Genomic DNA, 72,089 nt, shown 5'->3' on the forward strand with positions numbered 1-72,089 from the left:
TGTTGAGGTTAACGGTAATAGTTAGTGTAGGGAGCTGTTGGCTCGAACGCGTGGCATGCAGGGATTGCCACCACCCTCCTACGCATTTTAACCCGGCCACCTGAATTAAAGGCTTTAAAAGTCGCTCGATGACTTAGGCCTAAGGTGGTGCCTTGGGTATTAGCCTAGCTGATTATTATTATTATTATTATTAAAAGGAGTAAGGGTTAAAGTAGAAGAAGCAGTAGGTGGCCATTGTCCGTACGGTCATTGCTACGCCCACCGCTTAAATTTAGTTTCAGTTGACTGTTTCTCCAAAATATTGACAGTTAGGGAATTACTTGGTTTGGTTCAAGCCATTTACAACTTTCAAAGCAATTCGGTTATTAGAAGTGAATATTTTGAACTCTCAAAAAGATCTAGGGTACGACATACTGAAAATGCCACAAAGCTGCGACACTCGATGGTGGAGCAAAAAAAAAGGGATTCACTATTTTAGAAATAGACTCGATTCCGTAGTTTTAACTTTAGAGAATCTGATTGAAAACGGAAAACCCTACGAGGCTGCTGAGTGTCGTGGGTATATATCCCAATTACATAAGTTTAACAACTTAATATTAGTCGTTGCATTAGACGAAGTATTAGGCGTAACAAATTCCCTGTCGGAATATTTACAAAGTTCCAAAGTTATTTTTACGGAAGCCGTTGCCATTTGCCAAGCTACTGTCAAGACCTTAGAAGATTGTAGAAACTCTGAACGCTTTGATTCTATTTGGGAAGAAGCTACTAAAATCGCGGAATCAGCTTTTATTGCAGTACCTGACCGTAACAGCGAACCATTAGCTTTACGTAAACGTAAAATTATCCCTAACAGGAGATTAAAACATAGTGTGGTAACAATTACAACGGGGACCAGGGAAACTGAAGCAAAAACCCTAATAGACCAGATGAGGTCCACCTATTTCGAATTAATAGACAAATTTATTTCTGAAATGAAAATCCGGCAATTAGAAAACTCTGGTCTATATTATGGTATCATGGCGTCTGACCCTAACTCTGAGAACTTCCTAAACGAAATCGATATCCTAACACATTGTAACACATACGATAGGTTTCATTTCGACCTTGATTCCTTAAAAAGTCAAATTAAAATTGCGATAAATCTAATTATCCCCAAAAAATTTAACAGCGTAAGCGACTGCTTCCACTATTTAATGCCCATGGAAGATGGCTTCCCTGACCTTGTTAAGTACTACAAGGTTGTTCAATGCATTCCTGTCGCAAACACCATCTCAGAAAAAAGTTTCAGTTCCCTGAAAAGAATAGAAACACGTCTTCGAGGAGAGAATTTAGACTTTCAAATCTGGCTACGTTGTCCATTAATCGGGATTTGTCGAATTGTTTAAAAGAAAACCCTAATTTAGTGGTTGACGAATTTGGATAATAGCTAAAGGATACGAAATAACCCGCGATTTTCGCTCCCCTTCCGTAACAGTTTACTCCCACAAGTTAATTGGGAGAAAAGGGGGTACTAAAAAAGGGGGGAAATGTGTATGATCCTGGTAAGATCACTTAATAACTATTTAAATCAAAGCTTAAATCAAAAGTTAAAAGTTTTAAAGCTATCCCGCCACTTGACCTAAGCCTAAATCGAATCACCGTTTATTGTCGCCAGGAGTCGCTGATTTTTGCCTCTAGATGGCAACAGCAAGGACAGCTAGCGTTTTACCAGGATGCGAATCAGCGATTCCTACTTTTTCCACCCACCCCATCCACCGGTCGGGGGAGACTCCTTTCACGAGAGAGGTACGAGCTCGCTCAGGGCCGGCTCAAGAAATTTTATACACCCGGGCAAGGGGGATTTTTGGCGCCCCTTTTATTTTGAGACTAAATTAAACTACCCCCCCCCCCGGTAAAAAACATAACCATGTCCATGTTATAAATTTACCGTTTTCATAACAATAAATAATCCCTTTAATCACTTTCTCAATACTTTGTGTAAATAAGCAAAATACTAGTCTCAAATCCATGGGTTTAAAAAGAAACTTAGATCATGAAAATATTCTTAACCCCAAACGTACTTCAATACCTAGGGTACCTCCTACAGGCTACCACTCCTAAAAGCATATGTAACATAATTACTCATAAGTATGCCACTAGCATTATTTCTTCACTAACGGTTTGTTTCACAGATATTGCGTCATACATACCCTTCGTAATATTTGATATCATATTTTATGTCATATTTGACGTCATCGAATCTCAAATGCCGATAATACCGTCGCCATTATTTTAGTAAACAAACCGGTTTGAACAACCAAGGCTTGGGAGCTAAAATATAGTGTCAAGTTCTGCTAATGTAATTATTTTGCCAATTAATTAAGTTCTCGGAGACTCACGTTCTAAAATAAATTTGCATTGTCAAATAAAAGAAGCATGTTTATTGGAAAAAATAGTTGAAATTCAGGTTGATCTTTTCTGGCGCAACTATAAGGTTGGAGTCTTTGCAGATTCTTTTGAGCCTAGGCCTAACTCTTCTAGGCTTGGTATGGGATTTAATAACGCTGGTGGAATATCCCACTTCGACTACTTATTTCATTTTCGGAAAGTGATCTCTGAACCGAACCGTATGGGTCATTTTCCTTTTATTTTTCTAAACTACTCAGTATTTAACTTCATCCGCACAAACCGAGCGAGTTTATAAATTTCAATAAAGCTACATTGGGCTGACTAAAATTCCGACGCAAAAAATTCCTTCTCAATTTAGAGGTTTTCCATTGGCTTAAATAAATATGTTAGTAGCCAATAGTGTGATTCCCAAAATTACTAGGATGAATAAAAAGGTTAAAATCTAACGTAGTCCACCTTTTTACTGGTTCGTGGTGAAACAAACCATTAGTGAAGATTTTTGAATGGAATAAAGGTACAGTGGCATACTACTGAGCAATTATGTTACATATGCTTAAAGGTACGTCTCTAAAATATTCATATAAAGACAGGATATAAGCCAAATTATCTTAAACCAAAGAATAACAAACTTTGTTAGTCCTGATGAACTAGCTCTATAGTCTGTATGAAACGTTTGGCCGGTTTTGGGCCTATTTGATAGAACGCTTTATTGCTTTAACAACTTAATTAAAACAGTATTTGGCGGGATTTTTTAAGGCCTACACTTAAGAACTTTTTTTAAGCTGTCGCTTTCTTTTCTGCTTCAACGGCTTCTCTTAATTTCCTTTTTTTATAATCTTAATTCAATTCAACGTGTCTCTAATTAATATCTATCTAACTAAAACTATTTAACTGAAACTAATAAATCGCTTTCTGCGCGTGCGCTTAAAATAGAAGTGACTAACGCTAACCACGGACACACGACAGATTAAGGGGGAAGAATACAGTAAAACCCTCTTTTTCGTTCAACGTTTAACAATTACATAATTGAATTATATTTTTATTATTAGGCTGAACCTTCCTCTAGTGCTTAAAATAATTTTGATAATTCTGTTCCTGTTTCTCGGCCTTTTGGAGTCGCACCGGGATCTCCGGTGCCAGCTGTGCCCGTTTTATGTGGACCGCTGTGTTCCCGTCGTTCCCCTTTAGGAGCTCTCTCCAAAGGGTATGACTCTTTACCTACGTAGGTAGGGTGTCGGCTGGAGTTGCTATAGCATCCACTCTTAATCCCACGGCTGTGTGCGAAGTGAGGATTGGTCCACCCATTGCTGCACCTTCTGCTGGGTTGAGTTGTTTGCGTCAAAGGTGCAACCATCAGTAGTAGGGTACTACTACCCGAGGGGCTAACCACTTCCCGTAATCGGTGTTCACCCTAACTGTAATCTTCGGTAATCTTTTGAACTCATTTGTAATCCCGTAATCATTTGTAATTTTCGTACTCATCTGTAATCACGCGTATTCATTGGAATTACCCCGTACTTAATTACTCATCTGTAACAATTTTAAAGATTTGGGTTGCCTGTTTACTCATCGTAATCATTATGTTCTCATCCTAATCATTCTGTACTCATCGTAATCGGTCTGTACTCATCGTAATCATGTGTACTCATCTGTACTCATTATTGATTACGTAATTGGTGTACAGGCAAATTCTTACTGGCTAGCCCCTCGCTGGATTTGTCACCTGTCCGGGCTTGGGGACGCTGGCGTAGGGCACTATGATGATAGGCTTCCGGTGGTATGGCCCCTGTTGCTAGGTACACCGGGCTAAAAATTCTGACACCCTTCTATTCTTGTACTATCGCCCAACCACTTTTTCTTCTTCATATTATATACCCTGGTTTATAATGAAAATACCAGGAAAATGCTTTATCCGTCAGAACTATGGTTTATTTACTATTGTAAAAAAATAGTCGCAAAAAACGTTAATCGACGATGTTGGACATTTTGGTTGGTAAAACAGTTTGTATTTCCAATTAGCTAAAGATTTTTCAAATTATGTTATGCTTTCATTAAAATTTTTATAAACAAATCCGATTCTTGGTAAACCAAAAAGGCTCACAACTCAATTTCGGCGCCCCTCTCAAACCGGCGCCCCGGGCAGTTGCCCGGCCCTTGAGCCGCCCCTGGTTAGTAGCCAATAGTGTGATTCCCAAAATTACTAGGATGAATAAAAAGGTTAAAATCTAACGTAGTCCACCTTTTTACTGGTTCGTGGTGAAACAAACCGTTAGTGAAGATTTTTGAATGGAATAAAGGTACAGTGGCATACTACTGAGCAATTATGTTACATATGCTTAAAGGTACGTCTCTAAAATATTCATATAAAGACAGGATATAAGCCAAATTCTCTTAAACCAAAGAATAACAAACTTTGTTAGTCCTGATGAACTAGCTCTATAGTCTGTATGAAACGTTTGGCCGGTTTTGGGCCTATTTGATAGAACGCTTTATTGCTTTAACAACTTAATTAAAACAGTATTTGGCGGGATTTTTTAAGGCCTACACTTAAGAACTTTTTTTAAGCTGTCGCTTTCTTTTCTGCTTCAACGGCTTCTCTTAATTTCCTTTTTTTATAATCTTAATTCAATTCAACGTGTCTCTAATTAATATCTATCTAACTAAAACTATTTAACTGAAACTAATAAATGGCTTTCTGCGTGTGCGCTTAAAATAGAAGTGACTAACGCTAACCACGGACACACGACAGATTAAGGGGGAAGAATACAGTAAAAGCCTCTTTTTCGTTCAACGTTTAACAATTACATAATTGAATTATATTTTTATTATTAGGCTGAACCTTCCTCTAGTGCTTAAAATAATTTTGATAATTCTGTTCCTGTTTCTCGGCCTTTTGGAGTCGCACCGGGATCTCCGGTGCCAGCTGTGCCCGTTTTATGTGGACCGCTGTGTTCCCGTCGTTCCCCTTTAGGAGCTCTCTCCAAAGGGTATGACTCTTTACCTACGTAGGTAGGGTGTCGGCTGGAGTTGCTATAGCATCCACTCTTAATCCCACGGCTGTGTGCGAAGTGAGGATTGGTCCACCCATTGCTGCACCTTCTGCTGGGTTGAGTGGTTTGCGTCAAAGGTGCAACCATCAGTAGTAGGGTACTACTACCCGAGTGGCTAACCACTTCCCGTAATCGGTGTTCACCCTAACTGTAATCTTCGGTAATCTTTTGAACTCATTTGTAATCCCGTAATCATTTGTAATTTTCGTACTCATCTGTAATCACGCGTATTCATTGGAATTACCCCGTACTTAATTACTCATCTGTAACAATTTTAAAGATTTGGGTTGCCTGTTTACTCATCGTAATCATTATGTTCTCATCCTAATCATTCTGTACTCATCGTAATCGGTCTGTACTCATCGTAATCATGTGTACAGGCAAATTCTTACTGGCTAGCCCCTCGCTGGATTTGTCACCTGTCCGGGCTTGGGGACGCTGGCGTAGGGCACTATGATGATAGGCTTCCGGTGGTATGGCCCCTGTTGCTAGGTACACCGGGCTAAAAATTCTGACACCCTTCTATTCTTGTACTATCGCCCAACCACTTTTTCTTCTTCATATTATATACCCTGGTTTATAATGAAAATACCAGGAAAATGCTTTATCCGTCAAAACTAGGCACCGTAATTTTATGGTTTATTTACTATTGTAAAAAAATAGTCGCAAAAAACGTTCATCGACGATGTTGGACATTTTGGTTGGTAAAACAGTTTGTATTTCCAATTAGCTAAAGATTTTTCAAATTATGTTATGCTTTCATTAAAATTTTTATAAACAAATCCGATTCTTGGTAAACCAAAAAGGCTCACAACTCAATTTCGGCGCCCCTCTCAAACCGGCCCTTGAGCCGCCCCTGAGCTCGCTTCGCCATTTCGTATCCTTTCGCTATTATCCTTGATTGAAGCCCATATAAAAACCGAGCGTGGCGTTGAACTCCTACACGTTAGAGTACAGTTAGAGTCGCGGAATTTAGACGAATGTGTTGGCCGCTGTAGCGCGTGATCAAAGCTGGCCGTGTCTAGACCCAGTTTTCGACGGTGACAATGTTTGAATGTTTTTTTTATTCGTCTATTCCATGACTAGCCCGTTGCATACGTTATTTTATGGATGAAATTTAAAAACTTACAAATAGCTCGTACCGATAGGTCTTCGAGCAATCAAAAAAAAATTTCTTCATATTTGTTTAGGGTTTAGCTTTTTTAACCCTTTCATCCTTAAAGTTTGCATCGCAGTCCATAGGTGGTTCCTTTTAACGTTACATTACGTTATTTTATCATGAGCACGATAATGATAATAACGTAGGCTACGATTAGCCTAATATTGATCGCAAATTTAAATTTCGCATTTTCGCCTCATTTTTTCGAATCCAAAAGTAAAACCACCGGCTATTTTTAACAATAGGTACTTTTGTTTTTTTTGGGTTTTGTTTATTTTTTTAGTTGTATTATTTGTCAAGGATTACAATAATGCAAAAAGTTTTAACCGCAATTTATTATTTAGAAAGTTATGATAAATTTAAAATTGTGACTTGCCAGCAATTTTTACCTAGGAAAATACGACATATTTCGAGATTTTTGTACTTGCTGGATGAGGTAGGACCGATGACGAATTAGATTTAACGACAAGATATTACTAAATTTTTAAAACGTGTGCAAACCGAAAATGTGTTTACGGCTTTTTTGGTTTTGTTATTGTTTTTTTGTTTATTATTTGTCAAGGATTACAGTAATGCGAAAAGTTTTCACCGCAATTTATTATTTAGAAAGATATGATAAATATAAAATTGTTATTTGCCAGCAATTTTGGGTTAAGTGTAGAATAGCTGCCCCCCACCCGATTTTTTATATATTTTTTTTGGATAGAGGGCAAGATGGGGATTACTTTAATTTTCATTTTATTTTAGCGAAAATGAATATTAACAAAGATATGCATTTTTAAACATTGGCCTTTTGCAGTGAATTTTCCCTAGAACGATTCTTTAAATTCCTAGATTTTAGTGCGTTGTGGATAACGTGGCGCTGATGACGAAAAAGAAAATGTGGAAATGCAAAACATACTAACTTTCTTTTTTATTTCAGGTATTTTCGCCGTATTTCAATGCATTTTAGGGGTTTTGGCGGGGATAATGGGTTAGGTTATTTATATTATTAGGTTGGATTAATATCGGGTTGACGATACTTGATGCGTCAGGCTTGGTGCTGTCCTCTAGGTTGCGTTATAGCTGGCCCATAGCTTTTTTTAGTATGGGGTTGGGGAGGCGCCGCGCGCCCCCAGCGCTCGAGCGAAGCGAGTGCGCGGCGCCGTCAGGCGCCAATACTCAGAATACATTCGACATTGTATAAGTCAACATCATACACACGACATATAATATGACATAGTATGGTTAAAAAAAAGGTAAAATGCGTTGAAATACCGGAAAAATCCCCAACCCTTAAAAGTTAGTACTGTTTTGTATTTCAGCCTTTTTCTTTTTCGTCATCCGTCCTACTTTATCCAAAAAGTATTAAAATCTAGTAATTTAAAGAATCGTCCTCGTCAACAGTCCTACCTCATCCAACACATACAGAAATCTCGAAATATGTCGTATTTTCCGTTGTAAAAATTGCTAGCAAGTAGCAATTTTACATTGATCATATCTTTTTAAATAATAACTTGCGGTTAAAACTTTTTGCATTACTGTAATCCTTGACAAATAGCAAACCAAAAAAACACCAAAAAAACAAAAGTACCTATTGTTAAAAAATCCCATATCACCTCTAGACTAGTCTAGAATAAAAACTTTAAAAACGTAATATGTTTAATCAAGGATTCTAAGTAAATTGGAACAATAGCCCCGCCACTCCCTTTCCCGACCCCCCTTAAAGTACTTTTTAAGGAGATTCCAATCCTTGATTATGCCGGTTAATGTTTTGGCGTCTATATCTCGTTAAGTAATAATTCCCGAAAATTAATGTTTCGCATTAAAAAACAAAAAAAAAATAGCAAAATTTATAAAAATAAACGGAAGTTTGATTGAAGTTTACAAAAGAAAAAGAAAAGTGAAATTGTTGAAAACGGAATGTTGAGATTGGCGAGAATTCTACGCCCCGAACCGTTCGGTTCGTACATCTTTAAAATTAATTATTTGCGGCTAATAATTTTTGCACCAATAGGTTCCCCTTAATAAGTACGTTGGTAAGGTGTAACTAAAAAGTGGAAACTATGTGGCGGGGCTATTGTTCCAAATAGCCGGATTCGATAACATATAGAAACCTTTGTTTAATTTTTTCGATTTGCTGAAATTTTTTCTACATTTAAATTTTCTGGAAAATTAACAACTCTAGTTGAGTGAAATATGATAACATTGTTAGTAATTGCTCCTGTTCTCTTTGCATTTTTTCACCTATTTTTGTTATTAGCTTTAATTTAACAGCTAACCAAGTACCATGTTTTGAAAAGACACCCAATTTTATCCAAGTCGAATATTTTAAATACATCAAATATCAGTTCTTTCACAATAAAACAATCATTGGGTCAACAGAAAATGATTGTAGAATTTAATTTCATATCTTGCACAATGTGATAAATTCAAACAAAAGACAAGGTATAAAGGAATGCTTCATGCACATTTTATTTATTTTTAAGAAAATTTACAAACAATTAGGTACATGTACAAAATCTGGAAGATTTCTTACAGTAACAGATAAATAAAAGAATGTCAATTTACCCATTCAAGTTCTATTTACTTTTAAATACAGCTATGTGGAATTAATCCACTTCAGTAATTACAGGGTTGTTGTCATTTTGTGTGTTAATTGAAGGATGGTCATCTATAACTTCTGTAATTACAGGACCTCCTCTTTTAGGCTGAGATCGTGATGGTATTGAATTGGGAGTTTCAACAACAACATTACCAACATTAATATTTCTCTTTTGCAAATCATTCAATAACTTTGATATGTTATTGATTGTATCAGCATTACCAGCAGCTGAAAGTCCCGCTCTAGCTGGATTTTCATTTGCCCTACTGTAATTTCTAGCTGCATAAGTGCTTCCTACATTTTGTTGGTTGTTACCCAGATTTTGATTAAATCTTGGTACTTGGTTAGTAAACCTAGGTCTTTGCATTCTACCATGCATGAATGCTTGTTGGAACTGTTGAGCAGTGAATCTGGACTGCTGTTGAAATTGCGCCTGTGCTGCTTGAAAACGGGCCTGGCGAATTTGCTCCTGTTGGTATAAATTCGCTTGTTGGAATTGAGTTTGTCGATTTCTCTGATTTATCTGAAATATACTCAAATTTCTTAACATCTTTATTTTTCCAAAATTTTTTCATATTGATTTAGTTAATGCTAATTAGTTGTTTCGATTTTTTTAGAGTTAAAAAATAACAGTTGCCCCATAAAAATTTAAATTATAGTTCAAAAAGCACATAGCATTATTTAACATTTCTAATGAATCAAATAATTGTGAATTTGTACATTTCTTTTAACAATACCAACGTTAAAATGTGGATGGTTAATTCTGTGATTAATACTGTAGATTTTAGATCAGCATTATACAGGGTGTTTTTTTTTGCTCAAAAAAAGTGTTTTTTTTTTCAAAAACTATGTTTTCTAGAACGTTGAACATTGTACTGTACATTATACGTGCCTGGGGACACTTTCTACTAAAATTGCATCTAAATCGAAAAATATTTTCACGTTTTCTGAAAATTTAAATTTTAACCGCTAGGTGCTATAAGAAAATTGTCAATGAGAAAATTGTAGAGCGTCACCGAAAACGTACAAATAGCGTTGGCGCGAAAAAAACAGACGTCTTTTTCACTGAAAAAATACGACTTGAAAAAGTGACAAAAGCTAAAATAACCTTTTTTTTAATTCAATTGGGAGAGTAGTGTAACTTTATGAAAGTCAGAAATTTGTTAATCTGGTGTTTAATGCAATAAACACCGCTGAAAAATCGAGGAGACAATGGCGAAGTAATTAAATTATTAATGGCGATTTAAATTACGTAAGATCTGGCGACCTTGCTGGCCAATGTGCCAAACCGTTTCACCCTATTCATCGTTTTGAAATACAGTATTTCACATTTCGGGGGGCATGAGGCGAACCACTCTTTTTGAAACCACAATCTGGCTCATTTAGCTATTGACTTTTCCTATTAGTTTTTTAATCTAATAGGCCTGTGTTTGCATCTAGTCGTATTCGAAGCCTATTTTAACCCTGATAGGCCTGAAGATAAATAGACCACAAGTTTAAAGGTCAGTAAAAACCTTAAATTTATTTAGTATTTAAATAACTGTAATACAAACTGTGTAACATTATTGTCGTAATTAATCTTAACAATCATGCCTCAATATTCCAGAACTGATCATACGGAACTAGTGGCCATTTACTACGTGGAAGGTGGAAGAAATCTACGACGAGTGAGTGAGATCTTTGAGCAACGACATCCAGATAGAAGACCATCCATAACCTACTGTAAGGCGAGCTGTAAATGACTTTCACCAGTATGGTAACGTACAACCTCGATTTTGTGAGCCTGGTCTGCGGGATTTGGACTTTGAAAACACCGTTTTAGCTTTTGAATTTGGCTTGCAGTAAAACTCGCATTTGGGAAATTTTACATAAGCATAAGTACCATCTTTACAGAGCAACGCTTCACCACGGTTTACGAGATGGAGACGCTCAAAAACGGCTGGATTTTTGCAACTGGCTGCTAAATTCCATGCACTACAACATGCTATTCTCGGATGAATCCTCGTTTACAAGAGACGGCCCTTACAATCACCAAAATAATCATGTTTGGGAAGATAAATCCACACTGGGGATATGAACACCGTCACCAATTTCAATTTGGGCGCTTGAATGTTTGGATTGGTCTTGTTGGAAACTGGTTAATTGGTCCAGTGTTCTTACCGCAAAATCTAAATGGGCAGTTATTTAGATTTCTTTAGAAATGAGCTAGAACAACAACTTGATGAACTGCCGTTGGCGCAACGAGCAAGACTGTGGTTTCAGCAAGACAGTGCCTTGCCTCATTACCACAGCCGTGAGAGATTACCTAAACCATGAATTTCCATGACGATGGATAGGGAGAAACAGTCCCGTATACTGGCCAGCAAGGTCACTCGATCTGACTCCGTTGGATTTCTTTCTTTGTGGTTTCGTCAAGGACAAGGTGTACGAAACTCCAGTTGAGACCCTAGAAGAGCTGCGTCAACGAATTGTAAGCTCTTGCCGGGAAGTAACCCCGGAAATGATTCAAGCCGCCTTCTACAATATGATTGTTCGCGCCCAAGCCTGCATCGCAGCAGATGGTGGTATTTCCGAAACGTACTTATAAATTTTGTTGTAAGTAGATAAATAAAATGTCTAGTTTTTTCAAAAAATTCGCATTTTTCCTCCTACGAAATTAAATTGTGTAATACCTTCTTCGCCATTGTCTCCTCGATTATTCAGCGGTGTTTATTGCATTAAACACCAGATTAACAAATTTCTGACTTTCATAAAGTTACACAACCCCCAATGGAAATCAAAAAAAGTTATTTTAGCTTGCCCAACTTCTCACTTTTTCAAGTCGTATTTTTTCAGTGAAAAAGACGTCTATTTTTTCGTGCCAACGCTATTTGTATGTTTTCAGTGACGCTCTACAATTTTCTTATAGCACCTAGCGGTTAAAATTTAAATTTTCAAAAAACTCTAAAATATTTTTTGATTTAGATGCAATTTTAGTAGAAAGTGTCCCCCGGCAAGTATAATGTACAGTACAAATTTCAACAAAAAAAAAAATCACTTTTTCGAGCAAAAAAAATACCCTGTATTTTACTTTTATTAAACCCACTCTTAATTAGAGATTTTTTACGCTTCTCATATTAAAAGACAACTAACCTGATCTCTAAATCTTTTACTATACTCCTCCAGAGTTCCAACATATGCATTGTACCTGTAAAATAATGTCATTATGAGTGAGCAGATCCATAAAATATTGAAATGTTGTTAAGTGTAGTGGATTAAAATCAAAAGTGAGAGACATAATAAAATAAATTTGAGGCAAAATTGCACTACGGCGGCCTCATGTAATTTCGTGGTTTTTTTTGGTGGAGAATGTAGCACTTGACGCGTAGATTACGAAACTAATTTTTTTTGGGCCGCAAATGATAATTAAATTAATTAACTTAATGTTAAAAATGTACTAATTTTAGGGAATTACCGTGTTTTTGTATTTGTGGGTGGCGGAGAATGTAGCACTTGACGCGTAGATTACGAAACTAATTTTTTTTAGGCCGCAAATGATAATTAAATTAATTAACTTAATGTTAAAAATGTACTAATTTTAGGGAATTACCGTGTTTTTGTATTTTTGGGTGGCGGAGAATGTAGCACTTGACGCGTAGATTACGAAACTAATTTTTTTTAGGCCGCAAATGATAATTAAATTAATTAACTTAATGTTAAAAATGTACTAATTTTAGGGAATTACCGTGTTTTTGTATTTTTGGGTGGCGGAGAATGTAGCACTTGACGCGTAGATTACGAAACTAATTTTTTTGGGCCGTAAATGATAATTAAATTAATTAACTTAATGTTAAAAATGTACTAATTTTAGGGAATTACCGTGGTTTTGTATTTTTGGGTGGCGGAGAATGTAGCACTTGACGCGTAGATTACGAAACTAATTTTTTTAGGCCGTAAATGATAATTAAATTAATTAACTTAATGTTAAAAATGTACTAATTTTAGGGAATTACCGTGGTTTTGTATTTTTGGGTGGCGGAGAATGTAGCACTTGACGCGTTGATTACGAAACTTTTGTTTTTGGGTCGAAAATGATAATTAAATTAATTAACTTAATGTTAAAAAGTTAGTAGAGTGGAAACCTAAACAAACAGTAACAAGCCGTGGTGTAGGCGACAACCCGACGAAGATAATTACTTCCAAAACACGTAAAAGACGTTACTAAACTCCCCGTATTCGCTCAAGCGCTGGGGGCGCGCAGCGCCTCCCCAACCCCATACTAAAAAAAGCGATGGGCCATCTATAACGCGACCTAGAGGACAGTACCAAGCCTTACGCATCAAGTATATACTTTCAATCTCAACCAGAAACAAAGTGGCCCAATAATAGAAAACACCGAGAAAATGAACAAAAACTGTAAAAGATTTGATAAAGTACGGGAATATCACTTTGTGGCCCAAAAATACAAAACACCGAGAAAATGAACAAAAACTGTAACTGATTTTATATAAAAAGGGAATATCACGTGGAATTCATTAGGACACCGAAACTGTGTTGCCGGCGAACACACGACGGAAATAAGTACAACAAAACACGTGCAAATGCCCAAAAATTAGAAATTTAAAATTACATTAAAAAAATTAATAATCATTTGCGGCCAAAATAAAAATTACCCTCGGCATCTACGTGACAAGGTCTATCAGGCGCAACCAAAATTAATATAAAATTCAATGAAAATGATAAATTTTTTAAATTAAAAAAATTAAGTTAAACAATTAAATAATCATTTGCGGCCAAAATAAAAATTACCCTCGACATCTCCGTGACAATGTCTATCAGGCGCAACCAAAATTAATATAAAATTCAATGAAAATGAGAAATTTTTAAAATTAAAAAAATTAAGTTAAACAATTAAATAATCATTTGCGGCCAAAATAAAAAATACCCTCGACATCTACGTGACAAGGTCTATCAGGCGCAACTAAAATTAATATCAAATTCGATGAGGCCGCTGTACTACACTTCACCCAAATTGGAATATGGACGTGATTTGACTGCTCTCGAAATAGCCCCAATCAACATTTGATTACCCATTTTTGTGCTAAAAGCTGCTTCAACCAATTTTCGTGTTTCACTTACCGCAAAATGTTCTTATAGTTAGAGCAATTTGATATGCTTAGGTTTTTTAAAGTCTAATAACTGAGGCAAACCTTTTCGTCAGAGTGCTTTGTTGGGTTTTACCTCACCACCTCACCTTTGATAACTAAATAAAGTAATGCATTCGCAAGATCCAAGATTGCCCGAAACGAATCTGCCAGTTTCAAAAAAATCAATTGTTTTTTTTTGGAATGTGTGCTTTGGTAGCTTGAGAATTAAGTACTGAATTATTCAAACGGTGTTCCGATTTTTTTAGAGCGTAGTGTGATTAATAACGTCAGAGACAAATTTAGAAAAATCTCAAGTAGATACAAGATGAGAAAATTGAAAGATTAGTTTTGCGGTTGTTTTGAATGTCAATGCCAGTTGATATTGTAAATTGATACAGCAGATAATTTTGGGTTAGATAAATGTATTGAGTAGATGAGAAGAGTTAAGTTCTTTGACCACCCCCCCTACACAAATATGTTACTTACCTATAAATTTCATTGGCAACCTCAACTGGAATGGATTGCTGTGCTTGCAGAAACTAAGAAACAGAAGAGAGAATTAATTTAAAATTAATTACTTTCTGAGTTCCTTTATCTGCCTACACCAAATTTATCATAAATTCTAATGATTGTTCTTTAAAATTGCAAAAGCACACATACCATTTGAGCTCGTTGTACTGCTTCTTGTTTCTTCTTTTGAGCTTGTGCAATATAGTTGATAAATATTTTGAGTATTGTAGTGTCATCCATTGTAGGATACTAGAAAAATTAAGTTTGTACTACTAACCAATTTGTATTGTTACTGAAAATTTATAATACATTTTCAATACAAACTTATTATTAGATCTAATGGTGGAAATTATTTTTAATTTAGTGTAATTTAAGTGTATATATATATATACATTTATTATTGCTGACAATTAGTTTTAATAATTATTGTTAATGCAAATTGAATCTATAATTTACATGGATAGGGTAGACCATTTCTAATATAGTACATTTTATATGAACTAACCTTTGCTCTTATACCAGCAATTATATTTTCTGGAGCTGGTAGAGGTCCTGCTGCTTGATAGCCAACTAAAAAGCGTTTTAAATTAATTAGAGCATTGCATTCGATATGGAACAAGCACCCTCATGAATTTATTTCACCCATGAATATTCAACTGAAATACCATAGGTCACCTATCGAGAGGGAGAAGGCTGAGCCTATTTGAAAATGTAAAACTTTTTGTGATTGGCTGTTAAGAAATTATGAAAAACCCATGGAACCCTAATTCTATCAATTATTATTTAAAAACTAGAACGAAAATGATACTTCACATTCTTTTTATCAATTAAATAAAAAACTGTCTTTTCAATTTGAGTTGCACTCTCAAATTAGTTCATTTTATTGGTCGCGGGTAAAGGTGCCAAAATCAGCTCCACCTTTACTTTCTGGAGAGGGGACCACTGGGTCATGATAGAGTTGCATATTTGATGGATGAAATAAATTTGTGCTACTATTCAATGAATTATGCTAATAGCAAATGGTTAGACATTCAGAAAATATGTAGGGTTTTTCCTTAATTTGTGTATTTCAACCATATATTTAAAACCTGGATTTGAGAATTTTTTATTAGATTTCGTAAATTTGAGGATTTTAAACATGTTTTTAAAATATACATGGATTTGAGTATATTTTCTTGGATTTTGTAAATTAGTGGATTTTTCTCTTTTATTTGAGCATTTGTCAAACATCCAACTAAAATTAAAAATCAAAAGATTTAAATTTAAAATTTTTTTAAAAATAAAAAAAATTGTGAAATTTCTAAGATTTTGTAGATTTGCAGATTTTGTCGAGAATTTTCAGGATGGGTTATAAATTAATTTTTATAAAATACAAAATCAATGCGGGTTTTCCAAGAATTTTGGATTTTTCTACATATTTGTAGATTTTTTCAGGCATTTTTTGACCTTACACAATTTTATGCACTTGTAAAAAATTTTTTAGGGTGATTGTTCTAACACCTCAGTTAGCAGCTGAGGTCTTCAAGCCCTTTCAAATTAACAGTTTTACGGGGTGTTTTAAAAATGTAATCCTTTTCGATAGAAATTTTCCAAAAAAAATTTGTTATTTATCACTTTTTGTTTTTTTAGTGGACAACCTGTATATATCTATCTATACATTAAAATTTTAGACCAGCTTAGTACTCACATTCATTTGTTATTTGGTTAATACCCTCTCTCTCATTTTCATACTCTTGCCAGGCTGCTTTCCGTTCCTCTTCTGTGAGATCCTCATCAGTTAAGTTTTGCAGAAGCGAATCATGCTCATGATAACTCACAATCAATCCTTTGTGTCTAAATAACATATCAGCCAACAAGCGATCCTAGTAGGGTTTTTAATACTTAAATTATGTAATGAAGAAATATATGACTAAACAAAAAAAACCAAGGAAAGTCCCCCATCCTAATATCATGCATTATAAAAAATTTGGATACTGAAACATATTTATATCATTATCATTAAAAATGACCCATAATAAATTTGAAGTAAATAAAAATTTTATTATATTTTTATACTTCTTGATTTAAAAATAAGCACACCCTGATTATAGTTTTAGTTATACTACTAATTGGAAAATTTGGTAAAATAGGTTTTGACTGCTAGATAGCTAATATATTTTATGGATAATTTTAAATTGTTCATTGATTTCTTAAACCCCAATTTCTTAGCAAATCTAAAAATAAAGGAGCATTCCTACTTTAGGCATTATTGGAGTTGGTCGTTTTGATGTACTTTCTGGAGAAAAAGAGTATAGCTCAGCTAAATCAGCAGCATTAAAATGCCTTTCTATTTGTTGCTCATCAATTACTCGGCATGAAAGGGACTGTTTGGTCACTTGACGATCATATATTTTCTCCTCCATGGTCCCCTAATTTAAAAAGAGAGTTACTGAGTTACCAGAATAACGACTAAAAGTGAATTTTAATTAAGTAATTACTACCTATAAAATTTATAAAACATGGTCTACCTGGGCTAAAAACCGATAAATATAAACAGGTTTTGTTTGGCCAAAGCGATACACTCTGAAAATAGCTTGAATATCATGAGTTGGATTCCATGATGCATCCTGTCAAAAATTTCTTCAAATTAGTATAATTTAAGGTTAATTTATTGAAAGATATTTTGAAGCGCAATCAATTATAAATACCATTAATATGACACGATTTGCTCCAACAAGGTTCGTTCCAAGGGAGCCAGCTTTAGTTGATATCAAGAATACTCGTGCTCTAAAATTTATGACTTTGTTACTGCTAATAACATAAGTAACATAATAAACATAAATATGGCACAGAATGAATTCGGCTAATGATGATCTGTTGTGGAGTGATTGCTTAATAGGAAGTTTCCGAACAGGAAACTCATACCTTCCTACTCTTTCCGTAGGCAAAATAGTTGGCTTGGTTGATAGCGAGAAATACAAGCATACACGCGTTTAGGTTTGAAATTCGAAAAAAACTAACTTCTGAAATGGAGCCAGTGTTTATAAAAGTTATTTTTATCTTCCGATTCAATAAATATCGTCATATAATGATATTTCGGAGAAATCGTCTATTTTAGGGGAAAATAAGTAGAATTTATTTCGTTGTAATGGCCTCAGTCCTCGGAACTATAGCGTCCTATGTCAGAGGCCGTCCCAACGAAATATCTTTTCATTCCAACGAAATAAATTAGCATTGGCCTCTATTAAAGGACAATTAGCGTCCTATATGAGAGGCCAATAGCTAGATGTTACGTTGGAATGGCCTCTGTCATAGGACTGAGAGAGGCCATTACAAAATGTACTATATAAAAGGTACAATATATATAAGGTACTTTATGTAAAAGGTCTAATAAACCTCCTTACGGGATCAAGGGTAAAAATTGGGGCTTTGAGTGGGGTACATATAAAAGGTACAATATATATAAGGTAATAGTGTCGGAAAGGCCTCTGTTATAGGACAATTAGCGTCCTTTATGAGAGGCCAATAGCAAGATGTTACGTTGGAATGCCCTCTGTTATAGGGCAACTAGCGTCCTGTATGAGAGGCCAATAGCTAGATGTTACGTTGGAATGGCCTCTGTCATAGGACTGAGAGCGTCCTATGTGAGAGGCCATTACAAAATGTACGGTAAGGTTAGGTTAGGTAATGGCCTCCAACCTAGGACGGTTAGCGTCCTAGGTTGGAGGCCATTAAAAAAATATTTTGTTGTAATGGCCTCTAATATAGGACGCTTACATTCCTACGTCGGAGGTCATTTCAACGAAACAGTTCTTTGAATTGGCCTCCGACCTCGGACGTCTACCTTCCTAGGACGGAGGACAATTCAACCCAATGTCTTTGTAATGGCCTCCAACCTCGGACGGTAAGCGTCCTAAAACCGAGGCCATTCAAACGAAATATTTTTGTAACGACCTTTGACGTAGAACAGGAAGCGTCGTAGAACCAAGGCCGTTCCAACAAAATGTTTATGTAATGCCCTTTCACAGAGAACACTTATTGTACTACGACGGAGGTCATTCCAACGACGAAATACCGTTGAAAGGGCCTCCGATATAGGAATGCTCCTAGAACGGAGGCCATTATAATGAGAAAATACTTCAATTTAGTAGTTATAATATTCGTTCTTATGAGTGGTGCTAAGGGCTTAGCACCATTTTTAGGGACTCTCCTTAGGACCATTTTTTATGAGTGCCAGCTCTGCGCACTATAGATTAATTTTGTTAAATTGTCATTTCGATCAAGCGACGTACATGTGGTCAGTTAGACTTGAGTTAGTATGCGATTTCGGGGTTAACCGAGGCCCATTTTACCGTATTACGAGTTTTGTTCATTTTCATATTAAATGTATATTTCTTGTACCCCTGCTTTTACTGAAGTTAAATGAGCATTCATTTGTTTTTTTCTTCATCGAATTTCGATCAAAATATTATAAAACAAAAAATAGGCTTTCCCACGCCGAGGCGTAGATCGAGGGCGGGTCCCGGCGGGAATGACTATTGTTTTATTTTAATTTTAAAATAAAATGCCAATTTCAACAAATTTGGTCGGCCACCACTGCAAGTTTTGTAATAAAATCTAAAATCGGCTCATTTGGGTGGCTGTAAAAAAAGTGCCAGGCACTTTTTTACACACCATTTCAACCCCGTGGCCTCGCTCGTAAGAAAGATCCAATAAAAATAACAATATATCATTAAAAAATTTGCATTGGGTGAATAGGAAGTGCCATACTTATGTTTATTATGTTACTTATGCTAATAACAAAAAAAAACACTACTCTAATGTAAAAAGTAAACAAAAATATTTTATTCTATTAATTTCCATTTACTCAAATGAATGGTAAATGATGCGGAGGTAATGCAATGGTAATTATGTCAGAGGGTAGAATAGTGCCGTAACTAGCTTTCCAAAACGAGGTAAAATTAGATCTGTAGTAACCAATTATCATGTATGGAGATAATACAATGAAGTGCCTTATGAACTTTGGCACTAGATGAAAAAGAGGTATTAATATTAAAATAATTTAATTGCAAAATTTTTAAACGGTTTAATATCAATATTGGTTTAGTAATTTATAAAAAGGTACACTGCAAAACAGCTTATTCATTTCGCAAATAAAAGAAAACCACTGGGGTAGAAAGGTGACGAATCAAACCTTGAACCATCACAATTTTATCATATAATATGGGGTATCAAATTAGACCAGTGATGTAGACAAAGGGAGGGTTTCATTGACCCCTTTCAGGTATTTTATACTGCTTGAACTCCTCCCTTGAAGTATTTCTGGATACACCACTGAATTAGACTCATCTATATATGAAGATTCTTAATTTCTTATACAAAACGTTAGAAATTAAAAGAAATGGGTCACTTTAATTTTTTTGTAAAAGACCTAATTTCCTATACACATATGCATCTTACGTTAGATAAAACTAAACTTCTTTGATCAGAGGAAAATATTTAATCGCTTGAGTACTAGAGGCAGGAAGTAACTAAAATTCAAAGGTTGATGAGACCTTTAATAAAAGAGATAAGCTAACACAGTACTAACAGATATAAATTATACTATAAATAATTGATAACTTCAAAACATGGTTTTCAATTATTTTCAATATGAATACTATCCCTAAAATATTTGCCCAAATGGTACTCAACTACTTACAATTAGTGATACCAGAGGTAGGCTATATAGGCATTAGTAAAGGTCAAATTTGTAGGCCTTGTTTGTATTTAGTTTGTATACACATTATTAGTTGATACGAAACTATTAACTTGGTATTAAGTAAGCTCAAGTTGTGAGCATATTTCAAGTTACTAGTTGAAGGGGTAATAAGTTGTTATTCAGTTGGTAGGAAAGTACTTCTTTTGCTAAAGTTTGTAATTAGTTGGTTTTTAGTAGTCAGGAAGTTGGTTTTAAGTAGTTAAATGTAAAAGTTGATTCTGGTTTAGTTGGAAATAAGTTGATTAATAAAGATGATTTAAGTTATTTTTTAGTAGGCATTTGTCCCAAATACAAACTGAAAACCAAGTTGAAATACAAGTTGTCGTAAGTGGTTTTTAGCCAACTTATTTTTTGGTAAGGGCTGATTTGAATCAAAAGGTTATACGTAGGGAATTTCTTAAATCACAACAGTACAGGCCCATTGTCAAACTAAAGGCTTATTCACACGAATCTTTTTCACCTAAATTTGTTGGCCAACCACCCCAGTTGAACCAAGTTGGAAAAAATTTAGCTTTTTGGTTCAAGTCCCTGAAAAGTTCCTGATAATGCATGTTAACCAGTAAAGAAAATTACTACGAAACATGATGAAAAACATGCATAACAATGATATTAACAATCATTTTTTTTGTTTACTCAAAAGATGAATAAAGTATATTATATTAAAACATTAGATGTTAAGAGTTTATCACAAAACTCGGGAACAGGCACTTAAATAAGGAGTGCACCATTACAAAAATGCCAAACATTTTCTGTTTATGGTAATTATTCTCTGAAAATTTTGTACAGACTCTTTTGGGTAAATAGATCATTATTGGATATGGAACCCTCTTCAATTCCACAAACAAATTTAGCCCCAAAATGCCCCATTTTTACTTTTCGGTACACTGCTCAAAGGTAACGATTTATCAAAAATAAATAACATAAAGTACAAAAAGTCTGAGACTATGGTTTTGGAGGCTAGATGATATTTACCAAGTTATATAATTTAACGAGCTCCCTCCGGGAATTTTTAACAAATTCAAATATTAAGTAAATTTCCAAAACATTAATAATGTACTTTGTATCGCAATGCCCTGAAATATAGTTCTATTTAATGTTGCAAATCTCTTTTGGCATGTAGATATGCTTGACACTTCCTAGAGCACGCAAATTTAATATTTCTTTTTCTTTAATATAAGCCGGTAAGCCTAAAGTGGACAAAAAACTTGTTTCAAGCAAACTTTTGAAAGAAATTTTTTAGATCACTCAGGCCTTTTTTCTGGGAAGCAATTAAAAATATTTCAAAGTTTAGATAGAGATGAAAGTACCACAGATATTAGAGAAGTTATAAGATTTGTTTCTGAATATAAAGAAAAGGATATCTATTCCATTTCCTTGTACATCAATTTGATGAAGGGCATTGTGATAAATGAAGATTTCATTAAAAAATGACTAACTTTGAAGCACTATAAAAATAAACCTCAATATTCCTAAGCATGCGAAACCGCAAGTTTGAATCACAAGTTATTTCTTGCACCCTAACTAGCAATTTGAGCTACTTTAGAAGAGAGATTACGTAATAAAGATCGAAATTAATTGGGTGATTTTACGAAACCAAGGTATTGCGTCATTACTTGGTAAATATAATGTTAACAAGCCGCAGTCCCGGACTATATATAATATTATTTATATTTGGATTTACTTAACTTTGACTTTGAATAACTCTGTAGGGCCTTTAATCTTAGCCATGTAAAAATAACCCTAACATAGTCGTCAGCCCTTGGACTAGTGGGCGCCACCCTGTAAAGCGGGCAGTCAGGGGTTGTTATGGCAGGATCATTCACCTCTGGGTAGTAACTAGGTGGAGCCCTTCCATAAACTGCAACCTTGTACCTCTTCGTGGTGGAAGGGAGTAACACGTGGAGGGGTAACCCTTCATGATGGCTAACTAAGGCTCTGCTTCTTCCTCAAGTTAAGGTGTAAGGTATCGTGCTGAGGGCTAAATGGTACCGGGAAAGCGAAAATACGGTATCACTAACGATCCCTTCGCAGAGCCAGGTGAAACACCGTTGTAATTAGCCCTCCACCCGGGAGGAGGAGGAGTACAGGGTTTTGACCTCTTACTTTCCTCCATACTCGTGGGATCATTTATGATCTCAAAACAAAAACAAAACCAAAAAAATGAGCAAGGGTCTACTTCCAGCAGCACCCGGCTTGATTTGATGGAGGGTCTGGGTCACCTTCGGATGTTACCCGACCCTCAAAAACGTCGATACGCAATGCACGCCGCAAGGCTGCAAGGATCGATAAGGAGGTTCAGTCATCCTCGGGTGACAAAGTAACCCCTTCACTTAAGAGGCTCAGATCAGAGGATTCCAATCCCTCGCCTGGGTCTTCTTAATCTGCGGCCAAAAAGGCTAAGGAGCATCCAACTCCTATGTCCTACAGTGACGCAGTAGGGTTGCCTAAGATGGCCATTGTAAAAGATGGCTTTCCGAACAACCTTATCACAGGAGGAGATGGGCGCCGTCCAGTGTGGGATTCTGGAGAAAGTTGATGGGACACCTTCGAGTGAACCTCTTCCTTTCATCAGGAATTTCCAGCTGGTCGGAGGTGCTATCACATATCTCTGTGGGGATGCCCCAACCGGGGAGTGGTTAAGGAAGGCCTTTGACCACAATGAGGAGGGAACGAAACTTTTAGTAATAAAGGCTAGTGAACGACCGAAACCGGTCAAGGTCATCTTCAGGACTAAGGATGTCTGGACGAAGAATCCAGAGGTCCTTCTAAAGAGGCTGCACCTCTATAACAACAAGCTCATTACGAGCTGTTGGAAAGTGGTCACTTCTGTCTGTGACAAGAACTTCATTCGGTGGATTTTCCCCTAAACAGGGGTGGATAGGGGGACTTTTAAAGTCCTTAAAAATCCTAACAACCCAGCGCAGCCTGAAGCGGTGGCAGAGGACTCTGCTACTGAGATGTCAGACTTTGATCTGGCAAGAGAGCTGGGTGATATCACCCTGGGCTCCATGTCGGACATTTCCGACATCACGGTGGTAGAGAACACCTCCACCGGCCCAGAAGGGTCTGTCCAACCCACAGGGGCATTAGGTGAAGATGCAAGTGGTTCAGCTGGTGATGGAGGTAGGGTCAGCCCTGTACCCACCCCCTTAGCTGGCGAGTAGCCCAGCACCAACACCGGCAACTGTGGTTGGACATGAAGGTGATACAGATTAATTTGCATCACTGTAAGGCAGCCTCGGCAGTTCTCTGTCGCAGGTTTGTTGTGGATGCCCTAGACGTGGCCCTCATACAGGAGCCTTGGATCCAAAATGGAAGAATCCTAGGGCTCAAAAATGCAGGTACTGTTCATTATGACTACAAATCTGCTAATCCTAGAGCATGTATTTTGATACGAAAGGGTATTCACGCTCTTCCTCTTTCATTATACCAATCTAGGGATACTGCCACCATAAAAATCTTCTCTTCATCAGCTGAATTAATGATGGCTTCTGGCTATTTTCCCTATGATGCTCACCACGTTGCATGGGGCAGCAGTTACTGCAACCAACGCGGTGATGACTTAATGGAATATCTGGTTAGTACTAAACTTCATATTCTTAATAAACACAATATACCAACTTTTGTTACAAGTAACAGGAGTGAGGTTATTGACTTAACTCTGTGCACAGAAAATGTATTACACTCTATGAACAATCACATTCGGATCGTAGGCAAATATGTTTTGGTCAAACCTGCCCAGGTAGTTACCAAAATACGCAATCCTAGATCAACTAATTGGCCTAGGTATAGGGAAGACCTTGATCATCACTTACGGGGATGTGGCTCTAGGCTCTCCTCGGTGCTGGAGCTCGAAATGCTGTTGATCACATGCAACAGTTCATAATCGACTCCTACCACCAAAACTGTCCTGCAAAATCTACCAACCAGCCAAGGTTAGTTCCTTGGTGGAACAATGAGATTGGTAGACTTCGCAAAACTACTCGTAAGCTTTTTAATAGAGCTAAGAGGACGGGTGATTGGTCAGCCTATAAGCAGATCGACCCTCACTTCCTATCATAAGGCCATCCGAGAAGCCAAACAGGTTTCCTGGAGGGATTTTTGTGAGAGTAGCATTGGAAGTAGTTCTGAATCAAGTTTTAATTCTTACTATAAGAAGTTGTATGCAAGTTCAAAAAACGAAACCTTGCTATATAAGTCAGTAAACAAAAATTGGAACATCAACGATAAAAAAAATTATAACTCTTATCACTAATATTTTACAAAATAGAGCCATTTCAAGTCAGAGCTTATTAAATCCCAGTTTTTAAAAAGTTCACTGAAAAATGGAATTGGGGAATTTTGTTTTAGGAAAATTGAAGAAGGCTCCATATCTAATTAAAAGAGTATGTACAATATCTGGAAAATTAACACAGTACATTATTAGAACCAGACATACAAACTACAAGCAAAATTTAGTTTTTATCCTTGCTTAAAAACACTTTTGTGCTTCTGTTGCTGCAAGAGCAATCAGCTTAAACCATTAATACATAAGAAAACAAATTTTCCTTAAATTATCCTTAATATGAAACATGGCAAACTCAATCCACGGCCTGGAGTAAAAAGAACTTCCTCCATTAGGCACTCAGAAAGAGTAGCAATAGAAATTACCACAAAAATGTGAAGGGGAGGAGAAGTTTCAAACTATTGTTAAAGAACCTTACCGTTCATTGGAATTATCGTTAAATATTTCAATCCATCGTTTTCTTAGATCTGCAGAGGTTGAGCCATCCATGCGAAAATAGTCTAAAAAGTTATTTATGGGAAAGGCTTAAGTTTGGACTTAATGGAGTTAAGAGAAAGACAATGACAAATTTGTGGCGTGTCGCACAAATTTCAATTGTTTTTGTAAATTAATAGAGATTAATCATACCTAACCCTTGAACCCAAGATCCAATTGCATCAAGATTCATTTTATTAGCATTTGTATGGTCTTCTGAAGATCCATTAATTATAGACTCATCTATAACACTACTAAATTCTTGCGTCTTTGCATCTTCCAGTGATAGGAGCTCTTCAATCAGATCAAGTGTTAGTAAACTTTGACTGAATATCAACCTGAAAAGGGCAAACCTATAAAATATCAATAACTTAATCTAATATATAATTAGATAAATTATTTTCGTACACTTTATCACCAATGGCGGAACATTCCTTTAAAATCTCGAAGAGGATAACCATTTTTCCACTTAGCTCCAATTTATTGATCTCATCTTCAGGGACAATTTTTTCCCACCACAATGTTTCTTTCTGCTCTTCTTCCGATTCACTTTCTTCAGATTTTTTTATACCTTAGATATAAAAAGTTTATTACAGAAATGCTATAAATTTTGTTACAAAAAGATGTATTAGTATTCAATCTCAGCCTAAATTTAGCAATAAAGGTATGGTAACATTTGATAAAATTTTGGGCAACTGAAAATATTTTAATTTTCAGAAATATTCCCTTACCAAAAAATAAGTTGTCTAGGAACTAAAAACCCTACCTAAAAACAACTTTACACCAACTAGACTAGACTTAAAACCAACATAAAAAATATTACCAAAAAAATAAGATCTCTAGGAACTTGGTTTTAAGTTTGTATTTGAGACAAACCCTTACCAAAAAATAATTTGGCTAAAAACCAATTAAAACAACTAATATTTAAACTTGCAGTTTTAAGTTTGAATTTGGGACCAATTAGGGATTGCAATTGCTGAATCCCTCATCCAGCAATCCAGCTGGATCCAGCACATTTTTCGGTCTGCTGGATCCAGCACCACGTAAAATATATCCGCTTTGAGAGGCCAAGGGGAAAAAAATCGGACACTTGGAATGTAAACAGATGGCAGCAAATTGTTTATGATTGCAATTAAGAAGTTCGTAAACGAGTTTGGTAGTAATGTTATGGATTTAGATTTTATATCAATAAGCGATAGAAGTTCAGTCATTATTTCAAAAAAATCATGCATACTATCCTCCTGAATTTGTAAGCAAATTTAAAAAACTAACCAAGTCTTAATAAATGCTAAGGAATTTTGCGAATTGTATGTTACTTTAAACCACTTAGTTATAATTTCTAACACTTTATTTGTCATACTTGATGATCTAATACTATAATTATTTCCCCATAAAACATACATTAACACCAAACATCATAGATCGCCAACAAACTAAGCCTTGTGTTCCACTCTTTAGAATCCTAGCTGACGCGTGTTTATAACCGAAAATCCAAACATTCGAGTGAGTGATGCGTTAAAATAAGACCACCTCCTATTAAACCCCCCCCTTGTACGTTGGCCTTGTCCATGATGCATCCTGACTGGCAGAATATAAAAATGATCTCTATATAAATAGATCCGTTCTTGATATTTGCAGAAGTGCCTAATAAACTCTTTTGGGGGAAGTATTCCACTTCAGTTTATTATTGATACATCATTCGACGGACCTTCAAGGGTTTTACTTAAACACGGCATAATACAAACACGTGCTACTCGCAGATGGTGATAATCCTACACCAGACCTGCGCTCGCCACCTGCTGGCGGCATACTAAAACATCTTTTAATTAACACGTCTTGGCTGTGATGACATTTAACATTGCCAATAAAATTATGAAAGGTACCTTTTTCAATAAGTTAAAAAAATTTTGGTAAATTGAATATTTAATTTCTTTTAAAATAGGAAAGAGTGTGAATGGAAAATGTATTTAAAAACTTAGCGGGAAAATAATTGCGTTGTTTTATAAATACTGCTAAAATTACCCTTACCAAAAAATAAGTTGGTTTTTAGTTGGTATTCACATTTGAGTTGATATTAAGTTGGTTTTAAGTGGTCAGCATATTTCAGTAAACTAGTTAAGTTGGTAATAAGTTTGTGGGAAAATGCCCTTTTCTTTAAGTTGGTATTTAGTTGGTTTTAGGGGGTCAGAAAATTACATATTATTTTTTAAGTAAGTTTTAAGTTGGCTTTAAGTGGTCTTTATTAAGTAACATTTTAAGTAAGTTTTTAGTTGGTTTTAAGTTGGTGTTAAGTTGTTTTTAAGTAGGTTTTTAGTTGGTTTTAAGTTGGTGTTAAGTTGTTTTTAAGTAGGTTTTTAGTTGGTATTTGTCTCAAATAAAACCAACTTAAATAGTTCTTAGACCACTTATTTTTTGGTAAGGGTAATCTTACAAATTTCTTACAACTTACACCTGATCGCCGAAATACAATTTATAGGCATACTACAAAGAATCATAAGTAAATGAAAGAATGGACATGGTAAATAATTCAAGATTTAAAATGTGAATACTTAACAGCCAGGATTAAAAATGCTGCTGATAAAATTAATTTAATTTTGAGATAAATTATACATATTTTTAAAACTTAGTTTGTACATATGTTTCTTATCCTACTAGAAACAACTGCGATGAAGAGATAACTTTGAACATAGGCATTTGTACCTTACGGATTATGTGTTTCTGTTATAATGTAATTACTTTAGTCTGTTTTCTTATAAATTGTATTTTAATTAAAACAAAAATACATTTTGAAAGTAAAATATACTTAAAACATACACATTCGGCAATATCATAATAATATTTATTTATTTTCTTTAAAAGTTGCATCCGTAATGACAAAAGTTTTCGTAACCTTCAGAAAACAGCTCTGTCATGATTATGGTTAACATATTTTATAGAAAAAAATTCTTTAAAGCTTTAACAATGTTATACAGTTAGCTTACCATTTATAAGTTCAACATTTTTCCAACAAATAATCACTACCTGAGAGAAAGTCGGGATACGTGACTTCGGGAAAATATTTTAAGAATATACTTCAGTGTTTGTACATTACATGAAGTTAATATCTATTTTTATATTATTTGTGTTAATGTTTTTAAATACATAACCAACATTAGATTATTATTGTCATTATACTGGATACTAAACTACTACTTGTTTCCAAAAGAAATAAGACTTTCTCGGGTACTGCAATATTGTTTATTTATTTACCTTCAGTTCATTCACATGGTAATTTTTCGAAACACTCTTCAACAATAACATTTATTTCCTAGACAATAAATTTATTGCATTCATCAATGAAAACTAGTTAAAATTAATAATATAATACATGCAGGCTGCCTTTTAGCAAGCCAAAGCTAAAAAACTACATACTTTATCCTCCAGACTGCAGAGTCAAGTTTCTTTTCTGACTAAGATCCCTGTCATCGTTTCATAATTATTGTTTAACTGAATTAGTTAAACAATCTTTAACATAAAAATTACTTTACATATCTTTTGTCTATTTAATTTATAAGGAAAAACAGTAGATCAATTTATAATTGTTGCCTATAGCTGGGTCTAAAGACTCCATTTTATTTTTAAAGCTCAAAAGCCTCAAATCCGCCCAGTGACGTCATAATTCTAAGAACCAATGGAAAGCGCCGCGGTTTTTGAACTGTCGCGGAATGATATATCATCAAAATAACACAGGTTCGTTGAGAAATGGAATACTTCCCCCGAAGCGGCTTATTATGAACATCTGGTATTAGACATTTGTCCACTTTCAGATTTAACTGTAAAAAGGAAACTACTATTCGTATGGCCTTACTTCTTTTTTTTGATGTCCATTTAGTAATGACTTCTTCAGCTGAACTATTTCCAGCGGATTCAGATTCTGAAACATGTCTGAAAGAAATAACTTAGATTAAATTATGAAATATTTTATTAATTTCATTTATTATTAAATTATTTAGATACGTGGCTCAGTGAAGATAGAAACAAAAGCTTACATACATAATACAGTAAAAAGTTCAAGTTTATATTAAATAGTATAAATTATAATATTAAGTAACGTATATAACCAACAGGATAAAATTAAAAATTGGGCTGAAGTTAACTACAGCGGCCTCATTGATTTTTATTTTTATTTTGCTTGCGCCTGATAGACCTTGTCAAGTAGATGGCGAGGGTATTTTTTATTTTGGTCGCAAATTATGATTTAATTTTTTAATTTAATAAAAAAATTGCACATTTTTGGGCATTTTCACGTTCTTGTTGTAATTATTTTCGTTGTGTGTTCGCTGACACCACAGTTTAGGTTGCCGACACCACGTGTTTTTCAGTCCTAAAAATTTCCGTTAGTTTATAAAATAAATGAAAAGTTTTGTTAATTTTGGGAAATTTATAGGTGTTTTGTATTTTTTGGCCGAAAACGCTTATTTCATTTTTTAATTTAATTTAAAATTTTGCACTTTTTTTGGCCTTTCCACGTTCTTTGTTGTTATTATTTAGATAACTTAAAATTATATACATGATGCTTAAGGTCGCGTTATAGATGGCCCATAGCTTTTTTTAGTATGGGGTTGGGGAGGCGCGAGTGCGCGGCGTCGTCAGGCGCCAATACAGGGAATTTTAAAGTTTTGTAAATTCTTCGAATTTAGTAACGTCTTTTACGTGTTTTGGATGTAATTATCTACACCGCGGCTTGTTACTAACCGTTTGTTTCGTTTTTCACTGTTTCAGTTAGTGTTACTTTTACACGTTTTAGTTTTGAGTCCGTGTTAATATTCACTCTGTGTTTGTTTTACACATCTTAGGCCATTTTTTACGACCTTCACTAATTAAGATCCCTACTAGCCAATATTAAACGGTAGCACTGGTGGCTGCCAGAAATATATTTGAAGTGGCGTAGCAGGATTTCAGTTCAACGAAACAATGTGATGATGTATTGAAATCATTTGGTTCATAAAACCATACCTTTTGGGAGCATGAATTCCTATGCCTCCTCCCCTGATCTATTGATAAATCGAGTGGCATAGCCAGAAATCCTTCAAGGGAGGTTTCAAACTACATAATATACCTGAGAGGGAACGGGAAGGGGGTTAAATTTTAGTACTGCCATAGCTACACCCAAGGGGGGATTTTGACACAGAAACCCTCCCCTTGTCTACGCCACTGGAAAAATCATACCTTAATATAAATAAAAAATTTTGTATACACACTTTTTACTACTTTTACTTGTACTAGGCTTGGGATTTTCAATATTAACTTCATCTTCGCTACTTCCTGTTGCTGAAGGGTCAGTACGGTCATCAATAAACGAGCCTATAGATGAGCCATCATCATTTAGTTCTTCTTTTAAAGCCTGAAAAATGTTAAAATCAAAATTAAGTTAAATTTAAGTTAATAGTGAATAGAGAAATAGAAATAAGTCAATTTATGAAAGTTAGAACAAGAACCCATGGCACTTTAAGGAATAACTCAAATTAAATCATGAAGCTTGTTTTTATCATTAACTTGGTTCATTAAAGCTTACAGGTTTTCATATTTTAACTAGCTAAGAAAATTACTTGTGATTCTTAGACAAATACCTGTACTTTGCCCTCTAACTCCTTCATGTACAACAACGGAAAATATATTACAATTTGAATTTGATTGGAATTTACGTAACAAATCTATTGATAACCATAAATTAACGTATTTTTGTATTTTTTCTGGGCAATAGAAATAATTTTCAAAACTCTATAATGAGTTGTGCTTCAAGTCATTAAAACGAAGCCCCATGAGACTACATAATCCAATTTTAAATTCATGGTAGAAATTAAGAAATAATGAAATAATATCATAGCATATCAAGAGAAAATAGGGGAGAGTGTAGCTTTTTGCCGAACGCGTGCGTCGCCTTGTTTGAGGGGCAAAAAAATCATCAAGAAGAGTTGTCAGCCCCCCCCCTCCCGCAGAATTAGCCTCTTCACATTTTCATGAGTATCTCGTTTTTTTGTTACCATGCGCTCAAAAATAGTTAGTTTCTAATTTTAATTTGAAATTGAGTTAATGATTGTTTCATATGATATATTTATGTTATATTATACTTATAAATAAAAGGCCTGTTAAGAGTAAATTTTTATTTTCAATTCCGAAATTTAGATCAAAGGGATATTTCGTCACATGTCTGCTAAGCTTTGTAGTAGTCTGCCTGCCAGTAGTTATACGGTTTATGTCAAGTCAAAACGGCAACACGAGGAGTCATTAAACCCAGTCATTTTGATATATGATTTTGAGTTAGACGAAAGTGGAAGTTACAGAAAACCAGAGATAAACATTGCAGCGTATGGAGCTTAAAACTCCCACCATCCGTTGTAATCGAAGTGATCCTACCAGATGTCACCGCTGCCGCCAAAGCACATAATTTTTTATTAGTATATTTTTTATATTGGTTTTCCTTAATATAAAAGGGACATTTTTTGAGTTTTTAAACGTAGAAGAGAAGCGTGGATATTGAAAGCGAAAACTATAATTATCAGAAGCGCGAGGACATGGATATTTGGTGAGAAAAGGACTTAATTGAAATTAATTTATTATAATGCTTTATTTGATTTGTTTATTGAAGAATTTATTAAATAAGAAATAAATTGTTTAATATATTTATTGGTAAAATTGATTCTTCCACCTACGCTATCAAAGGCTTAGATTAGTGTTCAGTCACACACGTTGATTAACTGAGGGTTAATCTCGAATATAGCTGGTGGAAGTTCACTGTCTCTGTATATTACGTTGTGGTATCACAGGGAAGGGGCTCCCCATCCATTATAACGTATCCCAGATTACCTCAGTCAGCACTATATTCCCGAGAAGAATGACGTTGGGGTCCCATGATTTACATGCGTCTTTATTGGTTCTCGCTCACAGGGGGGGGGGGGGGGAGTTTGAATAGATTGAGCGGGCCCTCAAACAAGGTAGCAAGCGAAGGGAAAGGTGATTTTGGTTTTAAGAGCTACACTCTCCCCTATTTTCTCTTGGCATATGTAACATAATCAGACATAAGTATGCCATACATGTATTTTCTTTAATGAAACCTTTTGATAGAAATTAGTCAGTAACGTAGAATTTAAATGTGACATCGCTCGTTACTGGCTTCAGTAAATTAAACTAAGGCTCTTGCCTCCTGATCAATAGCACAAGGAATAAAATAATTTTACAATCCACTAATTGTTCTGTGTGAAACAATGCCTCATTATAATGTTACACAGAGACATACTTATGAGTCATTATGTTACATACACTCATACATAATGATAAAATGAATATATAATTTAAAATGCCTTGTTAAATCCCTGTATAATTTATGGTAACCAGGTCTGGGGCACCACTTGGTAATATAATTTAAACAGGTTACAAATATTTCAGGGAAGAGAAATACGAAATATTTTTTATGTAAACTGGTCAGCAGCTCACACTAAGCCATTGTTTTCTAAATGTTCTTTAGTAAATATAAATTAAATGGTACACTACTTCTACATGAAATTTATACATACTAATATAAATGGACCCAAAGAATACAAATTATTTGATAAAGTAACCAAGGTCCATCCCAGAGGTACCGTATAATTATTAAGTTAACCTTTTTGTAGAACCACAACTAAACTAAATTTCTTATTATGGAGTTAGAAAGTATAACATGATATACAAAAATTTTATCAGCTGTGTGTCGAAGTGTAGTTTTACAAGAAAACTAAAGGAAGCAATATTAGACCAAACAATAGGTCAAAAATAAACTTTATCTGTGTTATTTATTAAATGCAACTTATTTCTGATTGTCTAATTTATTTTTTCTATTTCTATAAAATGATTTTATTGATTGTTTTTGGTTTAAATGGGGCCTATAAGTCTCAAGATGACTTGGCCTCTCCACTCTACTTAACTTTATACATCAAAATAAAAAAAATAAAATAAAATTGATTTAAAAAAATAAGTTGATTGATTTGATATCCCTATCTTAGTTTAGTTTTTATATACCTTTTGATCTGCTCTTTTTTGTTGCATTTTCATAAGTAGAGGATGCGTCCAAATAAGTCTCAAGATCGCAAAATCTTTGAATAGTTGTGTTCCATTTGCAATTACTGTGCCATTGTTTTTATTCATAGCATAGTTGCTCAAATAATGAGAGTACAACGCTATTTGCTTTTCTGTCAATTTTATGCTCAATACATATTCATGTTTTGGTGGTAGGAATTTGCTGACATGACCATAATCACATCTCTATAAAAAAAATAACTTTAGACTTAAAACTTTCAGTTAATCAAAAGTTAATTAATAGTGGCATTTCTCTCAAAATTTATTCATCAACTTCTCAGAGGCCTTATAGTTGATACTTTTCAGATCTATGTATCTTAATTACAAAAAAATTAATACTTGATTGAGGTAAAAAAAAAGGTAGGGGATCAACATCACTATTCCAAGCGCAGGTAATAGCAAGGGTTAGGGGGGGACTTTGCAATTTATTACACTTTAATTTTTAATATGGTTTACTGTTGCTCATATTCCTTCACATTGCCTAGTGCCTCTCCTAGTTTCAGTTTCTTTAAATCTCCTTGAGGAAATAATACTTTACCGAATCATGTATTTTAATAGCCTATCATGTTGCATTTTCAATACACCCAAATGCCCCATCAGTCAATGGTCTAGCACCAAAAACAAATTTAAATTTCGCAGCCAATATTAAACTACCCTATCATGTTGCACCCCAATGGACCACTAAATGATATGATTCTTTTGGAGCACTTTAGGATTAAGCTTGTGTCAACATAGCTTTAGCTTAAATTTATTTATTATTATTAAGGATAATATATAACTGTTACGAACTTATTATTTTTGTGTGCATATAGTCCCAAAGTCTAAGGAATTTATTATGTTTTTAAAAAGTATAACATTGACAATAATTACATACCTGAACACAGCCTTCTAATAATTTGTGCAAAATATGGACTCGTTTTTTCATAACTTTCACATCTTGAGGTGTTGAATCGGCACACTGTCCATTATTTATTGGATTCACAAAACGATTTTTAAACTCCTTTTCTGTTCCTACAAGATGAGGCTTAACAAAATGAACCATGGTGTGATCTATAAGTCATATATTAAAAACATGCATTGACATAATTAGTTAAATTTCATATTGCCTCGCTAAGCAAAATAAATCATTAATGATGTTATGTTGAAGTTAGGCCTTATATTTATGGCAAACTTTGAAATGACAAAAACTGTGGTTTTATAGGGAATAAATAGTTGTACATCGCAAAAAAACCTTCTTAGCGGGTATAAGATTTTAAAGTCGACATTGCTCTTTGTACATATTGAAGTAAACAGTAATGGCTAGCTAACATACTGTCAAGAAAGTTATGAGATAAAAATATAGGAAATACATGAATATATAAGCATATTGATATCCATATAAGCATATTGATATCCATATAAGCATATTGATATCCATATAAGCATATTGATATCCATATAAGCATATTGATATACATATAAGCATATTTATATCCACATAAGCCATCTATTAACATACAAACGAAAATTTTTCTACAAAAAAATAAATGGTACTTGCATTCTTTTAAATTATTCTGCAGTGGGGTTCCAGTAAGAACAATTCTTCTTCCAGTGCGTATTTTAGACATAGCTTTAGCTATTGCAGATGAGGCATTCTTCAATATATGCCCTTCATCACATATAACAATATCGGGACCTATAATTATAAGATAAATTTTAACTAATTTTAATAACTTTTAATGTCTACTAAAAACATCGCTACGATACCTGGATCCACAAGACAACTCAAATATCTTTCTTTGACTTTTTTGGGAATACGAGCACGTGATTTTTCTTGCGTCAAATTTCTAAACGTTTCATAGCTTAAGATAAGTGCACCACCTTTTCTCTGCCATTTTTCCAACAGATCAGCTCTATCGTAATGTGATTTAGCATTTGTCATTTCATACACCTATATAAACAAATTTTAAAATTAGATTTCTAATAGTTTTATTTGCAGCTTCCAGTTTCTGACTGAAACATTTAAAATGACCAAAAAAAGGACATCAATTATCTTTTTCCCAGCACATACTAGGGTTGATGACTTTTTCCTATTTATTCAACGTTTTATGCCTCTTTAATGGATTGGTGATTTGAATTAAATTTAATTACTATTTAACAAGCAAATTTAAATTAGGTTCACTCGATATTGACAATGCTAGACGGCCTACTTTTGTAAATTTTCATAAATTAATTGAAGTATAATAGGGATTTAAATCAATGATTTTTTTTAAATCAGACAACCCTCGCACATACCGGATCGACAAATCAAAGAGAAAATACATAAAATAATACATACTAGCAGTCAATGGGAGGGTCAGTGTTTCAAAGCCAACAAAAATTAATATATACTCATTTAAACTTCTGCTTGACCCACACAGTTGTGACGCAACTCAAATTTTAAAATTAACCATTAATCAGCATACTATTTGAATAAGATTTTGGTTTGGGGCACAGAAAACCAATGTCCAAGGTATTCATTTATAACAAGAAAAAATGTTGTGAGTACACATTTATTATTATTAAAACCAAAATAAAACCAATAGATAAGTAAATAAGTTTTTCTTAAAAGGTATTCCAATAAAGAAGCATTTTATTATTATTATAATCAGTTCTGTACCAATTGACATGCATGGAGGAAATGATAAGAAGGGACTACTATATGATTATCAAATTGTAATGATATATCAGAGGGTAGTTTACTTTTCATTCATCCTCCCTAAGGAACGGTTGCATTATTTCTTTGCCATCCCCTAACATATCTATATCTCAATAATTTTTTGGTTAAAAAGGAACACCTAACGTTTAATTATGTGGACTAACTTAGTCAGTCTTAACTTTTGTAAGAGTATCTTAAAGCTAAATCACATACGAGTTTTATTTTCTACACAACTATTCAGTTTCAAATCAGAAAAACAAACTAATTTCTCTAAAATACTCACATTTATTTTCAAATCCTTTGGTTTGAGCCAAATTTTGAATTCATTTGCCCAATTAAGAATGGTATTGTAAGGGCAAACAATCATGGCTCTTTTGATATATTTGTTGATGTGATCATTCTTTAAAAGTGTAACGAGGAAAGCAATACATTGTAATGTTTTGCCTAAACCCATACAATGGGCTAGTACACAACCAGCTCCTTTTTTATCCTTCAGTTGTTCTAACGATTCTATGACACATTCCCACATGAATTTTACACCTTAAAAGTGAAGAAAAAGGTGAATTATAAAGTACTCAGATGAGTGTTATGATTTTAAAACAATTTAATTTGTATTACTCAAAATGCTCTTTTTAAAAATCAACCAAAACTACACCCCTAAAAATGAAACTTATCTTTCTACTTCATTACAAAGTGTGTACAAAAATATACTTGTTTTGTGAAATTTTTAAGAATGAGTTCGTGTCTGTTTAAAACTTTTAGCATTATACAGGCAATAAATCTTTAATATTCCCTCTCATTGATTTCAGCAACATAAACACAGTGTACTGAACTTACCATTGACCTGGTGAGGCTTAAGTCGCTCTAAAACTTCTTCTGGAACTTCAACTAGCTCCTCCTTACTTTCTTTATGTACTTGCAGCACTAATTTTCTTGTCACAAGATCGCCATTCTCTGTAGTCCCCTCAGTTATCACATTATACTAAAAAGAGCATAAAACAATCTAATATCACTAGCACTTCCGTGACAAAATCCCTTTTGAAATTACAGTTTTTAGGTTTATATTTTTTTCCTAATAATAATAATAGAAGCTTTATTGAAAGGATCATCTTTTAAGTGAAAACCTATTTACAAAAGAGTCCATTGCGCGATTTAACTTAGATAAATTAAAAAACGGAGAAGGAAAAACACACAATCAAGCATATTGAGCATTATTGTACAAAATTAGTTTTATAAAACTGAAATATTTCTTTTTTAAAGGCATTTAAGGTCACAATAGATTTATAAGAATTGGGGAGGCTGTTCCACAAAGAAGCACACTTAATTTTGACACTGTGTTTGGAGTGTTTATAGAGATTAATAGTAACACTCTTAAAGTATCTGATTAAAATTTAACACTACACTAATGTTACACACAAGATTTCTAGCTTTAAAGAATACTATAAGCAATGTACTTACATATTTTTGGCGATCAAGAACTCGTTTTCTTCGCTCTTTTTCAGCTAAGGCCGCCTTTTTTGTAGTTTTGTCTAAGTTTTCCTCTCCCACAATTTTCCTAATCTTCTTTCTTCCTTTACCGCTAGGTGTATTTGGAGTACAACCATCACTATCTACCTGAAATTCAAAATACCGTTACTATAATACTAGCAGAAAAAAATTAAACCCTTAAAATCAAAACAATGGTTTCCAGTAAAAACTTGCAGAGAATAATATTAACCTCTTTAATGTCACTGTCAGAATCAGATGAATTAGAAAGCTGCTTAATTCTCTTCCTTTTTTTCGCTTGTGGCTTTCTCTTTTTAGTATTTTCTTGCGCCAATGAAGCAATTGAAGAAGCCGAACTTGACTCCGAAGCAGAATCAGAATTATCAGAAAGTAGTATGACTTTCCTTTTGGTACTAATACATATTAATATTACATCAAATTCTGGTCAAGTCAGAAATTTGTAATACATCTCTTACAAGAGAAAGTATCCATTTATGTCATAAAAATGAAACATGCATCTTTGCAGGCTTAATACAGTTGTCAATGGGTGTAATTTTCCCATCAAACTGCAGAAGAATCAGGACCAAAAATTTAGAGTGTATTACTATCCATGATGATGAAAAAGTAAAAAATACACCTCCTAAGGATTTTTATTATTTATAAATCATTTTCCCTTGGGAATGGTTTTATAAAATTGTTCTATGACATTACGTATTACACAACTTTTCCCTTGGTAACATTTTGAAAAACAAGAAAGATACATGTTTTAAGTGAATAGCAGATGGATCCTTCTCTCAAGCAAGATATATTATAAACTCTTACAACTTAATACAAACCTTTTCTTATTATTCTTAGCAACACCAGAACTCTTATTGGAGTTTGATTTAGCACTAGCAACACTTCCCGTATTACTGGAGTCATCAAGATTCAAATTTAGAAGTTTATCATATTTTGGTCGTTTTTTCTTTACAACAAAGTCCTCATCAGAACTATTATCCTTACTGGATTTGACTTCTTTTTCATCACCTGATTCATTTTCAGCACTTTTAGAATCAGGGCTGTCACTATTTTTATCATGCTTTATTGATTTGGAAGCTTTCTTTTGAGATTTATCCTTCACACTTTTTCCTGAGTCTAATGATGACACTGATCCTATTAAAATTTGAAAGAAAAAGATATTTAAGTTATGCTGAATATATAACATTTGTCTTGTGAGGGTGGGTACATTTAACAAGAAATTTAAGTCCAACATATTCTGAAATACTAACCCTTTTTATTATACTGACATTTTGAATATTTTAAGGACGCTTCATCTTGAATTCTTGATCAAAATACCTAGGAAACAATCTACCAAATCTACAAAAACTCAGTCCTTCATACTTTTGGTTTTATAACCCATTAAGTTGGTGAGATTGCCATAAATCTTATATTTATCGTACAAAATCTTGTCAACTTGATGTGCACGATTCACTACCTTAGAGCAAGAGTCAAGCAAGTCTGAAAACCCCTATTTGAGAAAAACCAGTTTTAAATTCGAAATCTAGCATAATAATACCCTTACCAAAAAATAAGTTGGTTTTTAGTTGGTATTCACATTTAAGTTGATATTAAGTTGGTTTTAAGTGGTCAGCATATTTCAGTAAACTAGTTAAGTTGGTGGGAAAATGCCTTTTTCTTTAAGTTGGTATTTAGTTGGTTTTTAGTGGTCAGAAAATTACATATTTTTTAAGTTGGCTTTAAGTGGTCTTTATTAAGTAACATTTTAAGTAAGATTTAAGTTGGCTTTAAGTGGTCTTTATTAAGTAACATTTTAAGTAAGTTTTAAGTTGGCTTTAAGTGGTCTTTATTAAGTAACATTTTAAGTAAGTTTTTAGAAGGTTTTAAGTTGGTGTTAAGTTGTTTTTAAGTAGGTTTTTAGTTGGTATTTGTCTCAAATACAAACTTAAAACCAACTTAAATATTTCTTGGACCACTTATTTTTTGGTAAGGGTAATGATAATCTAATAATGAAAAATAGAGTGAAAATATATATTGAACATTTTGTTAGAGTCACTTTAATTTAAAAACACCCAAGGATTCTTATTTTGAATTTCTTTCAATAGTCACGTATCTCGACTTACTTGACTTTTGCTCTCAGGTAGCGTATAGCTATGAGATTTTTTCAATAATTCTAAATGTAAGAAGTTTTGCTTGGTATTTGGTTACCCTTACCAAAAATAAAGTTGGATTTCAGTTGGTATTTAGTTTGTATACACATTATTAGTTGATATTGAGTTGGTATTAAGTAGGCTCAAGTTTCAGCATATTTCAAGTTACTATTAAAGGGGTAATAAGTTGTTATTCAGTTGGTAGGAAAATACTGCTTTTGCTAAGTTTATAATTAGTTGGTTTTTAGTAGTCAGGAAATTACATAATATTTTTAAGTTGCTTTTAAGTAGTTAAATGTAAATGTTGATTCTGGTTTAGTTGGAAATAAGTTGATTAATAAAGAGGATTTAAGTTATTTTTAAGCAGGCATTTGTCCCAAATACAAACTGAAAACCAAGTTGAAATACAAGTTGTCCTAAGTGGTTTTTAGCCAACTTATTTTTTGGTAAGGGTAAGATCTAAACAATAACAGGATGGATAAAGAACTTTCTTAGAAATTTCATGTAATTTCTTGTACACATTCAACTGTCATATCCAGGAGAAAGTGACAAAGGCAAAGTTCATAGTACCCTTCCCCTTATCTCTCAATTTCATATATGTTGTAAAAGCTGAAAGTTTGTAGCAACAATTAAACAATTTAATGCTTATAAAAATAGTTTCCTTGTAAATTAATAAAATAAAATATCTGACCGAGGAGGAGTGTAGTATGAAAACAACTTTCAGGTTCTACTTTGCTACTAAAAATTAATATTGATTAATAAATTACCATCAGAATTTTCACTATCATTTAACAAGCACTTCTTGGTGATAGAATTCAACGTTTCAGGTACATTCAAATCATCATCAAAGAACTAAAAAAGAGGAAAAAGAGATTACTATAAAAATCATAACAACTTAGGTACATAAGTATAAAAAAACTTAAAAAGTTTAAAAAAATCGAAGGACGGAATTACTGTTCCATTTTCAGTCAAGTGCCTTGTACAGAGTAATAGAATTTGATCTACAGTGTTCATTTTTAAACTTTGCATTTTTAGCATTTGCAAACAAAAAACACTAAAATATTAACTTCAATCAATATATTTCATAAACTTTAAGAAAAATTGCTCATTGAATAAGCCACTATTTATGTATTTGGAAGTGCTAAAATTCTTATCCGGCTGCAATTGATTTTATTTCTACTCCCTCAGAGGGAAGATAATTGGACCATACAAAGTATTATCTCAAATAGTTATCTACTACACACAGAAACTACAAGTGAAACTTCAAATTCCATAGAGTAAAACTTCAAAAGATAAGAATTATTCATGAAAGTAATAATTTAATAATATCTGCCAGTTGAAAACAATTAAACTGACATTTTTCAAGACTTAATAACAATTTCAAACTTAAGACATATTATGAAAATATAAAAATCTTACTTTTAACTCATTTTTGTTTGTAATAGAAGCACCGTGATCGGAGCTTTCATTATCAGAATCTGAGGATTCCAAGATTTTACTAATACTGGAGTTTGCAACAGGTTTTCTCTTTGGTGAAACTTTCACTACAAACAACAATTGTTTCCATGATTATTGAAATACACCTCATCCTACATCAAACAAACATGAGTGCCATGTTCAAAGCTTAATTACAAAAAGTAATTATCTTAAATCAATCAAAATAAAACAACATAATTGAGAAAAGGGAGCCATATAAGGACCTAATTCATGATTATGATTTTAGGCTGGCCATGACATGTGATTATTTACATGGAAATAAGTGTGGTGTTTTGCCTTGAAATCTGTGACATGGTGGCAGTTTCAAGGAGGTCCTTATAGGTACAGTATATGCGAATGACCAAGCACCGAATGCAAATGGTTCGATTGAACTTTCACTTGAACTTGAAACAAACACTTGAAATGGGCATAACAATACCACCAGGTGCAATTCCTCACTCCCAACAAAAATAAATTATTAATTAATTTACACATTAAAAATGAATTGACTTAAATCAAATTGATTTTAAGGACCAGCACGGCGCTATTCCAAATATCACCTTATTTGCATTTTAAAAGTTAATAAAGTTATTATAAATAACCCATTTAACTAGCAAATACATATAAACACTCCAAAATAGTTATTTCAGTTTAAATGTCAATTTTTTTTCTAAAAATGGACCACCATGTTCTTTAGAAAAGCCTCAACTATACCTCTCCTACATGTAGAGCAATGGAAGAAGATAGATAATACTGCTAATTCAGCTTGGCGCCGGATGGTAGTTGTTTGTTAAAATTTCATTTGTCACTATCTCCATAAATCCAAAGGTCTTTCAGGCAAACATAAAACTGATCCTTTAAGTCACTAATACAATCTGATTAGATTAGTTGAAGTTGTTAAATTTTTAATCAAAATTAATAATAAACAGGTTAAACCTGTACTAGAAAGCACATAGGGGAAACGTGTAAGTATACAGGTAGCTTGACTGTAGACTAGTATTTACTCTTATGCAATTTCTAGAATGGGCTTAGCCCATTTAATAATTAAACACTATTTTAAATTATCATTAACAAAATCACTTTGTAATTATAAATCTAAAATTAGAATTATCCCCTACCAAGCATGCAATTTTCAAAATAGCTAGTGCACCTTATTGCACAGTAGTGCACCACCAAAAATATTTTATGCACCATCGGGGCAAGTCGGGAAATTCAAAAATCAAAGTGGGGGCTAAGTTAACGACAACCCCCGATATTCGATACTGATAATAATAACATGCCTAATCGATTGAACCAATGATACACTAAAGTGCACCACCAAAATATTTTATTGCACCCTCATAAGGTGGGAAATTTTTAAAAAATGTGCCGTAATATTCAATATTGATAAAAACACACCTAAACGATTACACCACCAAAATATTTTATTTCATCCTCATAAAAAAATGGTAAATTTAAAAAACAAAACTGTGCCTTGATATTCGATATTGATAAAAACATGCCTAAGCAATTGCACCAACAATGCACTACCATGCACCACAGATGTTTCTCATTGCACCATACCCCTTTATTAGATATAATTGAATTTGCTCTTTCCAAGCTTTAAAAAAAATTAAATTATTTGCTGGGGGGAGGCTAAGTTAACGACAGCCCCCAACTTTCAATTTCTATAATTAAAACGTGACTAAATGAATGCACCATGGAGATATTTCATTGCACCGCACTCGTTAAGGAAATATAAAGGGTATTAGTTTAACATGTCTAATCAATTGCACCCTTAATGCAATACTATGCATGGCAGTTAGTTTCAATTGCACCACCCTCCTTTTAGAGATATGACGTATTTCCAAATCAAGCGTTCGGGGTGTCCAATATTAAAATAATAACGTGGGGGCTAGGTTAACAACAGCCCCCCCCCCCCACCCCACATCTGATATTGCTAAAATAACTACCCCATTCGATTGCACCCTCAATACACTACTATGTACTGCAGTTAGTTTTCATTTAACGGCACTCCTTTTGGAGGCATGACGTATTTCCATATCAAGTGTTCGGGGCGCTCAATATAAAATATTAAAGTTGGGGCTAGGTTAACGACTGTTGCAGCTAATGATTTTATTTCAAAAATGACTTCCCAACTGTAAGATATAGTCGACATTTTTAGCAGCTTATAAAACAGGCGTAAACGTGAATGTCTACGGTTTTCCTAACGTTGGAAAAGGAAAGTCGTAGACGATAGGGATTACGGTTGTCTTATTAGCTGCTGAAACTGTGTAATAGAAATATGAAGATCAAGCTTAGCTTCGTTGTCGTGCACAACATCAAGTAGCTTAATCTGAAGGTATAGTAAAGTGTAGGGCCAATAATAAAGATGCGTATTCTAGATACACGGGCTGGAAATTGGGGTTTAGGGTGGGGGGAAAATACGCGAATAAACGATATCTAAAGGGATGTTAGTAGTTAATGTTTGCTTTATCATAAATTAACTAGATCTTTTCGATATTAACTGAACTGAATAGTTTTTAACTAAACCGCTAGGCAACACTGTCCAGTTTTTTTCACTCTCAAACCCTCACTCCGCTAATAGCCATAATGTTAATAAGATGTTTAGCATTTTCTTGATCTTTTATTTAATCATAATAAATAGTTTAGTTTTATTAACGCCTTTGCATTTTATTGCTGACTTCAATTAAATTAGCCAACAAGGGAATTAATAGATTAAACGATTTATTAACCAACTGTGCACCCCCCAACACCCGAATAATCGCGATGCGTGTTACGGATAAGAGTACCGAATATTTTATGTTTTATTCTATGGGTCCCTATGAGTTTAAAATTTCAAATGAACAATGGTCCTAAAAAGCCCCGTTTCTGAGTTACAGGCTCTTAGAAATCTTTCTAAAAAAATCGAAATTAACGCAAATGTGAAATCTTTATTCTTCCTTAGCCCCAATTGTTTTCATAAATTTATCGGTTGTGTTTTAGCGATAAAGTGATAAACAGATTGTCAAATATCAAAAGACCATTAAGAGATCATTCAGGAGTATGCACCGCCAATTTTTGAACTTACTAAGTTTAAGCTGGAAAGATTGACTAATTACTAAATCTTTCAAGTTAATGATAACATCACATAAACCGCTGTAGTGAGTGATACGCAAAATTTTTAATTAATACAAAAAAAATATTTATCCCGGCTTCACATATTTAAATAATTGGTTAATTTACATAATTTCACTCTCAGTAATGCTTTAGTAAAGACATCAGCTAAATTGACTTTAGAATATATGAATGACACTCGACAATAACCCGCTAAAACGTTCTAGCGGATAAAATAAATACGCAAATTAAAATGTTTCGTTGTCTCATTATCAACATGGTTCTGAATACATCGTATTGCCGGTTGGTTATCTATTTTGAGGTAAATCATTTTGTTTGCGTCTGACAGACACACATTTGCACATTCTTGTAATATGTGTTTCAGAAATATTATGTTTCATCGTTTCAAACACGGCAGTCAGTTCTGATTCCATAGTTCAGGTCACAGTAATTGTTTGCTTCATTGATCTCCAGACGGTAGGGGTATTTCCACAGATTACGATGTATCCGGTTGTTGATTTAAGAGTTCCCGGATCAGATGCCCATGAAGCGTCACTATAAGCAATGAGCTCCTGGTTAGTCGTATATTTCAGATCTAATTTCTTATCTTTGGTTGTTATAACATAGTTCCAAAGATGAACAAGATGATCCCAGTGGACAGTGGTATGATTGTTGAAAATTGTGCCAATGTGTTTACAGCATACTGTATGTCCTCAGTCACGTTCTTGATACGACTCCCCGATTACAAAGGTTCATAACATCTGCGGAATGGGATGGTTGAAGAAACCTGTAGCATTTTCTGAATGTATCTACATTGGGACATTGTCATTCCAGATTCAGTTCTATATATATCAATACCCAGGAATGTTCTCACTGTGCCTATGTCTTTGATAGCGAAGGTCGATTCTAGTCTCTTTATTACTTCCTTCATGATCAACTTATTTAGTATGAGAATGTCATCAACATACACTAATAAGATACAGTACCAAAGCAGTCTATAGACTTTGGCATGACGTCAAATTTGTGAACCCTAAGGACTTTAGTTCTTTGTCCAAGGTGTAAAACCAACAGCGAACAGCTTGATGTAGCCCATATATACTCTTGTGAAGTTGCCAAACATTGTGTATTGCGTTTATATCCATCTGGGATTTCCATATACCAAGCCCGGGGATAGTCGGTCAGATCGGGGCAAACTCAAATTGGGGGCCAAGGTGGAAAAATTTGGCATTAATGGGAAATGAGGTCAACACGATTGCATAGCCGGTGGGGCCAACTACTAGCCAGTCCGGCCCCGCCATATACGTAGGGTAATCCAAAGCGAAATATAAATATGCACATTTAATGTAGATGTGCTTCTTGTCCCAGTTTTGAACCACTACGAGGAATAACAAGAAAAGACGAACGAGCGCAAAATTGACGACTGGTGAATAACTTTCTTGATAGTCTATCCATTGACGCTGGGTGAAACCTTTCACTACAAGACGAGCTCTATGACAAATAACTACTCCCTTTTCATTTAGTTTTCAGACATATATCCTATCAATCTGCTTCCTAGAACCTTTTATTAGTCGGTCTTTGTACTGTAGTAAATACGCGTCTTTCCTGGAGTTAGTTTACTTCATTTTTCATAGCTCGGTTCCACTCTTGAGCATCTTCTGAATGGATTGCTTCTTCATATGAGGTTGGATCATCAGGACTAGCGAAACAGAATTCTACATCTTGGAAGATTTCAACCAAAGGTTTTTTCTCTTGTTGAAGATCACAAATACCTGAATACGTATTTGTTTTTGAGAAATCGACTAGGTCGGGATTGATTGGTATTTGATTTTGTTCACAGTATTCCTTCACTTCCCGGAGACTCCGTAAAGCCCTTTTATCACCCTATTTATAATAGATATCATAAGTTCCAGCTGTATTCCCTGATAGTCTCTGACGTGCTCCTCGGGTCCAAACATTTGGGTATTGTGGATCCTTTCAAATAAATTCTGCAACGATTCATCATCCCGTGCCTCTTCAATTTCCTTCGCAATCTCTCTAGGCAATATGTCTCTCTTCATTTTGGTTGTCGGAAGTGAAGTGTTTCTCGATTGTCTTAAGTTTGCCTGGGGTTCCTTTTGAAATACGGTGACAGGTTAGTATTGTGCTCTTGTTTGAGGTGGTAGAGTTATATTTTCCTCTTCGTTTTCAATGGCAAACCTGACTCGATTGTTACTAGTCAACTGTTCTTTCATATAGTTCTCCGCCTCATTGATTTTGACGTGGTCACATTCCATGATTTTATTAGTATCCGGATCCCAAATGCGGCATCCGCAAGTGGTAAAGGCATATCCAACCAAGACCCCTCTCTTTGCTGTATCAGAAAACTTGTTTTGTCGGGTTGCTTTAGGAACAAAATAGTGGGTTAGACTTAAGATCCTCTTCATATGTTTGACAGTGGGTATTCTGTTATATCGAAATTCAAAACGAATTTTGTCTAAATTCTTCTGCAGCAATCAGTTTTTGATATAGTTAAAGGAGTGTAACATCTCAACTCAGAAACATTGAGGCAAATCGCTACCCTTTAGCATGGCTCTAACATCATTCAATGCTGTACGATTATATCTCTCTGCAGTCCCGTTCTGTTCCGGTGTATGGACGTTAGTACGTTGGTGTTGGATGCTTAAAGAATCCAGAAACATCATCTTGTTACTACAATACTCCATGCCATTGGTAATTTGGTTATCTTGGTTTCTATACAAACTTCACAAGGTAGCTGGTTTTGAGTCAGTACCACTGATAAACCTCTTATGGTGACCAAGCCTACGATGCCACATTGTTAGTTGATTTTCTGGTATATCAGTGGTATTTGTTTCCAGCAACCTGTAATCTGGTATGTCTCCCATGAAGGGTTTACCATGCATGCAATATAAATCGTCCAGTGATAACCAGCCTTGTCTATCTGAAAACCACTAATCAGATTTCTTCTCCCATTTGGAGCAAAACCCACATTGCGTAAAGTGAGAATGCGCAATGTGCCATCTACATCATGTGATATTGTAGCTATCACCAATCCCTGTAACAGTGAATGTACCTGAATATGATATCATCATAGGTTTTATCTCTCTGAAATTGCGTAACCATTTTCGATCATTGCATAGATGTGCACCAGCTCCTGAATCCCAAACACATTCGCCATCCTCTCTTGTTTCTTCCATGATGGATACAGTTGCTACATCGAAATTCAGTTGGTTCTTGAAGTGTTTATTTCCTCTCTGACTTCTATGGTTTTACACAATATTTCGATGTGTCCTATAATGCCGCAATTGTAACAAGTTCTTGTTTCTCTTCATCTTGTTTCTAGTGCTTTGGATTCGTTATACCATTTTACAGGCATTTGTGTTGTCATAACCTTGGACGAAGGATCATTCGTAATCTGTCTGCTTCAGCAACTAAAGCCTTCTTAACCTTTTCTGCTATAAGGCCTGCAATTGACCACTGATAGACATTTTGGACAACCCCATTATATTCAGGTGGTAATTCACCTATCATTTGAAATGAATTTTCGGTGTCCGGAACTGTAGCTCCTGCTTCGGACAATGCTGTTGCTGATTCTTGAACTCTGTTAAGGAAGCATTCAATTTTTTCGCCCTCCAGTGGCTTACAAGTAATAAAGGTTCTCCTTAACATAGCAATGAGAGCTCTGGTTGTTGGTTCATACGTCGTTTTGAGAACATCCCAAGCAGTAACCGGATCAGTTGCTAAGCTAATTAAACGTTTGATATCTCTAGACAAGGTCTAATAAATGAAACCTAATGTCTTGGTCCTCTTTTCTTGAAATTTTTCCAATTGAGCTGGATCTGTTGGAACTGTTGTTGCTGAATCTATAAATTTCTCTAGGCCTTTGGTAGCCAAGGCCATCTTCACGTCGACTTTCCAATCGGCATAATTTGTACCATCTAATTTCGGAAATGGAAAAATATCTTCTCCCAGCGAAGCCATCATTTTCCATCGGACATTAGGCTTTTAACCTTTGTTATTATTTTGAGATGTATAGATGGTATAGACAATAGACAAAAACGTAGCTGCCTGTATGAACAATAAATTTTATTGTGAATCATCTAACAACTGGTGTTGGAAATAAGGCGGTGGCGTTGGTCAAAGACCAGTTTATTTTGGACCAGTAAATTATATGGAATCTGGGGGGTTCACTAGTCATAATGAACAGTTTATTTTTAATTAATAGTATAATTCTATCCAGGAAAGAGAAAATGATAAAAGCATTGCACTCTCAGCTTCTCACAGCCAATGACATTGCGGATTTTGACTTATATCCTATAACTTATATATCCTAAATCGAACATATTTCCTGGCATCTGGCAGTAACGAAATTTGACGTTCTTCTGCTACAATCAGTCAGATTCGTTGAGCTAAATGCGAAACATCTAGATCAATCATTAAGAATATGTTTAAGAAACATAAGCATAGAAGACATTGATGCCTATCCTGCAATTTCTTTATGGCTTTTAGAAACCAAAAGAAAGTCAGAAAGGAGTAAAACTGTTTTTATTCAAAGGACTAGAAGATGATGTAAAACTGTAAATACGGATAAGTTTTTATTCGAAGAACAAGAAGATGATTAAATATTTTTTAAAGTTCCTTAAGAAATGTGATAAATATCAAAGCTCTTTGGTTTGTGATAAATAAATATGATTATAGTTCCTAATCACTATTAAAAATTCACTTTCAAAAGTAAAATAAAAGAGGGAGGGAGATAAGTGGGGTGAAAAGAGTAAATTATTTTTAAGTAGGGGGTATTGTGTTTTATAAGCTGCTAAAAATGTTGATTATCTTACAGTTGGTTATAAAAACATGATATTAGACTTGATTGAAATAATTTTTCTAGTTAAGTAAAAAAATAAAAAAGGCGAGAAATGGGAGAGTTGGAGCAGCGTTGCACGACATCCTATAATTAAAGGAATTTTTGATAATTTCAAGGGAGTTTTAAGCGCATACTATATAGAATTTTTTCAATAATTCGTTATTGGCGTACTATACAAACGGTAATTTGGTGGCCAAAGGGCAAATTTCATTTTTTTCAAAGTTTACTTTGCAGCAAGGAACCACATTCGGAATTCCTTCTTTAGAATTTGCGGATAACATGCTCCTACGCATTGTAACCCGGCCACCTGAATTAAAAGGCTTCAAAAGTCGCTTGATGACTTAGGCCTAAGGTGGTGCCTTGGGTATTAGCCTAGCTGATAGACTTTGACGTCATCTTGTCAACAAGTCGAGTTGGCATAAGGTCATGTGACTCAGACTAGGTTATTTTATTGCTCAGGGCTGATTAAGCTGGGTTTTGGGATTCAAATTTAAAGAAATTGTTGAGACAACTTAATGAATCTATTTTTACTAGGCTAAAATTAACATGCAAATAAATATACCAAGTTTTGTTTCAAAATTTAACTTACCAGTAAGTGACCGTCTCTTTGGTCCATTTATTAAAGCTTTTTGGCTTGGAAGTTCTGCTAGTCTGGCAATTTTTTTATCAAGGAGGCTAATATCCTCATCACTGTCATATTCTTCATTTTTAAGATTAAATTTAATTTCGCCTCTCTCAAATTTCGAGATAATTTTAGAGTCCAATCTCCTTATATTTACAACAGCCTGACTCTTTATTTTAACATCTTTTGATAATTGGATAGCCAATGTGTTGTCATCGGCAATAGGGGTTGTTTCTTCAACAAGCATATCTAAGTCAGGAATAACTTCGGACTTTTCATTTGGTTTATTTAACTTTTCTCTTTTTCTTGTTTTTGTCTTAGTATTTTCATCTAATTCGTTATTACATTCATTTTCAGATGGAACACATTCTGGTTTCCTTATTAGCTTGTTTCTCTTAGAACCAGCATCCTTATCCAATTCATCATTACTATCATTTTCAGAAGGCATGTTTAAATTGGAATTTTTCTGCGATTCAACTATATTTGTGTCCGAATCAGTGTCAGTCAGCAAACTTTTAGCAAGTTTTTTTTTAGCAATTTCATTAGCTTTGCACGTTTCTCTTTTAAGTTTACTATTCAGAACTCTCTCTGGGCCATCATTATCTTTTGGGGTATTACCAAGATTTACAGTATCACTACTCTCTTCAAGCTCAAGATTTGACCCCATACCAGAAAATTCTTCTTCAGTATCTTTGGCAGTAAATGAGGCCCCAGGTTTTTCGGCATCAAATGGTGATTCTATATCACCATCTTTCAATGTTGCATTAGATTCAACTTCTTTTTTAGGTATATTTGTAACTGCTTTTGTTTCAAGGGTAGAATTTAATATGTCACTGGAAATTTCACCTTTCGATTTTTCATCATGTTTTACATGACATTCTTCAACATTATTATTGATGTTTGAATTTGAATCTCTCTCTAATATACTCTGACTGTTTTTCTCACTCTCACCAACATGTTCTTTGAGACAATTAATAACCGACTCAATATTGAGAGTATTTGATGCATCACTCTCATTATTATCATCATCAAAGAGGTTTTCGCTGATATTTGAATTTGCAGAGGGAGATTTAACTTCCACTTTTGATGTGGATGCTGCAAATAAACCTTCCCAATTCTTGATAGGAGTTTCATCATCATCAGTGGTTTTTGTATTTTCATTTAGTTTAGAAGAAACCAATAGACTTTCAGAATTTAAATCTAGAGTTCCATTTTTACTAGAGGTATTAGTTAGTTTTTCTGGATTCTTCAATGAATTTTCATCATTCTCAGATACACAGTGTATATCTTTAACAGGTGTTGATGTACTTTCACCATTCCCAGATACTTCACATATTTCTTTACCAGGTGTTGTCACTGTACTCTCACCCTTCTCAGATGCACTATGTATATCTTTCACAGGTGTTGTTGATGTACTCTGACCACTACCTTCAGACCTAGGACTACCAAATTTTCGGCGGTAAGTTAAGGATAATTTCTCCCTCCTTTTTTGTTTCACTATCATCAGGACATCATCCGAACTTTCTTCATTACTCGACTTAGATTTAGGACTCATCTTTTCATTAATTGTGCTCGAATTCTTAATTTCGTCACTAATACTAATACTTTCTCCAAAAACTGTACTAGATATCTGGTCTTCTATCACAGTATTAGAATTATTTTCTTTTTCAATTGGAGTATTCTCAGTTATTCCATTTTCAAGCTCATTTGAGTTACCAATTTCTTTTGCCATAACTTCAGTTTCGGCAAGATCATTGACAATAGATGATTTTGAGGATACATCATTATTGGCGTTATTAACTGTTAAATCCTCCAATAAACTTTGGGATGATTGCTTGATGCTATCCTGTGTCTCATTAGCTACAGTACTATTTAATGTACTTGGCTCACATTTTTTCCTTTCATTATCAATGGCTAATGAATAGATTATATTTTGACAGTCTTCAATATGTTGTTTCAAATATAACTCTAGTTTAACACCACACCTATGCACTCTTCGGGGAACTTCATGATGATTCTTTAATTTCGATTTAAGTTTCATAATTTGACGTTTGTCAGTGTCAAAACTTTGAACTACACGGGAAAAATGCTTTTGTAGCCACAGGTCTGTACTCTCATCATCATTTGTGGAGACAAGTTCACTATCAAATAAACTGTCAGGATCTAAAATACATCCTTTGGAATTTCTTGCTGCTTTGGCATTCTTAACTTTTGGCTTGGTCTTTCGTTCAATATAGTCCATCAAAGCTGAAGCTGCATTTACATGTGGCTGCAAGGGATTTTCATCAGATTTCTTTTGACACATATAACATTTCCATTCATCAGATTCTTTAATTTTTGCTCGCTCTTTTCTACCAAAGTTTTGACTAATACATTTGTTGCAAAAGACATTTTTACCTGTATGTGCAACAAATTAGAGATTAAATATATATTTTCATATTTTTATACATATACATATATACACACGTACAGGGCATTTCAATTTAATTGATTATGGCATTTTCATTAAAAACTATTTACTCTAGAAATTTAAAATTTTTAGTGTGTAGTTATTTATTGGAACTCTTAAATTGTTAGTTCAGAAAACCAGAAAAACTGGTTGTACTTTTAGACAAAAATATTCGATGAGAAAGTTGTAGAGCACTCTAAAACTTATAATTAAAATTGATTCTGTGGAAATAGGTCTATTTTTCAGAGACATGAGGTAATGATAAAATCAAGTTAGTACTACCCAAATTAAAGTTTGGGGGTGAAAATGTATGTCTATTGTAAATCAATATTCAACAAAACTTTTTTTTAATTCAAATGTTTGAAGATTTTTATGAAACAATTTTTAAGTTCAATGTGTACGGTTCCTCTGCTGCAATATAGAACTATCTGACTAATATTTTCCCTTCCAATAGGCCTTTGATAATTAAACCTAAAAATATAGTTTTACACTGTATCCCACAATTTCTTGTTTGTCTTAAAGGTCAGTGATATATTTTGTATTTAAAATTTCTTTTCAGAAAAATGGCTGTGCCAATCAAATTGAACTACCCTGTAAGGATATGCATTTTTACAAAAATCGCATCCAATGAGGTGGCCTCCTTCTGCGCACATTCTACAATATTTATCTCCCTCTTCATCTTGTGAAAAGATACCACTTCCATAGAATTTAAAGCATTTCTGAAATGATAAAAATTTCAAATCATTAAAAATACTTAACCTACATATACAATAAAAGACTTGTCACTTTTTGTACTATAAAAGGTTTAAAAAATTGCATCAATATCAAATTAAGCACAAAATTAATTGTAAAGAATTCCATGCCTTATTCTCAAATTTTTTTATATATTCTTGATTAAATTTAATTACTACTTCTTAGAGATACTATTATTTTTCATTTTAATAACTACACCATTTGAATATGTTGTTATTTAACTAATTTTTTGAAAATTACTTGATTTAAATCAGCTAAGATTAGTATTACTATTATAATTATTTTCTTTTATAAATGTTTTATTTTGTGACGTTTTATTAACAAAAATACCTATATACCTTGATACTACATATATATATATTCAGTTAGTAAAAAATATATTCTTATGAGTGAAGTATCCAGCCTGACTAGAAATATGAAACCATGTACCTCGCAGTACTCTTTTATAAATCATATTTTCCCAATGTAAAAGATTAGAAAATCACTATATGAAGTACTTCATTTCTCTTACAAAAAAGTAGACTGAGCCTGCTAAAGTACATATTTCAAGGTAATAACATTAGCTGTATAGGGAGACAGATATTTCTCTAATGAAATATGGTGAACACTGGTGCTACTTGGAAAAATAGATAGCTTGGCATTAATTTAATATTGAAGTCTTCCATTTTAATATACTAGCAAATCCATTCCATACTGGAATAGGATAGAATGGCGTTCTCGTAATTTAGGTTTAACTAAAATCTCTCAGCGAAAAGCAGCTAGTTTGTCTCTCAACACAGGGACTAATTTCGTAAGTCTGTTTATTGATTTGTTGATGAGATCAGTCTCTCTTATAATGCAGAGTCCAAACCCAACAGCGGGAGGAGGAACACATTGAAAACAGCTTTAATGAGTTTCAGGGTCTTTAAGTGATGTGGGACTGTGTCAAAAGCTTTTTGGATGAATCTTGCTATTATTCTTCAATCAACTCAGAAAAGTTTAAAAGGGGTAGAATAACTTATGTTACGTTACTAAACAAGTTCAACCTAAATCACGCAAAATTTCAATAAAAATTCCTTGATAAACTTACTCGGCACATGATAGTTCGCAAATCTGGGTGTTGTTTAATATCAGATGGATCTGAAATGTTTAAAATAATCCAACATGCACTGCATCTAATTGTTGAGTTTTCAATATGATGATCTATTGACAGTAAAAGAGCATGATTAGTATCAAAATAAATGTATTTCCAATTAACTAGTGGCTGCTGGATTTAGGTGTCTGCTTCAAAGAGAAAAATTCAGCAGCTAAGGGAAATTTCCACATTTTTCACTAACTAGTTATATGCATTTGCTCTTTTATTAATTAGGCCAACTATTCACAGTGCCTAAGACCTACAAACTTTATAGGAGCCATGAATGTCCAAACCTACGCATACAAGGAAAGCATATTTTTTCATAGCTACTCAAAAGGTACAATTTAGTTTGATTTCAAGTATTTTTTCTACAAGAGCGAAAACATTTTGCATGCACAAATTGGTGGTTTAAGCGTAGTTTTAAGTGATAAAAAACAAATGAAGGTACTTGTAAAAGTTACCAATTGTCTATAATATTGCACCTAAAGCAAAACTAAAAGAGATGCAGGCCAAGGTGTCACCAATATGAAGTCCAATATGATTTAAGCTTTTAGCTTTCCCTGTTTTATGGTTTTGAACAAATCTCTCTAGCCTATAAACTGCTCAAATAACAAAAACCCATGGTAACTTTATATTCTATGAAAAAGTAACAAAAAGGTTTCAGAATTTCAATCCCACAAAAATAGGAGAGTACACAAAGAGCGAGAATAATTAGTAATTCAGTTGAGTATAACAAAAAAATTAATTGGTTGATTCGTTTTAAAGATATTGAAACTTCCGATTCCCAGAATGGTGGCAAAAAACCAGAAAGATCTTTAAATTACCTTTAAGAGACGACATGGGAATTGGATCCATCCCTGGGAACTTTGCAAATTCCCCCATATTTATAGTTGTTAGCTTCCTCTTTAACCTGCATTCAAAAAAGTCAGTATGAGGAATTGAAATTACTGATTATGGCAGTTCGAGATGAATCTTTTAATTTGGTAATTTAAAAAGTTTTTTAGCACCTGTAAATACAATTACATTCATTTAGTAGCAATGGTTCCTAGGGAAGCTCAGCAACACAAAAACCTGGGGAGTTAATGCATCGTAATAATTTACTCAACTCTTATAGTACCAAGAAATTAAAAAAAAAACAGCAAAATCAAACATGATAATGACTTAATTTTTCTATTGTTTTTCAAATTTATTTTATAATTCTTTAACAATAAGTAGAACTAGAATTTTAGAGGCATGGGAACGAATATTACAATACAAGCCTTTAGACAACATTCCCAGAAGAGTTACAAGATGTTGTCTAATTTAGTCTACTGGAATGTTAGATATCCTCTTTCCCCCACACACTGAGCTATAAAGCAAGTTCAAACTGTCTAATACCAATCACAAGCGACCTCTTATGTAGGAGGGATATGTACCTGGAGACCCCAATGGGCCGGGGCCAATTTGGTAAATCTAGGACTATTTGATTATGTTTCCTACTGCACTCAAAGTAGAACGTTTTATATTTTTAAAGATTTGTTTAATTCAGAGTGCAAATATCTAGACCCTCAACCCCCAGGTCATTAAGGTGGTTTAATAGGTCTTTTTCGTTTTGTGTTTTGTGGCAATGGGAAATAACGAATTTCAAATTTGCTGCAGATGAGAGCTCCACAGCTGTTATATGGTCATTCTCCTAATTTGACGCAAGTTACTCCAGCTCGCCATAATGCTGGTTCACAAATTTCAGGTGTCTGTTTAGAATAACTAAGTACAATTGTACTTTTTGTCCATCCTAGCGTTACATGCTTGCATTATAGAGGTAGGTTCCTTGTTTAGTTCTTGATGATAATTTAAAATGTTTTCCTCTGTTGTTTCTATAGCACAATTTCCAATATAGTATTCATCTGTTTCTTCAGTTGGTTTTATTTGCACTTATTAATTTGTTCATCTAGCATTTGGCCTTTGTCTTATTTCTTTTACGGACGATAGTTTGTGTTGTTTTCCATCCCTTATGGAGGTACTTTTTTTTGGTCACTTTAACAAATGTCCTCTCATCCTAATTATTTAGTGCATACTTCTGGGAGCTGAATTACTGGATAATAATATTTCAATAAAAGAAGCTTCTTTCATAACATTACTGAAAACAATTAGCCCTAACATATCCCACATTACTGTTCTTATCTCTATTTTCTTTCATTTTATTGCTTACACGTTTTTCTTCATATACAGAATAAACTATGTTTTAGATAAACCTTTTTTTTTAAATAATATAAAGTTTATCTAAACCTGGTCTGCATAGTTTATGCTATTTACATCATCACCATGATTAAAGATTTTAGCATATAAAAGTGTATTTGATTATGTTTGTAAATTCTACAAAAATCAGTTGCAGGGCTCCCACTGAAATATTAAAATTATTCCAGGAAAAAGCCTTTTCACTCGTAAAAATAAGAGTAAAACCAGAACCAATTTCTTGGAATAAAAACTAAGTACAGACCAAGGTAAGACAAAATAAATTTGTTTTTTCAATTATCCTAAGACCTGAATTAGATTTTAATTATAACAAAACGGACATTAATATATTTGGTTTTTCACATCTGTAATTAATCACATTTTAAAATTTCTCTTGAACAGAAGTATGAAATATTTTAAGACAACTATTCTTTACCAGATTTATTGAAAATTAGGTACCTCGGGGACTAAACCCCGATTTTACAGTGGTTTAGGGATAGTGAATAAAAATGGGGCTTTAAAGTGGTATACTATGGACCTATATGGCTTGCGTCTTTTCAGCATCAGATCTTTAGAAACAAGCTGGTTGGTTAAACCAAAAGTGGATAGACAAAAACAGAAGGTTTACTTAATCCGCCTTTTCCCACCTCCTGTAATCTGAGAAGTCTCCTTGAAGGGCGAAATTGTTTCCTTCTCCCATTTGTGAAAAAGGGGGAGCCCTAAACTTTAACATTTACTATATCTCGCCACTAGGGGGCGCCTGTACAAAATGCACACATTTAGATTCTACTCTGCACTCTCTCTCTAACTCTAGCCCACATGAGAGGCCGCTCAATTGTCAGTGTTGTTTTATACCATAATGTTTTGTTATTATTAACGAATTAAACTGTTATTGTTATGGATACGATAGTTTAATTATTTAACCACTTCAACAATTTGCTCAAGATTACGTTTGAGGGCCATCGCACAGGGAACATGCGTAAATAGCCTTTAAAAAATAGTGCAGGTAGATTCTTCTCAAAATTACGTCCTTGGCAAATTAAAATTTAGTTGCGCCAGTTTATAAGAGGTTCTTGGTTCTTGGAATCTTTAATTAAATTTAAAGTTTTGAGGAATTTAAAAAATAAATTAGTGATTTCCTATTGGCCGCTACTGGTCACGTGCTATTTTTTAAAGTAAATCTATTGGCTCCGGATCGTATCTCAAATAATCATTTGGATTCGGGATTCTTAAGTGATTGTTTACAGGTTTCTATTTTGCCGTGTTAATACTGAATTAATAATATGCCACGGAAGAAGAATCCAGCTAATTTACATTTCAAAAACCAGCAAACTCAATGTAATACTTTCATAGTTTAAAAAATGTTATGATGTAAGTGTGCAAACTTTTGAAACTGTAGACGTATCATTGAAAAACAAAGGCTTAGACCATTTAGAAGTTCACTCTCACACTCTCTATCATAAGAGATTACTGGATCTATTCCATCTTCCGAACAGACTAAATTATGTATCCATCGGCACCAAGAATATAGGAAAGCAGAATACCCTCCACTAGAATCTTCTTCGTGTTTGAAGTACCGCATTTGGTATTGAGTATGCACATCCTGAATTAGTTCTACTAAGCAGCCGGAATCTCTCATAAACTCTAACAATTTCATTCTTTTCTTTGAATAATCCGTTAAAATAAAATCGGTATTTTCAAAACCGTTTAAAACTAAATCTACTCCGATATTTTTCTCCATTTTGGCATAACCAACGTTCAAAAAAAAGACTTGGTGAACATGTGTTCCAATAAACTAGCAGACCATAGTTTCTAAAGCAGTCGATAATGTAAAGAATTGACGCTTGGAAAGCTAGTGTCGTACTGAACTACTTCTAAAAGATCCAACGTCAGACAACTCAAAGATGATTGGTTAATTCACGGGGGGAGAGGGAGAAGATTTTATTGCTCCTCAGATTACACGAGGTGTACAGCCAAAGGTTAGCAACCGCGGACGAAGTAAACTTTTTGTTTTTGTCTATCCACTTTTGGTTAAACTGGTCTTCATATCAGAAAAAAAGGATGTGTTTGGCTATTAGCTCACTAAAGAATGCCAATGGGTATTCTCAGTGTTTGAGTCTAGTTGTCACTGAAACTAAAAGGTAAACAAAATGGGAATGACTGTGATTTTCTCAAAACTAGTCATGTTGCTTACCGGAGGCACTTACATAAGGAGACTAATTTACATTAAATTTTAGGTTTAAATAATACGCCTTAGTATCCTTCATATTGCTGAATTGGCCAAAATGTCAACATTTGTATATTTTTTGTACTGAACTAGTTGTTGCTGAGCTCCACTAAAAGCCGCTCTGTTATAAACGAGTAAGGGCAATGATTAGGAACCTCTTAATACTGTTTTAATAATTAATAATAATAAGAATAATAATAACAATAATAATCAGCTAAGCTAATACCCAAAGCTTCACCATGGGCCTAAGTCAAATAGTGACATGTAAAGATAATTACCAGTGGCCGGGTTATAATGCATAGGAGAGTGGTGGTAGGCCCTTTGTGCCACCCAAGCCAAGTGGAAACTGAAGATCTCTGGAGAAAACCCCTTTAACCAGTGGAGAGATAATGTGCAAACTCAACGCAGCTTTGTTGTATATTAAGCTATTTCAATTCACTGATGATACAGCAATGCTTAAGAATAATGAGAACCCAAATACAATCTGTAAATAAGCAATGACTTCAATATTAAATTTAAAAAATGCCACCTATTTTGAATTGATAAAGAGACTGAAGTTACATTTCTCAGCGAAACGCTACCGGTAACATGCATGCATCTAGATCTCTGCTTTCTCGACCCTAACGTGCTTTGCTTTTTTAACGCGCAAAATTAATATCGAAATCGCTCCATTTATAACTTACAAGTTACAATAGAAGCCTTGGCTTAGTCCAATTCCCATAGGACTATGACAATTATGGTACACATTTAGAGGGAATTACTTTTTCAATGTTATATTACTTCTAAATAAATTTTCTAAATAATTTCAATAACTTTTTATAAAACTTTGTCTTCTTAAGTAATAAATCAAAAGCTTTCAATCTGCTATTTTTGTTCTGAGACTGGGACTGGGACTGGTTATACACCAGTAACACTACAGACATCAGAATATACCTTGTAACATACTACAATAAGTTTAAATTTAAAATAGTACGCTCTTCATTCGCTAACACCATAGAAATCTTATACTCCTACTTAGAATGCTCCCGTCTACGGGAGAACCTGACGCCAAGTCATTTTGTAGCAACGACTAATTATTATATAGTCTTTTCTTAAGCTTCAGCCAATCAGCGGCCATTAATTGACTACGGCCATGGCCGTCTCGAGATCTGCTTCGCGCTCATAGCGGCCCAGGCGATCGTACGAACGTTGCCTCCGTTATATCAAGGCCTGGGTTCCCTCTTTCCTGAGCATTGTACCAGAGAGTGTAAAGATTATGAGAGGCGTCTCTCTTTCAAAAAAGCGTACTAACTTTTTTTTCCCAAAAATGTCCACTACTACCGTAAGAGCGATGGCGCCACCAGTGGCGCCGTTCTCACAGCGCGTGCGTTTCGATGTTAGGTTTAAAAGAGACGCAAAAACTTTCCAGATTTTTAATGCTAGTTTTACAAGGTTTTTAAATAATTTAGTGTGTCTGGGGTATATTGTTCCGTTTTAAATTGTGAAATATCGAAAACAAGAAATCCTTGTTTATCTTTTTATAAGTTTCCATAGGAAAAAGACTGGTAAATTCGCATTTTCATTAGATAGGCTTATTGGCATATTAACTTAATATAAATTTTAGTTCTATTTTGTGACTGAAAAATGTAAATAATGATGGGCTTACAAATAAAACTACGGAATATTTACACGTTAACCATAGAATTTGCGCGAATCATTTCATTGATGCCAGTTTCATGAATATTAGAACTAAAAATAGGCTCACACCATCCGCTGTGCCAACAATTTTCAGTCTTAATGACTCTACACCATTGGAAATTTCAGAAAATGGTAATTTCAATTCAAGCCTTGCTACTCCTCTGAGAAGATCTAAAGGATAATTTTGGTTTTAAGTTTTTATTAACGGACAGGATTAGCCAAGATTTTGTAGATAATTTTCTTGGATCTATAAGACAGAAAGGAGGCAACCGTGATCATCCCAATCCACAACAATTTCGAGCTGCATACAGGGCTGCCTCTGTGAATAATCTCTTGAAACCACCGGATTCTAATTTTGAAAATCTTGTAGTCTCGCAAAGCCAGGGGTAATGTTCCGATGAAGACTTAGAATTTTTTAATTCTATTGGAAGTCCAAACCTGCTAAAACAAAATGTTCTTAGTTACATTTCAGGATATCTAATTCACCGCTGCTACTCAAACCTTCAATGCTCTTCTTGCATAAGTCAACTCAAAAATGACAATCCAATTGTTGACCCAACAAATCTGCTCTTTTACTTTAAAGCTTTCAAAACATCGTGTGTCGGATAGTAACGTAACCTCTCCTATGGGCGCGCGCTCTCAAAATCTTGTACGAAATTTTAACGTTACGGGAATAGGAAGAGACGCCTCTCATAATCTTTACACTCTCTGATTGTACTTAGAGGATAGCGCCGCCGATCAAACGCCGCCGCCGCCGATTATTTAGATAACGCCGAATTAATTTCCATTATTAAAGTATAATAATTACGTTTTGAGATCTAAACTACATAGATTTTTCTTTTGGTAGTGCTACGATTCCTAGGCTGTTGGGTTATAAAATTAAAAATAATTAATAATTTCCAAAAGATCTGGCACCACTGCACCGCGCGCACAAAGATTTTCTGCAGCAGATAGCTGGGATAGGAGAGAGAGAAATGAAAACGGCTTTGGAGTTGCCTCGCATCGTATTTTGTAATAAGTACAGAAACGTATCAGCTGCATTGGCTGCATTCAGCAATAACTATTCTATTAAATTTTAAAAATTCCTTTGATACAAAGGTAAAATAATTTGTGATAATAGACTTAAATGCGCGGGGAAAAACCGGATTGGGGGGATGAAATTTATGCGGTAGAGGGCTGGCTCGTTGGTTGTCTGTACGATAATGGCGGCGCCCAGCAAAAGTTTCTAAAAAGAGTGTATAGATAATAATACTAGTGAAATGGTAGTAAATTAGTACAGTATTGTTATTACTAGCGTAAATGTTTTAGTTTAATAGTATCATATGTGACATAGTTACTCATAAGTGTGCCTCTGTTTAACATATCTGTATTAAAAATTTAAATGAGACCTTGTTTCACAGCCACCAAAGACTATATAAAGCTACGCGTAACTTTATATAGTCTTTGACAGCCACCAAAGAAAATACAGCACTAACGTCGCGTAAAACTGGTTTTAACTTCCTTCCTCCCTACGCGAGAACTAGTTTTGATGACGATAAAACCGTCATCGACTGGGAAGTGACGTCAATAACGTCATATCCTTGCAACAAGGTATCATTCTTTCAGGCACACTTATGATTAAATAAGTTACATCTGATAGTATGTAACCAAAGTTACCTTTTCTTTGTTTTGGAAACAAGTGGTTCCTATTTTAATAAAATGCATTCTATTAAACATGTATTTTTTAAATGTGTTTAACAATTTAAGTTCTAGCGGTCTATTAAAAGGCTGGCGCTATTTCTGAGGGGGGGGGCAGTTTTTCCCGTTAGGCGCCGCCGCCGCCGATTTTTTTCAACGCCGCCGATTATTTTCGGAAAATCGGCGCGCCCCGCCGCCGCCGAACTAATTATCGTTCCCGCCGCCGCCGTTGAAAATTGGTTCGGCGCTATGCTCTAATTGTACTACGAGTTCTTCACCCTCTGTTTGAAGTTTCCTATTTTTCCCAATAGATGGCGTTCGTTACCATGGCGTTTAAATTTTAAGTTTCGTTCGCATTGGTCCTGAAAATGTATTAGTTCATCTACACGGCCAATATTAGCCAACTTCAGTTTATGAATTTTAACAATTTGTGAATTAATAAATGTATTACTCTTATTAAGGCTTATGTTAAATAGAATATAGTTTATGTGTAGTTGATAGTTTCATGATGGTCAAATAATTGATTCAATTGGTTTATTAAAATTTTAAAATCAACATTTTTAATACTGGAACATGAAATCAGATACTTGTTTTCCAAAATATCACTAATGGGAGTAGAAAGATATTTTCCATATCTACCACCAACATACATATCAGTTTTTTCCTAGTATTTCAAACTTTGAGAACTTTTCTAGATAAGGGCTTGGTGTTTAATTTTTTTTTCTTTTCTTTTCGATCTGAGGCATCTTTAGCTTGATTATCTAAAAGAGCTCTCAAGAACTTCTCTAGAAGGATTTTCCGTAAATCTTGACTTTCCCGTGATGAGAAATTCTTGCATTTGTTGCACATTAGGGGTTTTTCGAAGTAAGGTAGAATTTCTCTTACATATTATTGAAGCACTTGTACCCGAGGAAACAAATGGAGTGAGGATTGCACAAATTCCGTTACAAGGGCCAATAATTTAATTATCATTCGTGAGGGATATTTCAAGCCTCCTCTATCTTGAGCATTAATTAAAGCAAATAACGGAGATTTACTTTGCGGCTGCATCATTTTGTCCAGACAAAACTCACAGTCAGTCCTTTCTTCGGTACATTTTATTATGTACCCACCAACCATTGCAATGGAGGAACTATTATTTCTCGACGACTAGCTTTCTCTTGACAAATGACTTGAGGGCTGGAAGTGTATTCGTAAGTTTTATTCATCACATGTTGCATATCCATGGTTCGAATATGTGATGTGTTGTCATTGCACTGTTTTTTTTTTTTTCAACTTTGGAATGAATCATATCTGGTAAGATTTTACTATGAGTGTTAACACCAGTAGAGGGCGCAATTTGGTCATATTAATACATTTTGATATTCCGTAGGGTACACGAAGATACAATTATTATATGTAGACAAAACTAATGAGTTTTTTTATTATATTATAAAATTTAAACGGATTTTTCATGTGTTTTTTATAGCATTGTTTAGATTTTAGACCAAAGTAGACGAATATTGGGATATATCGTAGGTTTCATAGGTTTTTGACCTACAAAATCGATTTCGACTATGGTGCTTTATCGTTCTGCGGCTTGTTATCTTTTATATATAGCACATTATCCCACGAAACTATGCACCGTCTCAGGGCCTCTAGGCCAAGAGGACACGTTGGATCTGTTACGCTCTCGAGCGATTCGATGGCTGTTCTGTCACGTTGCAGAACGCCTCCACAGTCGTTTTGTTAAAGATTATTTTTCTAAGTTAAGCTTATATCAGTTTAGTATTGGGTAGATTTTAGCTAATTAGGTTAGGTTAGGTTAAGTTGGGGTGGGGTGGCGCCGTCAGATGCCAATAAGGGATACAATTGAAAACATTATTTTAAATTAATATACTTAAAAAAATTTATCTACAAATATTTTATGATATTGGCGAAAATTATCTCCTACTGGAAGGCATTTGCAATCTTAGTTTTTGCCAAACATGGACAAGTAACAATAACTTAAAAACAACAACATCCACTTCTTGTAAAATAAAAGGTACAAGAAGTGGATGTTGTTGTTTTTAATTTTAACAAGTAACGATACTCTGATAAGTATTGTGCCACAAATTTACTATCCTTGGATGAATTAAAATAGGATTTTGCCCAGCGATTGTTAATTTCCGCAGAACAAGCCGCAGAACGATAAGGCACCATAGTCGAAATCGATTTTGTAGGTCAAAAACCAATGAGACCAACGATATCTTCCAATATTCGTCTACTTTGGCCTAAAATCTAGCAAATGATCAAACAATTGCACGTGCATCACGTGCTCTACGTGCTCAAAACGCCAAAAAATTATTGAGGTACTAATAATATAAATATTAACAAAATCAAGTCTAAAATATTGGTACTCTCGTCAAGTACCCGTTTGTACCCTGAATTTTCATTTTACAGGAAATTGAGAAACAAAAACCATTGAGTTGGGAATAATACTATCTAGAGCCCCAGTTCAAATTTTCCCCATAGGCTTTAACACAGCATTAGTGAAGATAGGAACGAAAATCATGGGAGGGTTATCAACTACGACAAAAGCCACCTATGAGCGACTTTGTGAACTATTATAATTCAAAGCTAAAACAAAACAACGAAGTTTCTTCGTAAATCATATTTAATTTTGAAATAATTTAGAGTATTTTAAAAGATTAAATTGCACTAAAACAAAATAAAGTATGTAAAAAATGAATACAAATAAATAATAATGAATATAAATAATATACACTAACTATTACCGTTAACCTCATCAAGTTTATATGGGATTGGGAAACCGAAGATCTCGAGGGAAAACCCTTTAACCAGTGGGGAGAGAACTTACAAACGTTACGCAGAAAGAGTTGTTACGGATTTTCACCAAGTGCTACAAGCTGGGATCGAACCCGATTACTCTCGCTGCGAGGCGAAAGTGCTAACCACTCCGCCACCCCACTTTCTACTGTTCGTTTTCTGTAAAAAGTTATCTAAGTAATGGTCTAATAATTTATTTTCTTCTTAAATAGTACCATGCCAGCTCTAAAATTGGTATTTAAAAAAAGTGAAGGTGTTGCGGTGTTTGTAAGCATTTTAAAAGTGGTGTTTTTCCTGAAGTCTTCCTCTGTAAAATGATCACCGCAAACTGCATCTGTTGCGTTTGGAACCCAGTCTGATCTTCCAATGGCTTTGAGCCATTTTTGCAACAAAGGATTCACTTTACCCGGAAACCTTATTGTAATTTTCAATAATTTAGAATAAAAATGTATTCTATTTTTTTGGAATATTAGTGCTACTCCTACCCATAATGCTTAAAATTTCACTCAAAATCTATTACAAAATAGTAAATAACTCACAAAAGAAACCTTTATTGTGTGAATAAAGAGTTTTCAGATATACATGACTTTAATTTTAAAAAACGCGTTTTCAAAATTTTTCTTAAAATCGCGTCGCTTTCCCTCTTCAATTCAAAAGTTAAAATTATAATAGTTCACAAAGTCGCTAATAGGTGGCGGCAGGGGCCATCGAAGAATTTTTCATTTAAATAGTTGCATTTTTCGCTCATAGGTGGCTTTTGTCGTAGTTGATAACCCTCCCATGATTTTCGTTCCTATCTTCACTAATGCTGTGTTAAAGCCTATGGGGAAAATTTGAACTGGGGCTCTAGATAGTATTATTCCCAACTCAATGACAAAAACGCCATCTAGGGGGGGCGACACTCATAGTAAAATCATACCTAATATCTGATACTCTGAAAAAAGTCTTTTTTAGCTTTTCTCGAGCTGAAATAACAGGTGTGGTTTGTACATCAGTCCTTGGAATATTTCCCACTGGAGAAAGAGGGATTCTTCTTTCGCAAGAGTTCTTAAACATCTTTTGGGGATGAGAACCAGAAATTTCAAATTCATTTAGCGAAATATGGGGCACAACGTAGTTTAAAAGACGTTTTCGACTAGTTGATATACTAAAATCAGACTTTTTAAAATGTTTGCTACAGATTTTAGCATCTCCTTTATTTGATATAAGTTCCTCATGAAATGAAAGATCATCATCCTGTTGGACGTTAAAAATTGCACAAATCCATTTTTTTCTCATTTACATTTCCTTAGGAAATGAATGCACAGTGTTTCGAAATCGACTTTTTAGTGACAAAATTAAAAATCAACTCAATATAATAAATGTATATATATTTTAAATTGTTGTTTTTAGTTGTATCCGAAAATATAAATTATATTTCGCTACCTGCCACCAGAGGGCCAAACGTTCCCTACTTGGAATTCCATAGAATTTCTTTTTGCAAAGCGTGTATAGAACTATGTTATACATAAATTTAAAATTTGGTAAAATTCGGTTGAACAGATCTTCTGTAAAATGCAATCAAAGGGCCAATTTTGACCAAAATACGGCTTTTTCTAAAGGCTTTTTATCCAAAAGTTGCAAGTTGTTGCAAAATATTTCATTACTGTCTTGTAGAACCGTTCCCGTAGGATAACATGCAAAAAACCCGAGCACCAATCACCTCCAAGTTTTTAAGATATATATAGTTTTATCACGTTTAAAAATATTTCTTGAAATAGCTAATTCATGGTGTCTCTGTACATATTGTTTGCCTTTTCGTTACTAAAAAACCTACTACTAAAGAGAAATACAAGACAGTAATGAAACTTATATTTTCCTCTTGACCAATTTGGCGTTTCTTTACTCTCTTCCAATCACTTTGTTTGCAATTAGGAACTGAGCCGACAACCATTTTATATTACTACAAATGTAATTAAACGTTTGTTAATATTTGCAAAAAACGAAATGCGCACGCTCTAAATTTCAAATTTCAAAATGGTTCAGAGTCGCCGTCGACGTTTTCTGTATAAAAATGTAAACATAAACACTTGGTTCTCCTTACAGCTGTATTTTTGTTATGTAGTAACTTCCAGAGGCGGGATTTTTTAATTATAGGTCCCTGAGCCCAATTTTTTTTATTTTATTTAAAAAAAAAAGAATAAAGTGCTAGGGATTCAATGGTGCAAAAAAATTTTGTCGGAAACAATTATTCGTGAAATTATGGAAATTCAAAGTTAAGCCTTTGTTCCCTATGTTTTTCAGCATTCCCCATTGGCACAGAGTATTCGAGTGGACATTTTTATTAATCGGACCTTTTTGTTGGGTTTTTTTGGTTTGTTATTTGTCAAGGATTACGACGGGCTGACAGTAATGCAAAAAAGGGCATCCCCCGCAAATTATTATTTAAAAAATATGATGGCTTCCCAATATGATCTATGTATAAATGTAAAATGCTTACTTGCCAGCCACTTTTACAACGGAAAATACGGCATATTTAGAGATTTGTGTACGTGTTGGATGGGGTAGGACTGATGACGAGGACGATTCTTTAAATTCATAGATTGTAATCCTTGTTGGATAACGTATGACTGATGACGAAAAAGAAAGAGGCTGGAAAGCAACTGAAACCTTGAAATTTGTCTGCTTAAACCAATTTTTTATTATTTTAACTATTTACATAAGGGGAAGAAATCGTCGAATATTGCGAAATTCCCGGGTGAAAGATTAGGCGGACGATGTGGACGCAATAGCGTTTTCAGATGCCACGGGTATGGAGTCAATTGCCGGGTTTTCAGGGTTGTACAATTCTTGACAAGCCGCGAGTAAAGCCAAAAACACGTTTTTCCCTTCTCGTAGTGCCCATGTGCGAAACATGTACATGGCCAAATACCCAGAATACCATTGCTTTTTACGGCCACCTCTGGGCATTGCAGCCTTGGCGTGCGCCCACGCTCCCTCAATTGAATTCGTGTGAACACCTGTTTTGGGATCCTTGAAGTGGATGGAATGGTTGACTTTAAGGTGTTCCAGATCGTGTTCCTTTAGCACGTCGTAGGCTTTCCAAAAGTCTGACAACACTGTGGTGCCCGGAATGACCCATGATACGAAATCATACGATTATGGGAATCAGAGTATCTGAATCGCGTTTTGGGACCGGGACCATAAAAAACTTTCCTGATTCCCGTTCGATCCCTCCCAAAACCCATACTCCATCGACGCGCTTACCCCCGTGAAATTTCCTTTTCCCAAACTTGGATTCGTCGACTTCGACGGTTTTGCCGGGTACCCCGACGGCTTGACTCTGAATCATGACAACCTGATATGCCACTTCCCGACAAAACATGCGCCAGTCAACCAATGTTTTCTGTTAAATGTAGAGTTCCCTAGAAACGAACGATTGCGGGTTGATGATATACACATAGTAGTACACTACCAACAAAATTTCACGAAATGACAATTTTGATTTGCCAAAAAATGACCCATCTCGCACCGATTTCTCTATGTCGCATTGTTTTTTCCTTTTTTTTCCTATTGAGACGGCTCTTCGGCAGCGCCAAACAAAGCGATCAATTTTCTCTGGTTTCTCAGTCAATACCCATAGAAATCTCATAAGTAACTAGAATGCTGCCGTGTAACTGGCAAATGGACCAAACGCGGTGGCAGACGATAGCCAGATTTCAGCCAATCAGAGCTCAAAGAGTGGTTCTGCCAAGAATTTAAAGTCACCAGAGAGAATGACGTCAACTATCTCCCGCTATAGTAGCGGAACCAAGGAGGATTATTATCCTCCTTGGCGGAACCACTCTACGGCCTCTCATTGGCTGAAGGTTCAAGGCGAACTGGCGTCAAGCTCGGCCGTAGGCGGCAGCATTCTAGTTACTTATGAGATTTCTATTTCAAAACCATTGCATTTCCACATTTTGGACATTCCCGTGATGTGGCGATCAATTTTTTTTCTTGAAGCCATCCAAGTATTTGCCTAGGCGACTTACACATATCTTGTATTTCAAAAGTAGTGAGATACTCTTCCTCGGGGACATATTCTTCATAATCCTGAAGAAAATTATCAGCTTCGTCTGGACTATCAGGTTCAGACATAACTTACGACTTAAGCAATAAATGAAAAGGGAATCTGGACTAACCACAATGCGAAAACGAAAGTAAAACCAAACCAAAAGTAAAACCTAAACCAATTGCCTAGGCGACTTACACATATCTTGTATTTCAAAAGTAGTGAGATACTCTTCCTCGGGGACATATTCTTCATAATCCTGAAGAAAATTATCAGCTTCGTCTGGACTATCAGGATCAGACATAACTTACGACTTAAGCAATAAATGAAAAGGGAATCTGGACTAACCACAATGCGAAAACGAAAGTAAAACCAAACCAAAAGTAAAACCAAACCTAAACCAAAAACGCCCCGAGGTAGAGCAGGACACGTGATTTTTTTTATATTTTTGGTGTGTACTAGGGAGTAACACTGGAAACGACATATCAAGTGTTCACGATCGAAATATCAAGTGTTCCGCGTATTGGCACCTAACGGCGCCGCGCACTCACTTCGCTCGAGCGCTGGGGGCGCACAGCGCCACCCCAACCCCATACTAAAAAAAGCGATGGGCCGTCTATAACGCCACCTAGAGGACAGTACCAAGCCTTACGCATCAAGAATCGTCCAACCCGATATTCACCTAACCGAAATAATAACGACGGGCGCATGCACACGTGACCAATTATATCTAATTTAAATTAACTATAACTCCTTAAGTATTCATTTCCGACTATGAATGTTAACGGCAATAAAAAATAATTTAGTAATGATTTTCATCACCACATTGTTCTTTTTCGTCATCAGCCCCTTGTTATCCAAAACGCATTACAATCGAGGAATTGAAAGAATCGTCCTAGGGGAAATTCGGGAGCCGGAAATTCCCTGCAAAAAGGCCAATGTTTTATCTGTGCCGATCACACCGGCGCTAGGCCGACTGGCGCATGCGCACGCGACCAATCATATATAATTTTGAATTAACTATATCTCCTTCAGTATTTATTTCCGACAAATTATTTTAACGGCAATAGATTCCTTGCGAAAAATACAATATTATAGAACAATCAAAACAAATATATAGGTGAGGGACCTATTCTTCAAAATAGCCGAAAACGAATGTGACTTCTCTTGAAGAATATGTAAAAGTTTATTATTAAGGTATTGACTTGTTTTTTTAAGAGCCAAAATAAGTTTAATAATACATAATAGTTGGAATATGGGATGATGTATTATAATGATAATTTATACAGGACTAGTTGGAATATTGTTTAACAAAGTATGATTATTTATTCAAATATTGACTAGTTGAAATATGGGTTAACGTGTAATAATTTATACAGGTACGTCCATGTACATGTGTTGACTAGGTGGAATATGAGTTAACATATAATGATAATTTATACTGGCATGGATTAATTAACTAACTGTCACTTGGAAGGTCACTATGAATGAAAATAGTGATGGAAACTTGGAAGTACTTTTCGAGAAAGAGGCTTATGCACAAGTTCTTTCATTTACTGGAAACCAGATTTAAGGAGGTATGACACGCAAGATATTGTAGACAATGAAGTTATTCTAATAGATTCATGTGTTTCAATTTCAATATTTTCTTCTCGCAGTTGGTTTGAACCTTTTCTAGATATTGAGGAAAATCATTTTCTAGCCAAGCCAGTCTCTCGTCATTCACAGAGAAGAATGAACACTTGTTCTGATTTCTGGACCTGTATCCAAGACTCATAGTGGCTACATTGTGAATGTCATACCACTTTTGAATAACTTTCATATAAGTGATAGTTGAACCCGCTGTTTTAAACTGTGCGCTTGTGGATGACTTCCTTGGTAGTTCATTAGGTATTCCAAAGCCGCTATGACAGAAGTTGAAAATATATCTATTGCTCGCCTTACACTCGACTTTTCTAGATATGTTCTTAGTCCATAATTTGCATAAATTTTCATCAACTGGAAACTGATGAAATGATACATTGATATTCTTCTTAGATTCACAGAATGGAACACAACAAATTTTTGTGGCGGGCATTTTTGCATCTTAAAAATTGGCAATATTTTAAAACTAAAGTTTGAGAAATGTGAACTTAATTTAAAGAATAATAAAGCTATTTTTTAAATATGAATAATATTGTGGTTGTTTATTTAAAATTCTGATAAAATAAATGCAAATACTGGTTTGAAAACTTAAAAACTTGAATCCTGTGAAAAACTTTGGTTAGGCTTAGCAATGAACTAATAAAACTCAATATAAGCATATTACTTTAATTAAATAAATGTTTTAAATGAAAACTTATTAGATAAAGATCAAATCATAAGTTGTACATCCCAAACTTTCCAGAAGTTTTTGAAAAACAATGCAAAAAGGATTAACTAGTTGAATTTACCGCCATAGAAAACTATTAAATATCCCGCTAATTTTTTACATTTAAGGGGGGGCTCGGACAGCGCTCCTAGTGTTAAAAAAAGGTATTCGCGAAAATACATAGGAGAGGAAATCTTTGCCGGGGCCGCTATGAGCGCGAAGCAGATCTCGAGACGGCCGTGCTACGGCAAGCCGCTAGCGCCATAACATGGCGGTTAAAAATAGTAGAAGCTCAGAGGATTTTTACAGGATCCATCCGATCCAAGCTCGCAGAATTCCCATAGGTTTTTGCTGGAGTTTTTCACATGAACCACTTCAACGTTTTTGGATTTTTATTTTATGAAAGTGTTAAGATTTTTTGAACTTTTAGTTTTGTTTTCATATTTACTTATTATAAGGAATATTTAAATGCCATTGTGAGGAAGATAACTAAGATTTCGTTTTGGTTCGCTTTGAAAATATTTAAGCCTAGACCTGACATAGGCCTAACTTTTAAAATAGCAGGCAATGTCCATGGCAGTTTTGGGAGAAGCAGTGACTGATTAGGTCCTTAGTATTAACCTTTGTATTTAAAGGTTATTTCACATTTAAAGTAATTAATATTATATTTATTATTATGTTTGTAGAAACTTAGATAAACAAAAACCTTATGAAAGAGTAATTATATCCCAGAAAAAATACATTACACTAACGAATTCATGACACTTATGACGAATTGACGACTGTACAGTCATTGAATTAAAGAGCAACAATCATACTGATAATTGTCTTCTTTTTCAAAACTTTACCTTCTATTTAATAATATGCTTTTTGTCTTAGAAGCTTAGTCAAAATAAATGTATCTCACTCTGCTTAAATTCAACATTCCACTGTTAAACAACATAAGAGATAGTACTCAACGAAGACCGATATTTACAATGTTAAATAAAGTGTTTTTAAAAAAACGGATATCATATATAAAG

The 72,089-nt window shown here is 34.4% G+C and overlaps 1 protein-coding gene across 4 annotated transcripts; it reads right to left on the reverse strand.

The window, feature by feature from the left end:
• Window positions 1-9,025: 9,025 nt before the first annotated feature.
• Window positions 9,026-59,396, reverse strand: LOC149948080 (uncharacterized). 4 transcript variants are annotated; one of them, XM_090172874.1, is made up of 31 exons: window positions 59,206-59,396; window positions 58,801-59,006; window positions 54,909-54,994; window positions 54,040-54,152; window positions 52,831-52,936; window positions 49,736-52,165; window positions 41,136-41,260; window positions 40,484-40,568; window positions 38,406-38,721; window positions 37,802-37,973; window positions 37,543-37,698; window positions 36,922-37,066; window positions 36,368-36,624; window positions 35,154-35,337; window positions 34,945-35,082; window positions 34,282-34,457; window positions 33,351-33,593; window positions 30,557-30,699; window positions 29,164-29,240; window positions 25,725-25,887; window positions 25,470-25,654; window positions 25,261-25,342; window positions 17,505-17,583; window positions 17,325-17,423; window positions 17,055-17,225; window positions 16,505-16,679; window positions 15,323-15,387; window positions 14,968-15,066; window positions 14,794-14,846; window positions 12,314-12,368; window positions 9,026-9,704 (listed from the first exon to the last, which is right to left on the reverse strand). In XM_090172874.1, the coding sequence occupies exons 3-31, from the start codon at window positions 54,964-54,966 to the stop codon at window positions 9,189-9,191; spliced, it is 6,666 nt and encodes a 2,221-aa protein (XP_090029000.1). In that variant the 5' UTR covers window positions 54,967-54,994; window positions 58,801-59,006; window positions 59,206-59,396; the 3' UTR covers window positions 9,026-9,188. The 4 variants fall into 4 exon arrangements, with proteins under 4 accessions (XP_090029000.1, XP_090028997.1, XP_090028999.1 ...); XM_090172871.1 differs by having other exon boundaries at window positions 37,802-37,982; XM_090172873.1 differs by lacking the exon at window positions 58,801-59,006 and having other exon boundaries at window positions 37,802-37,982; window positions 59,213-59,396.
• Window positions 59,397-72,089: the final 12,693 nt, after the last annotated feature.

Source organism: Leiobunum rupestre, chromosome 4 (genome assembly GCF_980474605.1).
Source record: "Leiobunum rupestre chromosome 4, qqLeiRupe1.1.hap1, whole genome shotgun sequence".
Classification (NCBI taxonomy): domain Eukaryota; kingdom Metazoa; phylum Arthropoda; class Arachnida; order Opiliones; family Sclerosomatidae; genus Leiobunum; species Leiobunum rupestre.

What these genes read in the sequence shown, in the direction of transcription:
- LOC149948080 (XM_090172873.1), bottom strand. Translation starts at nt 54,966, where the DNA reads ATGGGGGAATTTGCAAAGTTCCCAGGGATGGATCCAATTCCCATGTCG. An exon ending in TGATAGTGAAAATTCTGATG is followed by an intron (nt 38,722 to 40,483) that starts GTAATTTATTAA and finishes AAATTTTAATAG; the next exon opens with GATCAGTGTCATCATTAGAC. An exon ending in AACGATAATTCCAATGAACG is followed by an intron (nt 17,584 to 25,260) that starts GTAAGGTTCTTT and finishes CATAAATTTTAG; the next exon opens with AGCACGAGTATTCTTGATAT.